General features: G+C 44.4%; 2 protein-coding genes and 1 pseudogene across 3 annotated transcripts; 2 read left to right on the top strand and 1 right to left on the bottom strand.

The window, feature by feature from the left end:
- Positions 1-42,911: 42,911 nt before the first annotated feature.
- LOC308511648 (protein FAM47E-like) lies at positions 42,912-44,561 on the top strand (the record flags this gene model as incomplete). Its single annotated transcript, XM_081081626.1, has 2 exons — positions 42,912-43,697; positions 43,794-44,561. 2 exons carry the CDS (start codon positions 42,912-42,914, stop codon positions 44,559-44,561), a joined length of 1,554 nt encoding a protein of 517 aa, XP_080937752.1.
- Positions 44,562-46,702: 2,141 nt separating this feature from the next.
- On the bottom strand, positions 46,703-48,837 carry LOC308511647 (tryptophan--tRNA ligase, cytoplasmic-like; annotated as a pseudogene). The gene is made up of 2 exons: positions 48,802-48,837; positions 46,703-47,943 (listed from the first exon to the last, which is right to left on the bottom strand). The product of its transcript is annotated as a tryptophan--tRNA ligase, cytoplasmic-like (transcript).
- A 5,759-nt stretch (positions 48,838-54,596) lies between these two features.
- On the top strand, positions 54,597-55,076 carry LOC308511646 (ferritin heavy chain-like; the record flags this gene model as incomplete). The annotated part of the gene is made up of 1 exon (XM_081081625.1): positions 54,597-55,076. One exon carries the CDS (start codon positions 54,597-54,599, stop codon positions 55,074-55,076), a length of 480 nt encoding a protein of 159 aa, XP_080937751.1.
- Positions 55,077-72,089: the final 17,013 nt, after the last annotated feature.

The following is a 72,089-nucleotide window of genomic DNA, read 5'->3' as shown; positions in this document are numbered from 1 at the left end:
GTGGCTGAATGAATAAGAAAATATGACCCATTTATATGCTGTGTACAAATGACTCACCTCAGAACAAAGGACTCACACATATTGAAAGTAAAGGGATGGAAAGTATTTTTACAGGCAAATGGACATGAAAAAAAGAAAAGCTGGGGTAGCAATACTTATCTCTGACAAAGTAGACCTCAAAATGAAGGCCATAAAAAGAGCTAATGAAGGACACTTCAAAATACTAAAGGGATTGATACAACAAGTGGATATAACTCTGGTAAGCATATATGCAACCAATACAGGAACACCCAAAAACATAAATACTTCTGGAAGATATCAAGGGTGATATTTATAGCAACACAATCATAGTAGGAGGCTATAATACCCCACTGACATCACTGAATAAATCTTCTAGACAAAAAATTAACAAAGAAATAGCAATCCTAAAAGACTCAGTAGATCATATGGAACTAATTGACATCTTCAGAACATTTCACCCCACAACAATGAAATATACATTTTTCTCAAGTGCACATGGGACATGTTCAAATACAGACCACATATTAGGACAGAAGTTAAGTCTCTTCAAATTTAATAAGAGTAAAACTCATCAAGCTTTATCTCAGATCACAATGGTATCAAGTTAGAAATCAACTACAATAAAAACAATAAAAAATCAAAAAGTTGGAGGCTAAATAGCATGCTATTAAATAATGATTTGGTTGCCAAATAGATCAAAGAAGAAATAATAAACATCCTGGAAACAAATGACAATGAAAACACAACAATCCAAACTCTGTGGGACACAGTGAAAGTAGTCATAAGAGGGAAATTCATAGCAATGCAGCCCTACCTCAAACAAACAAACAAAAAACAAACAAAAACAAAACCTGGTAATAAATTATCTAACCCAACAACTTAAAGAATTAGAAAGAGAGAAACAAGAAAAGGCCATAGTGAGCAGAAGGAAGTAAGTAATAAAGACCAGAGGCACAATAAATGACATAAAGACAAAAAAACAAACAACAACAAAACAACAACAACAACAACAACAAAAAAAAACACCCACAATACAAAAGATCAAGAGAACCAAGAGCTAGTTCTTTGAAAGGATAAAGATTGATGACCCTCTAGCTAGGCTTATCAAGAAGCAAAGAGAGAAGACCCAAATAAACAAAATCCAACTTGAAAGAAGTGAAGTAACCACCTACCTCACAGAAATACAAAGGATTGTAAAATAAAATAAAAATTGCAAACAACTCTATTCCAACAAACTGGACAACCTAGATGAAATGGACATATAACTAGAAAAATATAATCTTCCAAAACTCAATCAGGAAGAATCAGAAAATCTGAATAAGCCAATAACTAGGGAGGAAATTGAAGCAGTAATCAATAAACTTCCAGAAAACAAAAGCCCTTTGCTGGATGGCTTCACAGGGGAGTTTTACCAAATATTTAAAGAAAAATTAAAACCTATCCTCTGCAGACAGCTCTGAAAATTCAAGAGGAAGGAACACTTCCAAGCTCTTTCTATGAAACCAGCATTACCCTAATCCCAAAACCAGATAAAGACACTATACAGAAAGGGAATTACAGGCCAATATTCCTGATAAACATAGATGCTAAAATACTCAACAAAATTGTAGCAAATCGGATCCAACAATAAATTTAAAATATCATGCACCATGACCAATTGGGATTTATTCCAGCAATGCAAGGCTAGTGAAATATCTGCAAGTCAATAAACGTGATACATCACATAAACAAATTGAAAGACAAAAATCATATCATTTCAATTGATGCAGGAAAAGCATTTGACAAAATCCAACACCCTTTCTTGATAAAAACTCTCAGCAAAGTGGGAATAGAGTGATCATACTTCAACATAATAAAAGCCTCATATGACAATCCTACTGCCAACATCATACTCAATGGGAAAATTCTAAAACCATTTCCTCTAAAAACAGGAACAAGACAGGGATGCCCACTCACCGCTCCCGTCCACATAGTATTGGAAGTGCTAACCATAGTGATCAAACAAGGAAAAGAAATAAAAGGCATCCAAACTGGAAAATAAGTAGTAAATCTGTCATTACTCACTGATGACATGATAATGTACATAGAGAACCCTAAAGAATCCATAAAAAATCCTACTAGATTTAATAACTGAATTCGGTAAGGCAGAAGGATACAAAATTAACACTCAGTTATTGGTGGCATTTTTATGCACCAATAATGAACTCACAGAAAGGGAAACTAAAAACAAAACAAAAACAAAAACACTCCCATTTACCATTGCAACAAAAAAATAAGATACTTGGGAATAAACTTAACTAAGGAGGTAAAAGACCTGTACTCGGAAAACTACAGGACATTGAAAAAAGAGATAGAGGAAGACATAAACAAATGGAAGAATATACCGTGTTCATGGATTGGTAGAATCAACATCATTAAAATGTCTATACTATCCAAAGCAAGCTATAGATTCCATGCAAGCTCCATTAAAGTACCAATGATATAGTTCACAGACTTAGAACAAACTCCCCAAGAATGTGTATGGAATTAAAAAAAAAAAGACTCCAAATAGCCACAGCAATCTTGAGAAAGAAGACAAAATCTGGAGGGATCACAATAAAAGATATCAAGCTATATTACAAAGACACTGTTCTCAAAACTGCCTTGTACTGACATCAGAACAGACATATAGACCAATGGATGGAACAGAACTGAGAACCCAGAAATAGACCCAAGCCATTATGCTCAATTAATATTTGACAATGGAGGCAAGAGCTTACAATGGAGTCAAGACAATCACTTCAATATATGGTGTTGGGAAAATTGAACAGATACATGCAAAAAAAATGAAAGGAGTCCACCAACTTATACCATACCCCAAAACAAACTCAAAATGGACAAAAGACTTAAACATAAAATGGGAAACCATAAAAATCTTAGAAGAATCCATAGGTAGTGAAATATCAGGTATATCTCATAACAATATATTTACAGAAACATCTCCTAGGACAATGTAAACTAAGAAAAATAAACAAATAGGACTACTTCAAAATTAAAAGCTTCTGCACAGTACAAGAAACCATCAACCAAGTAACAAGACAGCCCGCTGAATGGGAGAACATACTTGCCAATGTTACATCTGATAAGGCTTTAATCTCCAAAATTTATAGGGAACTCATACAATTTAACAAAAAGAAGAGAAACAATCCAATCAAAAATGGACAAAGGACATTTCTCAAAAGTGGACATAGAGTAGGTCAAGAGGCATATGAAAAAAATGCTCAAAGTCACTAATTATCTGATAGATGCAAATCAAAACAACAATGAGGCATCATCTCACACCAGTCAGAGTGGCTGTCATCAACAAATGAACTGACAAGTGCTGGCAAGGATGTGGAGAAAAAGGAACAATCATACACTGCTGGTGGGAATGCAGACTGGTACAGGCACTGTGGAAAACAGTATGGAGTTTTCTCAAAAAACTAAAAATGGAATTCCCATTTGACCCAGTGATCCCACTTCTAGGAATATATCCCAAGAAACTGGAAACACCAATAAGGGAGAATATATGTATCCCTACATTCATAGCAGAGCAATTTACAATAGCTAAGATTTGGAAACAGCCTAAGTGCCCATCAGCAGACGAGTGGATTAGAAAACTGTGGTACATCTACACAATGGAATACTATGCTGCTGTAAAAAAGAAAGAACTCTTACCATTTGCAACAGTATAGATAAAATTGGAGAGCATTATGCTAAGCAAAATAAGCCAGTCAGAGTAAGATACGTATCACATGATCTCATTCATTTGTGGAATATAATGAACAACATAAGCTGTTGAAAAAAAAAAAGATCCAGAGACATAGAATTATTGAACAGACAAACCTCAGAGTGAAGGCAAGGGAGAGTGGTCAGGGGGTTGGAGGGTAATAGATCAACCAAAGAACTTGTATGCATATAAGCATACCCAATGGACACAGACAATTGAGGGGGGGAAGTTAGGCTGGGACTGGGGAGTGGGTGCAGGAAGGGAGACGGCAAGGGGGGTAGAAGGGGACATATGTAATACTTTCAACAATAAAGAATTTAAACATAAACAAATAAATAAAAACAACTTTCTGTAAGTTGCAAAATCAAGCAGCAATATCTGTGAGACAGAGAATTTCTAGGATTTTTTAGCATTTTCATAGTTGTGGTTTAGAGCTCCAATTGTATTGTATTGTATATTGTGTTTCACAAGATGGCTAGGTCTATAGGCTATTACTTGTCCATGGGGAAAGAAATTTTAAAGTTTACAAATTTGTATCTAATGCAGAAGAACAATCCAATAACATATTATTTTTGTACTAGAAGCTGAGTGCATGAAATTCATGCATGGAGAGGGGTCCCTCAGCCTGGCCTGCACCCTTTCCATTCCAGGACCCCTCAGGGGATGTCTGATGGCTGGACATCCCTCTCACAATCCAAGACCACTGGCTCCTAACCGCTTACCTGACAGACTGCCTGATCGCCCCTAACCACTCTGCCTGCCTGGTCACGCCTAACTGCCCTTCCCTGCTGGCTTGGTTGCCCCTAACTGCCTCTGCCTCAGCCCCCATCACCGTGGCTTTGTCCAGACAGACATCCCATCCGATGTCCTGTATAATTAGCATATTACTCTTTATTAGTATAGATATTACTAATTAAAATTCTTATCATTTGCTTAGATCGTTCTTCTATCCACCATAGTTTCAAACTTGTATGTAGAGATACTGCTCTGCCTGACATTTCTTCCCTGAAATCTTCAACTGGCTTCCCTTCATTCTTCAAAAGCATTTGATCTTCAAAATTTGTTTTTTTCCCCACTGGAATAGTAAATTCCATGTATCACATGCTCCCATAGTACCATGTGTTGTTTACTCATAGCATGTTTCAGAATAGTAATAAATTGTTCTTTTTCTATAAGGAAGGAACTGTTTCTCTATGTAAGTTGTAAGCTCAAGGAGAGAAAGAAATGCATATATTTTTCTCTGGTGTATTAAATCACCTTCCATACCACTGAGAACAGAGTGGTGTTCTACAAGTCTGTTCTATGAGTTACTAAAACTATGCACAAATGAAAGAATGAAATTACTGATAATCAATAGGAAAGTCATCATAGAAACCAACCATATTGTTCACATACTTAACTAATGCTAATTTTCTCATTTAATTTACTTAACACATGAACATTCAGGCCCTTCTTTAAAACAATCCATACAGCCCTAACTGGTTTGGCTCAGTGTATAGAGTGTCTGCCTGCAGACCGAAGGGTCCCAGGTTCGATTCCGGTCAAGGGCATATACCTTGGTTGCGGGCACATCCCCAGTAGGGAGTGTGCAGGAGGCAGCTGAATTGATGTTTCTCTCTCCTCTGTGTTTCTAACTCTCTATCCCTCTCCCTGTCTCTCTGTAAAAAATCAATAAAATATATTAAAAAATAAAACAATCCATACAATAATCCACAACATCTTGAATGAGTTTAAAATTAAAATAAAATATATAATTTCATTTGAATATATCTCTTTAATGGGCTAATGTTGCCAGGTTAAAATGACATTTTGTAAATTACAGTAGATATTCCAGTTGGATTAAATTTGTGTCTGTAGCCGAAACCGGTTTGGCTCAGTGGATAGAGAGTCTGCCTGCGGACTGAAAGGTCCCAGGTTCGATTCCGGTCAAGGGCATGTACCTGGGTTGCGGGCACATCCCCAGTGGGAGATGTGCAGGAGGCAGCTGATCGATGTTTCTCTCTCATCAATGTTTCTAACTTTCTATCTCTCTCCCTTCCTCTCTGTGAACAATCAATAAAATATATTTTAAAAAAAATAATAAATTTGTGTCTGTTGGTACATTTATTAAAACATTCATTTAACTTTACAGATTTAATTATATTTGGCATGTGTCTTTGTATGAAGTGTGCTATTTCTTTGCTAACACAATCACAAATACACATTCATACATGCAAAGATTCACAGTACCAACTCTAAATCCCATCAATGCTTATTGACGATAAGACTAAATATCTTTATTTTTAGCACATAATTTAATTTATACTGAGAAACATACTAATTTTATATTATATACATAGTGGGCACTTAATGAACTTTTAGTTAAATTTAATTTTAGACTATCAGGGAAAAGCTTTGCCTGAACTTTTCTCCTCACTTTCAAATGCATTAGGAGAGATTTAGACAGCTTTGTATGTTGTCTAAAGTAATAAAAAACATATCAGTTTGATTAAATAGCTTTGGGTAACTTGCTTTCAGAAAAATATGGAACTTTTGATACAGTGTTCAGTGATTGTGTGAATAATAACAACATTAAACAAAAGGGAAACAAAACAGAAAAAACTCTATTAACTGTATATATTCCAAAGTCATGAAATTAACATATATGAGCAGGGAAAAAAATCTTGGCAGTAGATATCTTTATTAGAAATCAATGAGAGAAGGCATTTAAATGAAACTTGATAGGGTAAGAAAGGTGAAGGGGTTCAGAAGTACAGATTGGTAGTTACAGAATAGTCATGGGGTATAAATTGCAGCATGGAGAATATAGTCAATAGTGTTGTTATGTATGCTGCCAGGTGGGTGCTGGATTTACTGGGAGAATCACTTAATAGGTTATGTGATGTCTATTCATAGGGTTGTACACCTGAAAGTAATATAATATTTTATGTCTACTGTAATGGGAAAATAAAAATGTAAATTAATGTAATGACAAAAAATCACTATTATGCTCAGGCCCAATTATGGGCATTTTTCATTTTTAATTAATCATTTACTTTTACATTTCAAATCTTATAAGCATAGATGAACACAGCTTATTGATAGGTTAATTATTTTTTGCATTGATTCAAACATTTTTTTAGGTTATTGTAATTTTGTTGAATAGAACTGCACATATAAACATAATTACTTTTCCACTAAAGGAACGAAATATTCATTAGAGCTTGTTTTTATTATACATTTGGCAAATGTTTAAAAAATGCTTACTCTTTTTTTCTCAGTCTTCTAGGACCTATGTGCTAGGCAGGAACAAGATTATCATGAAGATATTTTAAAAGGTCTGAATCCCCTGGAGTTACCCCCTCCCTTCAGTATTTAATAAGGAAAATCACCTTCTGTGAATTCAATAAAAGTTGAGGCCTCACAAAGATTTATACCATATTAAACACTGAAATCCAATGTACAATGGTCCCCATGTGTACTCAGTTATCAGAATAATATACTTTGTCCGATCAGCTTACATTTTATGCCAACAACAGAAAATTTAATATTACATGGTGCTGAGACAAGAAAAATATTTATTTATGTATCTACTTGCACAATGCCTTACATAGGCTAAGTAGACAAATAATTTTGGATGTTTATATTTATTTCTAGTACACAATGCAAGATTTTAAACCAATAAGAAGACTTTATCATCTGCCCAATTTTAAAGTAGATTTTCAAGTGAAACAGCCTCTGTTTTGTGACAAACACATCTTTGAGCCAAATAATTGTTAGCTATGACTGTCAACTTATTTTAATATAAACAGCCTTCATTAATACATAGATTTCTATTATTTATAAAAATAAACCTCTAAAAAATTGGAGTCACTGCTCTCATAGACACACTCTTATTCTTAAACACTCTCTTTACTTAAATTAGGAAAACACCTAAAATGTGAAGAAATTGAATTTGCTTTGAAGGAAAAATATACCATTTAATTGCATGACTAAATAAGGCTTACATGTAAACACAAAGTGCTTGATCTGAGATACTAAAATGTCTGACATCTGTGGAATTTTGCTTGCACAACACATATTTGTGGTTTATTAGCCAACCTGCTCTTTGTTTACAGTAGCTGCATTTGTTGCATAAGCAGCTTTAAATTATGATATTGAACAACTGTGCTCTAGTGGACTCCAGAGATTATTCTCTGACAGTCCTTGCACACACATACATACACAGGCGTGTACTTGCAGGAACAAAAAATTCTGGTGAGTTAAATGTTTCTGTAATACAAAAATGTCTTTCTGCAATAACATATTAGGTATGACAAAGAAAAATAAATTAAACCATATTAATATTAGTGTTAGTGTAGTAAGCAGAAGTTTCAGGAATGTCATACACATTTGCTATCACAAAATGACTTTTTCTTCTTTAATGCTATGTTACTGGTTCAATTAATATGTTTATTTAATAAAATATAATAAGTTTTCATGTTAATAACATCAATTGATTTAAGAAACCCACATAATCAGCCAATACATTAGAAATAAATTCAATTAAAGTTTTTATATATATATATATGCAATAAGAGCGAATTCAAGATCATTTTTCCAGAGCAGTATTCTCCCAATCAACTAAAAATGAAATGAGAGATTTTATATACTCAACCTGAGCCCCTTTGGGTTTTAATTACTATTGGATATTTGAAAACTTTCCAATAAACTCGTGACCATTTTCATCCATTAAACCATCAAGCAACCAGCAGAATTAAAATAATTTTACAGGAGAATCATATTTTAAGTCATCATTATAACATCTTGTTTTTTGTTTTTTGTGTTTTTTTTAAAATATATTTTATTGATTCTTCACAGAGAGAAAGGGAGAGGGATAGAGAGCTAGAAACATCAATGAGAGAGAAACATCGATCAGCTGCCTCCTGCACACCCCCCACTGGGGATGTGCCCGCAACCAAGGCACATGCCCCTGACCGGAATCGAACCCGGGACCCTTCAATCCGCAGGCCGATGCTCTATCCACTGAGCCAAACCGGTTAGGGAAACATCTTGTTTTTTATAATGATGTTGTAGCATGTGTGGATTTGGTGATCTATTAAATCACAAGTCCTATATAACAGATGTTGTATAAAAAAGCAATAGATTTCTGGGTGTTAATTTTATATCCTGCTACATTGCCGAATTCATTTATTAAGTATAGTAGTTTTTGTTTTGTTTTGTTTTATGTTTTTCTGGAGCTGTGCGCACAAAGCTCTCCTTATTCCTTAATGGTTGCACATGAGGTTTCAGCTGATTAAAACAAACAGAGAAGAAAAACCAAAAGCCAATATTTTTCTTTCCTTCAGCTACCAATGTAGTATAAAACAGTCCCCTTTGTTAAGAGTTGGGAGGATATTTTTGCAGACTCTATCCTCTGTATTCATATGCATGCATATGTACTTCTTGTTTTAATTCTTTATTGCTTAAAGTATTACATGAGTCTCCTTTTTTCCCCATTGACCTCTCCCCTGCCACTCTCTCCCCCAAGCACAAGACCTCACCCCCCTACTGTTTGTGCCCATTGGTTTTGTTCATATGCACGCACACAAGTCCTTTGGTTAATCTCTTACCCCCTCACCCCTCACCTACCCTCATAAGCTGAACAGTCTGTTTAATGCTTCTATGTCTCTTGTTCTATTTTTATTCATCTATAATAATGAAAGTGTAATATGCAAATTGACAGAACTGTTGAACAGTGGAACAACCATCCGGATGACCTTCTGGATGAAGCCAGAGCTGTGAGGTCCGAGGCAGCCAGGGCTGCAAAGGTCTACTCTTGCATGAATTTTATGCATTGGGCCTCTAGTCAGTTTGTGTTGTTCATTATATTCCACAAATGAGTGAGATCATGTGATATTTATCTTTCTCTGACTGGCTTCTTTTTTTTTGCTTAGCATAATGCTCTCTAGTTTTACCATGCTGTTGCAAATGATAAGAATTCCTTCTTTTTTACAGCAGCATAGAATTCCATTGTGTAGATGTACCACAGTTTTCCAATCCACTTGTCTGCTGATGGGCACTTACCAGGTGTACTGGCTAATTCAGATTTTGTAATAAAACAAAACACAATAATTTCAAGAGAAACATCAAAAGTGCTTTATTCAAAATAATGTCCATCGGGGGAACCAAGATGGCGGCATAAGGTATAAACCTGTGCTTGCTGCCTCCCACAACAACACTGAAATTACAACTATAAGACAAAACAGCTATCATCCAGAACCACAGGAAAGCTGGCCGAGTGGAAGTTCTACAACTAGAAAGAAAGAAAGAAGTGCATTGAGACTGAGTGCATTGGTGCAGAGGCACCAAGAACAGAGGTACGAAGGCCCGTGAGAGGCGGGCTGCAACTGGATGCGTGTTTTTTTTCAATCGGAAGGGGATACAAGCTCTCGAATGCACTGATTTCATTTAAGATGAGATTCTGAGGTTCCAGACTCCTACAGGGAGAAACTGGACTGTCTTGCAGCGGGTCAGAAAGCAAGGGTGGCCTTCTCGCAGAGCTGCTTGCAGGGATCATTGTTGCCTTGGGTTTACGGGACTCGGAGATGCAGAGACGCGGAGTAGGAGTAGCGGAGATGTGAGGAGTTGCAGAGACGCTGACGACAACCATTGCTGTTTGCTCCGCCCTGGTGATTCTCTGAGACACCACCCCACTCAATTTATATCCCCACCCAAGCTGTGCCAGTGGCAGAAAGAATCACCTGCATTTTTGCAGCCTATCCCAACAAATTGCAGCTGGGTCAGAGAGTTCCAAAACTTCCAAATTCCAAACAAAGAGGAGAAATCTGTTGATATCGCTGTAGCCCCTGCTGGGTGGACCCACACAGTGGTTGACTTGGAGATCCAGGAGCCAGGTTACCCCTGGTCAGATACCAGATTTCAACTCCTCATATCCATAAGGGACACATTCAAGAAACAGACTAAGTGAGCACCAAAGCCCCACTGAAACAAGTCCTGCTCCATAAGGGTGTCTCCAGCACAGCAGTTCTTCCACTATAGGCACAACGGATCCTTGCAGTCAGCCAAAAATGTGGAGACAAAGAAACATGTCACAAATGAAAGAAATGGAGGAAAACAAATTAATGGAGGACATAGAGTTCAAAACCACAGTTATAAGGTTACTCAAGAATCTTCTACAAACCTCCGAGGAACTTAGTGAGACCTCCGAGGAGCTTAGTGAGACCTTCAAGGATCTTAATGAGAATGCCAAAAAAAAAAAATGGAAAAGGACCAGTCAGAAATTAAACATACACTGACTGGAATTAAAAATAAAATACAGAGATCCAACAGCAGACTAGAGGATCCCAAGAATCAAGTCAAATGTTTGAAATATGAAGAAGCGAAAAACACCCATCCAGAAAAGCAAAACTAAAAAAGAATCCAAAAATATGAAGATAGTGTAAGGAGCCTCTGGAACAACTTCAAACATACCAACATCCAAATTATTGGGGTGACAGAAGAAGAGAGATACCAAGATATTGAAAGCATATTAGAAGAAATCATGACAGAAAACTTCCCCTACCTGATGAAAGAAATAGACTTACAAGTCCAGGAAATGAAGAGAAATCCAAAGAAGAGGAATCCAAAGAGGACCACACCAAGACACATCATAATTAAAATTCCAAGTGCTAAAGACAAAGAGAGAATCTTAAAAGCAGCAAGAGAAAAACAGTTAGTTACCTACAAGGAGTACCCATACGACTGTCAGCTGATTTCTCAACAGAAACCACGCAGGCCAGAAGGGAGTGGCAAGAAATATTCAAAGTGATGAATACCAAGAACCTACAACCAAGATTACTTTACCCAGCAAAGCTATCATTCAGAATTGATGGTAAGATAAAGAGCTTCACAGACAAGAAAAAGCTTAAGGAGTTCATCACCACCAAACCAGGAATATATGAAATGCTAAAGCATATTCTTTAAGAAGGGGAAAAGAAGAAAAAGGTAAAGATACAAATAATGAACAACAAAGTGACAGCAAATAAATACCTATCAACAAATGAACCTAAAAATTAAGTCAGAATAAACTGGTGAATATAATAGAAGCAGGGGCATAGAAAGGGAGTGGACTGACAATTCTTGGGGGGAAGGGGGTGTGGGGGGGGGCGGGAAGAGATTGGACAAAAATCTTACACCTATGGATGAAGACAATGGCAGGGGGTAAGGGCATGGGGTGGGATGGGAACAAGGTGGAGGGGGGATATGGGGGAAAAAAGAGGAACATCTGTAATAATCTGAACAATAAAGATTTATTAATTAAAAAAACAAACAAACAAAAAAAGTAATGTCCATCGCTAGCTACACATTTCCCCCATCTCTGGGTAATTTATCGATACTCTCCTAATAAAAATTTTCTTGTTTTGAGGCAAACCATTCAGAGACCAAATTTGCGGCTTCTTTGTACATTTTGAAGTGCTGCTCAGAAAGTGTTTGTGCCATCGAGCGGAACATGTGGTAATCTGAAGGAGCAAGGACTGGTGAATATGGCGGGTGGGTTAATACTTCCCAGGCAAGATCTTTTAACGTGTCTTTAACTGGTTTTGAAATATGTGATGATATGTTATCATGAAGCAAAATTACTTTGATGTGTCTTCTGGGACATTATGGTCATTTTATGATCAAAATGTGGTTTAAATTGATTATTTGTTGTCGGTAACGATCAGTATTAATGGTTTCACCAGGTTTTAGAAGCTCATAATACACCACACCTTTCTGATCCCACCAAATGAAGAGCATTTTCTTCTTTCTGAAGCGATTTGGCCTTGCAGCAGATGTTGATGGTTGACCTAGATCAGTGATGGTGAACCTTTTGAGCTTGGCATGCCAGCATTTTGAAAAACCCTAACTTAACTCTGGTGCTGTGTCACATATAGAAATTTTTGATATTTGCAACCATAGTAAAACAAAGACTTATATTTTTTATATTTATTTCATATATTTAAATGCCATTTAACAAAGAAAAATCAACCAAAAAAATGAGTTTACATGTCATCTCTGACACACGTGTCATAGGTTTGCTATCACTGACCTAGATCAACCCATGATTTTGTGCATTTGGGATTCTCAAAATAAATCCACTTTTCATAGCCAGTCACAATTCGATGCAAAAAAGACTTTCTTTCATGCTGTTGAAGGAACATTTTACTGATGACTTTTCATTTTTTCCATTTGTCTTTCGTTCATTTGATGTGGCACCCATTTTCCTTCCTATAAAGTCTTTCCCATTGCCCATAAACGATTGGAAATTGTTTGCTGAGCAACGTTTAATCTTTTTGCAAGTTGTTTTAGACTCGACATGCATCTTCATCCAATAATGCTTCACCTTTTTCATTTCTGATTTTGTTTGTTTGGGTTTTCTCTCTTTGCTTCTTGGTGATCCTGGCTAGAGTTCATCAATTTTTTATCTTTTCAAAGAACCAACTCTTGGTTACATTGATCTTTTGTATTTGGTCTCTATATCATTTATTTCTGCTCTCATATTTATTATCCCCTTCCATTTGCTCACTCTGGCCTTTTCTTGTTATTCTCTTTCTAATTCTTGAAGTTGTAGGGCTAGATAATTTATTACCATTTTTTGTTTTTTGGTTTTTTGAATTAGGTCTGCAGTGCTATGAACCTCCCTCTCAGGACTGCTTTCATTGTGTCCCATAGATTTTGGATTGTTGTGTTATCATGGTCACTGATTTCCAGGATATTTTTAACTTCTTCTTTGATCTTCTTGGTAACTCAATCATTGTTTAATAGCATGCTGTTCAACCTCCAAGTGTTTGGATTTTTTTGATTATTTTTATTGTAGTTGATTTCTAATGTTATGCCATTGTAGTCTAAGAAGATGCTTGATACAATTTTGATCTTCTTGAATTTGGAGAAACTTTGTCTGTGACCCAATATGTGGTCTATTTTTGAAAATGTTCCATGGGCCCTTGAGAAGAATGTATATTCTGTAGTTTTGGGGTGAAATGTTCTGAAGCTGTCAATTAAATCCATCTGATCTATTGACTCATTTAGGATTGCTGTTTCTTTGATGATATTTTGGAAGGCAGCTATGCTCACCACTATACCACCAACGAAACTTTGATGATATTTTGTCTAGAAGATTTATTCAGTGATGCCAATGGGGTATCAAAGTCCTCTACTATGACTGTGTTGCCATTGAGCTCTCTCTTGAAACCTTCAGAAGTTTGTTTTGTTTGTTTGTTTTTATGTATTTGGGTGCTCCTTCATTGGGTGGATATATGTTTACCAGAGTTTTATCCTCTTGTTGTATTGATTACTTTAGTATTATGAAGTGGACTTCCTTATCTCTTCTTATGGCTTTCTCTCTGAGGTCTATTTTGTCATATATAAGTATTGCTACTCCAGGTTTTGTTTTCATTTCCATTTTTCTAAAAGATATTTTCCATCACTTCACTTTCAGTCTGTGAGAGTCTCTTGCTCTAAGGTGGGTCTCTTGTAGGCAGCATATATATGGGTCATGTTTTCTCAACCATTCAGCCACTCAATATCTTTTGACTGGAGCATTTAATCCAGTTACATTTAAAGTTATTTATTGGTTCTTGGTTGTAGTCATTTTTTTAATTTTTTTGTGTCTGTATTCCTTCCTTTTTTTCTTCTTTTTACAACAGTCTATTTAGCATTTCTTGCATTTCTGTCTTAGTAGTGATAAAGTCCGTTAGGCTTTTTTTTTGGTCTATGAAGCTCCTGATTTCCCCTTCAATTTTGAATGATAGCATTGCTTGATAGAGTATTCTTGGATTCAGTTCCTTGCTTTGCATCACTTTGTATACTTTCTTCCATTCCTTTCTGGCCTAATGTGTTTCTGTTGAGAAATCATTTGATAATCTAACGGGAGATCCCTTCTGGTAACTTTCTGTCTCTTTCTTGCAGCCTCTAAAGTTCTCTCTTTGTCATTAACTTTTGCCATTGTAATTACTAGGTGTCTTGTTTTTTTCATCTGTTTCAAACTCTCTTTGCTTATGTGACTTGTTTTCTTCCCCAAATCATGGAAGTTTTCTGACTTTATTTCTTCAAATAGGTTTTCTAACACTTGCTCCTCTTCTTTTTGTTCTAGCAGCCCTATTATATGTATGTTGCTTCATTTCATGTTCCCAAAGCTCCCTTAGGCTTCTCTTCTGTCTTGATTTTTTTCTCCAATTGCAGTTCAGATTGGGTGTGTTCTGCTTCCCTGTCTTATAATTCGCTAATTCGGCCCTCCACTTCTCCTAGTCTACTGTTGAAACCTTGCATTGTGTTTTTATTGTAGCTATATCAGTGTTTAATTCCTCAATTTTTATTTATTTTTTTATTGCTTAAAGTATTACAAAGGGTATTACATATGTGTCCATTTTATCCCCCCGCCCTAAACAGTCCCCCAGCCTCCCCTATCCCCCAGTGTCTTATGTCCATTGCTTATGCTTATATGCATGCATACAAGTCCTTTAGTTGATCTCTTACCCCCCTACCTCCTGCCCCCCAACACACCCCGGCCTTCCCGCTGCAGTTTGACAATCTGTTTGAGGCAGCTCTGCCTCTGTATCTATTATTGTCCAAAAGTTTATAATGGTCTCTATTATCCATGAATGAGTGAGATCATGTGGTATTTTTCCTTCATTGACTGGCTTATTTCAATTAGCATAATGCTCTCCAGTTCCATCCATGATGTTGCAAATGGTAAGAGTTCCTTCCTTTTTAGAGCAGCATAGTATTCCATCGTGTAGATGTACCACCGTTTTCTAATCCATTCATCTACTGATGGGCACTTAGGCTGTTTCCAGATCTTAGCTATGGTGAATTGTGCTGCTATGAACATAGGGGTTCATATATCCTTTCTGATTGGTGTTTCTGGTTTCTTGGGATATATTCCTAGAAGTGGGATCACAGCGTCAAATGGGAGTTCCATTTTCAGTTTTTTAAGGAAACGCCATACTGTCTTCCATAGTGGCTGCACCAGTCTGCATTCCCACCAGCAGTGCACAAGTGTTCCTTTTTCTCCACATCCTCTCCAGCACTTGTCATTTGTTGATTTGTTGATGATAGCCAGTCTGACAGGTGTGAGATGGTACCTCATTGTTGTTTTGATTTGCATCTCTCGGATGATTAGTGACTTTGAGCATGTTTTCATATGTCTCTTGGCTTTCTGAATGTCCTCTTTTGAAAGGTGTATATTTAGGTCCTTTGCCCATTTTTTGATTGGATTGTTTATCTTCCTTTTGTTAAGTTGTATGAGTTCCCTATAAATTTTGGAGATTAGGCCCTTATCAGATATGACATTGGCAAATATGTTTTCCCACACAGTGGGTTTTCTCATTGTTTTGTTGATGGTTTCTTTTGCTGTGCAGAAGCTTTTTATTATGATGTAGTCCCATTTGTTCATTTTCTCTTTAGTTTCAAGTGCCCTAGGAGTTGTATCAGTGAAGAAATTGCTTCGGCATATGTCTGAGATTTTGTTGCCTTTGGATTCTTCTAGAATTTTTATGGTTTCCTGTCGTACATTTAAGTCCTTTATCCATTTTGAGTTTATTTTTGTGTATGGTGTAAGTTGGTGGTCTAGTTTCATTTTCTTGCATATATCTGTCCAATTTTCCCAACACCATTTATTGAAGAGACTATCTTGGCTCCATTGTATGTTCTTGCCTCCTTTGTCAAATATTAATTGAGCATATTGGTTCGGGGCGATTTCTGGGCTCTCTATTCTATTCCATTGATCTATATGTCTGTTCTTGTGCCAGTACCAGGCAGTTTTGAGAACAGTGGCTTTGTAATACAACTTGATATCTGGTATTGAGATCCCACCTACTTTGTTCTTTTTCAGGATTGCTGCAGCTATTCGGGGTCTTTTTTTATTCCAGATGAATTTTTGGAGAGTTCGTTCTAGATCTCTGAAGTATGGCGCTGGTATTTTAATGGGAAGTGCGTTGAATTTATAGATTCCTTTGGGTAGTATGGACATTTTAATGATGTTGATTCTACCAATCCATGAACACGGTATGTTCTTCCATCTGTTTATGTCTTCCTCTGTATCTTTTTTCAACGTCCTGTAGTTTTCTGAGTAGAGTTCTTTTACCTCTTTAGTTAAGTTTATTCCTAGGTAGCTTAATTTTTTTGGTGCGATGGTAAACGGTATTGTTTTTATAATCTCTCTTTCTGAAAGTTCACTATTGGTGTATAGAAATGCCTCAGATTTCTTGGGGTTAATTTTGTATCCTGCTACATTGCCAAATTCATGTATTAAGTCTAGTAGCTTTTTGATGGAGTCTCTAGGGTTTTGTATGTATAATATCATGTCGTCTGCAAATAAGGACAGTTTTACTTCCTCTTTTCCAATTTGGATGCCTTTTATTTCTTCTTCTTGCCGAATTGCAATGGCTAACACTTCCAGTACTATGTTGAACAGGAGTGGTGAGAGGGGGCATCCCTGTCTTGTTCCTGTTCTTAGGGGAAATGGTGTTAGTTTTTGTCCATTGAGTATGATGTTGGCTGTGGGCCTGTCATATATGGCTTTTATTATGTTGAGGTATGATCCTTCTACTCCCACCTTGCTGAGAGCTTTTATCAAAAATGGGTGTTGAATTTTGTCAAATGCTTTTTCTGCATCAATTGATATGACTATGTGCTTTTTTTCTTTCAATTTGTTTATGTGATGTATCACGTTTATTGATTTGCAGATATTGTACCATCCTTGCATCCCTGGGATAAATCCTACTTGGTCATGGTGTATGATCTTTTTGATGTACTGCTGGATCCGATTTGCTAGGATTTTGTTGAGGATTTTGGCATCTATGTTCATGAGGAATATTGGCCTGTAATTCTCTTTCATTGTGTTGTCTTTACCTGGTTTTGGTATTAGGGTGATGCTGGCCTCATAGAATGAGTTTGGAAGTGTTCCTTCCTCTTGGATTTTTTGTAGTAGTCTGAGGAGGATAGGTTTTAGTTCTTCCTTGAATGTTTGGTAAAACTCCCCTGTGAAGCCGTCTGGTCCTGGGCTTTTGTTTGCTGGAAGCTTTTTGATGACTGCTTCAATTTCTTCCATAGTTATTGGCCTGTTGAGATTTTTTGATTCTTCCTGATTGAGTTTTGGAATGTTGTATTTTTCTAGGAATATGTCCATTTCCTCCAGGTTGTCTAGTTTGTTGGTGTAGAGCTGTCCATAGTATTTTTTAACAATCATTTGTATTTCTGTGGGGTCTGTTGTTATTTCGCCTCTATCGTTTCTGATTTTGTTTATTTGGGTCCTCTCTCTTTGCTTCTTGGTGAGTCTGGCTAGAGGTTTGTCCATCTTGTTTATCCTTTCAAAGAACCAGCTCTTGGTTTCATTGATTTTCTGTATTGTTTTTTTGGTCTCTATGTCATTTATTTCTGCTCTAATCTTTATTATCTCCTTCCTTCTGCTCACTCTGGGGTTTTCTTGTTGCTCTCTTTCTAATTCTTTGAGTTGTAGAGTTAGCTGATTTACTAACATTTTTTCTTGTTTTTTGAGATAGGCCTGTAGAGCTATAAACTTCCCTCTCAGGATTGCTTTCATTGTGTCCCATAGGTTTTGGATTGTTGTGTTTTCATTGTCATTAGTTTCCAGGATGTTTTGAATTTCTTCTTTGATTTCATTCTAACCCAATCAATATTTAATAGCATGCTATTCAGCGTCCAGGTGTTTGAGTATTTTGGGTTGTTTTTTTGTAGTTTATTTCTAATATTATGCCATCGTGGTCTGCGAAGACGCTTTTTATGATTTCAATCTTCTTGAATTTGGGGATACTTTGCTTGTGACCCAATATATGGTCTATTTTTGAATATGTGTCATGAGCACTTGAGTAGAATGTGTATTCCGTGGCACTGGGGTGAAGTGTTCTGAAGATGTCTATTAAGTCCATCTGATCTAGTGAGTCATTTAGGATTGCTGTATCTTTGCTGATTGTTTTTCTAGAGGACTTATCCAGTGCTGTCAGTGGTGTATTAAAGTCCTCTACTATGATTGTATTGTTGTTGATCTCTCCTTTGATATCTTCCAGGAGTTTTTTTTTTTTTTTTTTTTTTTAATTTGGGTGCTCCTGCATTGGGTGCATATATGTTTACCAGGGTTATATCTTCTTGTTGAATTGATCCCTTTAGTATTATGAAGTGGCCTTCCTTATCTCTTGTTATGGCCTTCACTTTGAGGTCTATTTTGTCTGATATAAGTATTGCTACCCCAGCTTTCTTTTCCTTTCCATTTGCCTGAAAGATATTTTTCCATCCTTTCACTTTCAGTCTGTGTGAGTCCCTTCTAATGAGGTGGGTTTCTTGTAGACAGCAGATGTATGGGTCATGTTTTTTTTATCCATTCAGCCACTTGATGCCTTTTGTTTGGAGCATTTAGTCCGTTTACGTTTAAAGTTATTATTGAAAGGTACTTGTTTGTAGCCATTTCTGTTTTTGTGTGGCTGTTTTCTTTCTGAGCTTTTTATTATTTTTATACCAGTCCCTTTAGCATTCCTTGCATTGTTGGCTTGGTGGTGATAAACTCCCTTAGCCTTTTTTTGTCTGTGAAGCTTCTTATTTCCCCTTCAAGTTTGAATGATAGCCTTGCTGGATAGAGTATTCTTGGATTCAGTCCTTTGCTTTGCATCACTTGGAAAATTTCTGTCCATTCTTTTCTGGCCTGATGTGTTTCTGTTGAGAAATCATTTGACAATCTAATGGGATATCCCTTGTATGTAACGTTCCATCTCTCTCTTGCAGCCTGTAACATTCTCTCTTTGTCCTGAACATTTGCCATGGTAATTATGATGTGTCTTGGTGTGGGTCTTTTTGGGTTCACCTTGTTTGGGACTCTCTGGGCTTGTGTGACTTTTTTCTTCCCCACCTCAGGGAAGTTTTCTGATATTATTTCTTCTAATAGGTTTTCTAATCCTTGTTCATCCTTCTGTTGTTCTGGTACCCCTATTATTCGTATGTTGTTTCGTTTCATGTTGTCCCAAAGCTCCCTTAGGCTCTCCTCCTGTCTTTTAATTTTTCTCTCCAATTGCAGTACATTTTGGGTGTGTTTTGCTTCCTTGTCTTCTAATTCACTAATTCAGTCCTCCGCTTCTCCTAGTCTACTGTTGATACTTTCAATAGAGTTTTTCATTGCAGCTATATCACTCTTCATTTCTTCTTGGGTCTTACTTAAGTTGTTGATTTTTTCATCTGTTTCTTCTAGCTTCTTCCATATGTTATCGATTTTTTCATCTGTTTCTTCTTGCTTCTTGCAGAGGTTGTCGATTTTTTCTTCCATCCGGTTTATGCACTCTAGGACCCTTATTCTGAATTCTTTTTCTGTCATGTTGCATGCCGCTGTATTACTTAGCTGCTTTTCTGGAGAGTCCTCCTTCTCTCTCCTTTGGGGGTTTCTTTGTCTACCCATGTTTGTTCTCACTGACATATCTAGATGTTGAGTTTTTCAGTGGTTGCTCCCTTGGTGGCAGTGACTCCTTGGTCTGTGGTTGCTCTTCGGGCTGTTGTGGTAGCAGCTGCTCTTCAGTTGGCAGCAGCTCCTCTGGTGGGTGCTGTTCCCAGCTGAGGTGGCTCTTCTGGCTGGTGGGGCGAGGTTTCACGTACAGCTGCTGTTCCTCAGCAGAGGGTGTGGTGCTCTGGAGGTTTCTGTAGCTTCGATCTGCTGCGTTGATTTAAAGGCACAAAATACAACACAACAAGGCACCATGTACCAGGCAGTATACACTAATATATTCACGATATTAATAACCCCAAATAAAGGTGACCAGTGTTTATTTCCTCTTGATTCTTGTATAGGTTGTTGATTTTCTCATACATCTTGTTTATGAACTGTATGACTTATTCTGAATTCTTTGGCATATTGCATACCTCTGTTTCATTTAGTGTCTATTCTTGTTAGTCCACCTTTTCTTTCCTTTGGGGGTTGTTCTTCTGTCTCCCCAGTTTCGCTCTCACCAGAAAATCTTGGTGTCAAGTTGTGCAGGGCCTGCGGCTACAATTGTGGGCCTGGTGGTGGGTCACACGGTCATGATGGTGGCTGTTCCTTGGGCAGTCTCTGACCACTGCTGCTCCTCAGGTGTTCACTGGCCTAGGTAGCTGCTCCTCAGGCAGATGCGGTGGCTGCTGCTTGCAGTTTATTGCATGGTTGACAGCTGCAGCTGCCCCTCACGTGGTCACAGCTGCCGCTGCTGCTTGCATGGCTTTTAGCATGGTCCCTGGCCGCGGCAGCTCTTTAGGCAGCTGTTGGTTGCAGCTGCTCCTTGGGCATTTGCAGCCGTTGCTACTCGCATGGCTTTTCCTGTGCTCATGGGCAGTGGCTGCTCCTCAGGTGGTCACAGCTGCTGCTGCTGCTTGTGTGGCTTTTAGCTCAGTCCCTGGCCTTGGCTGCTACTCAGGCGGTCGTTGGTGGCGGCTGCTCCTTGGGTGGTCATGGGCCCTGGGTTTGCCTCGGCGGCCTTGGCTGCTGCTCCTCACATGGCTTTTTGAGTGGTTGCTGGACACAGCTACTCCTTGGGCATTCATGGACAGTGGCTGCTGCTCATGCAGCTTTTCCCATTGTTGCAGCCTGCAGCTGCTCTTTGGGCGGTAGCAGGCAGTGGCTGCTCCCCGGTGGTCATTGGCTGTGATTGCTCCTTAGGCAGTCACTGGCTGTGGCTGCTCCTTGGGCAGTAGCAGTGGCAGCTGCTGATGTGGTTGCGGTGCCTAAGGCTAAAGTTTTTGGCCAGTGGAAAGGAGTGTGTTGTGGAACTCACAGGAGACCCTGGCTGGGGAGGCTTGAGTCCCAGGGTCCAAGGGTCCACAGCCAAGGCAGCAGGTCCCTGGCAAGAGTGGCTGTGTGGTTCTGAGTAGTGTCTGAGAGCATCCTGGGTGAAGGTGAGGCTGGGTTCCCAGTCACAGCAGATGTTAGGTTGTTTACTTGGGATAGCTCTTGTTTCTTGAAATAGGCCTGTGATGATATAAACTCCCCTCTTACTACTGATTTCACTGAATCCCAGATGTTTTGATATGATGTATTATCAGTCTCACTTGTCTCTATACATCTTTTAACCTCATCTTTTATTTCTTCTTTGACTAAGTCATTTTTAGTAGTATATTTTTTAATCTCCATGTATTTGAACATTACTTCCTTTTTATAGTTGATTTCTAATTTCAAGGCATCATGTTGAAGAATAAGCTTGATATAATTTCAATCTCCTTGAATTTGTTGATGCTAGTTTTGTGACCCAACATATGATCTATCCTTAAGAATCTTCCATGTAAAATGGGGAACAATGTATAATCTGATGTTCTGTGATGACAGATTCTGTACATTTCAATTATGTCTATTTGGTATAGTGTTAATTTTAAGACCTGTATTTCTTTATTGATTTTATGTTTGGTTGATCTGTCTAGTGCTATCAAATTAGTATAACGTTCCCCAACTATAATTATGGTTTGATCTGTTTCTCTCTTTAATTCTCTGAGCAGTTGTTCTATATATTTCGGTGCTCTTGGTTGGGTGCATATATATTAAGAAGTGTTATGTTTGCTTTGATGTAGTGTCCCCTCTATCATTATAAAGTGTCCATCTTTGTCTCTTGTTATATTTCTTATCTTGAAATCCATTTTTTCAGATATAAGTATGGATATACCTGCTATTATGTGGATGTTATTTTCTTGAAGTATCATTTTCCACCCTTTTACTTTGAATCTACCTTTGTCTTTGCAGCTTAGATGTTTCTCTTATAGGCACACTTTTGGATTTGGTTGGATTTTGTTTTTTGATTCACTCTGATACTCTGCCTCTTTATTGATGAATTCAGACCATTTACATTAAGATAATTATTGATGTGTGAGGATTTTATATAGCCTTTGCATCTTTATTTTCTGTTAGCTCTTTGCTTCCATTGGTTCTTTTTCTTTGTGCATTTGTATGTTTTTTTTCTTGTTGTTTGTTTGTTTGGTGGTATACCATACTTCTTTCCTCTGTTTCCTCTTTTTGTAAGTTATGCGTTATGCATACTGGTTTGGGGATTTTGTGTGTGGTTAAAATATATATATAATGTAGTTTTGCATATATACTGTAGTTTTTTTTTCTTTTGAGTGCATATGATCTTCATCCCCCTTTGCCAGTTCAGACCTTTAGCTCTTCCCTTTTATGTTTTGTTGTCACAAATTATCCCTGTTTATTCTGTAAGTTTTTTTGGTTGTAGTGTTATGACCTTATGTTCGTTGTTTCAAGTAGAATAACTCCCTTAAGTATTTCTTGCAATAGAGGTTTTCTGGTGATAAAATACCTAAGCTCCTTTATGCCTGGGAATATCTTTATTTCTACTTTATATTTAAAGGATAATTTTGGTGGATATATTTTCTGTGGGTGGTAATTTCTCTCTTTCAGATGTTTGATTATTTGATTTTACTCTCTTCTGGCTTGTAAAGTTCCTGCTGATACTTCAGATAAAATTAGGATGGGTTTTCCTTTGTGGGTCACTTAATTCTTTTCCTGGCTGCTTTGAGAATTTTCTTTTATTATTAATTTTTGAGTTTTAATACCAAGTGTATTGGAGATGGCTTCTTTGGATTGAGGTAACTAGACGTCCTATTTGCTTCTTGGATTTGAGGATCTAGTTCTTTCCATAGGTTTGGGAAGTTCTCATCCATTATTTGTTTGAATAGATTCTCTGTTCCCTGTTCTTTCTCTTCCTCCTCCAGAATGCCTATAATCCTAATATTGCTTTTTTTATGGTGTCAGATTGTTCCCATAGAGCTCTTTTATTTCTATTTATGCTCAGTCCTCTCTTCTTCCATCTACATCATTTCTAGAATCCTATCATTGATATCACTGATTCTTTCCTCCCTCTGGTTGGCTCTGTTTTCTATGCTCAGTAATTCACTCTTAATATCTTTAATTTCATGCTTCATTACCAGGGTTTATTATGAGTTCTTTTTTAAGTCTCAATGTGTTTGGTAAAGCACTCGTTTTGTACATTGATGAGTTTTCTGTGTGTACTGAATTGTCTGTATTTTTTTTTTTTTTTGCATCTCATTGAGTATTTTCAGAACTGCAATCTTGAAATTTCTGTCATTTATATCACATATTTTCATATGTTACAGCTTACTTTCTGGGGATTTTTCATTTTCTTTCTGTTCATCCTTGGTACTCATGGTATTTGATCATCTCTTTTGCCTAGGCCAGCGGTTGGCAAACCACCGCTTGCGAGCCACATGTGGGTCTTTGGCCCCTTGAGTGTGGCTCTTCCACAAAATACCACATTCAGGCACACACATACAGTGTGATTGAAACTTCGTGGCCCATGAGCAGAAGCCGTTTTTCGGCCTGGGTGAGTCTATTTTGAAGAAGTGGCATTAGAAGAAGTGGGGGGTGTCTGTCGGTTGGGCGACAGGAGACGTGGCACTGGCAGGCTGCAGGATACACAGCACAGAGGAGGCATGCATGATTCATGCACAAGTTGAGTGAGCCAATCAGTCAGCAGTCTCATTGTGCAGTGGTTAGTGCTAGTCGCATCCGCAAATTGCGTGCGGGTAACAAAAGTACCTACTCGCAGCATAAAGTTACCTGTATTTTTCCAACTAGCTGAAAATCCTACAGGTATTTTTGTCATCAATTTAAGAATTGTAATTATTTTGTGTTGGTGGCTTTATTATTATACAATGAAACACTTTTTTGGTGCCATGTTTGACATGACTACAAAGAAGAAACAGAGAAAAACGGAAGACAAAAACCGTGAATTTAAAGTTGAATGGGAGCCAGCTGGCGTGGAGGTCAAATCCCCCTAGTATTAACTACAACAATCAAGGCTTAACTACAGGAGGACTGCACACAAAGACCACTAGGGGGTGCACCAAGAAAGCATAAAAAAATGCGGAGACAAAGAAACAGGACAAAACTGTCAATGGAAGATATTCAGTTCAGAACCACACTTTTAAGGTCTCTCAAGAACTGTCTAGAAGCCGCTGATAAACTTAATGAGATCCTCAACAAATCTAATGAGACCCTCAATGTTATGATAAAGAACCAACTAGAAATTAAACATACACGGTCTGAAATAACGAATATTATACAGACTCCCAACAGCAGACCAGAGGACCGCAAGAATCAAGGCAAAGATTTGAAATGCGAAGAAGCTAAAAACACCCAACCGGAAAAGCAAAATGAAAAAAGAATCCAAAAATACAAAGATAGTGTAAGGAGCCTCTGGGACAGCTTCAAGCGTACCAACATCAGAATTATAGGGGTGCCAGAAGATGAAAGAGAGTAAGATATTGAAAACCTATTTGAAGAAATAATGACAGAAAACTTCCCCTACCTGGTGAAAGAAATAGACTTACAAGTCCAGGAAGCACGGAGAACCCCAAACAAAAGGAATCCAAAGAGGGCCACACCAAGACACATCATAATTAAAATGCCAAGAGCAAAAGATAAAGAGAGACTCTTAAGAGCAGCAAGAGAAAGAAACTCAGTTACCTACAAGGGAGTACCCATACGACTGTCAGCTGATTTCTCAACAGAAACTTTGCAGGCCAGAAGGGAGTGGCAAGAAATATTCAAAGTGATGAATACCAAGAACCTACAACCAAGATTACTTTATCCAGCAAAGCTATCATTCAGAACTGAAGGTCAGATAAAGAGCTTCACAGATAAGGAAAAGCTAAAGGAGTTCATCACCACCAAACCAGTATTATATGAAATGCTGAAAGGTATCCTTTAAGAACAGGAAGAAGAAGAAAAAGGTAAAGATACAAATTATGAACAACAAATATGCATCTATCAACAAGTGAATCTAAGAATCAAGTGAATAAATAATCTGGCGATCATAAAAGAATCAGGGACATAGAAAGGGAATGGACTGACTATTCTTGGGGGGGAAAGGGGTGTGGGAGATGTGGGAAGAGACTGGACAAAAATCGTGCACCTATGGATGAGGACAGTGGGTGGGGAGTGAGGGCGGAGGGTGGGGTGGGAACTGGGAGGAGGGGAGTTATGGGGGGAAAAAAGAGGAACAAATGTAATAATGTGAACAATAAAGATTTAATTAAGAAAAAAAAGAAAAAAAGAGGTTCATTGATTGGCTGCTTCCTGCAGGCCCTACTGGGGATCGAGCCTGCAACCCAGGCACATGCTCTTGGCCAGAATCGAACCTGGGGCCCTTCAGTCCACAGGCTGACGCTCTATCCACTGAGCCAAACTGGCTAGGGCAGGAAAGAGATCTTTTTAAAGAACAGGTGTAAACAGTAATCCACACGGGCTAACAACAATAACAACAAATCAGCAGCAAATGTAGAAAAAAAAAATAAAGTTGAATGGACCAAGACTTTCGCATTTATTCAAAACTTAAATGGCTTTCCAACCTGTCTTATTTGTCAGGACAAATTGGGGGCATATCAAGAAATCAAATTTGGAGAGACACTTTTCAACTAAACACGTGTCATTTAGTACTAAATATCCTGTCGGTGATGCAAGAAAGAAAACAGTTGAGGAACTTCAGAAGAGTCAAGAAAAATCAAGTTCTGTATTTAATTACTGGATGCAATCTTCCAACAATGTTAATATTGCAAGTTTTGTGGTTAGTCAAGAGATTGCTAAGAGAAGAAAACCATATACAGACGGCGAATACATAAAAAGTTGTTTTATAAATGCATCCGAAGAGCTATTTCGGGATTTTAAGAACAAAGCAGATATTCTAAAAAAAGTTAAAGAGTTACCATTGTCTGCTAAAACAGTGAAAGATAGAACAGTCAAAATGTCTTCGAATATAACCAACCAGCAAGTCGAAGATCTTAAATTGGTTTCAGCTTTATCAATAGCAGTTGACAAGTCTTGTGACATAAATGATACAGTGCAAGTTTCACTTTTTGTATGATTTATTTCATCTACAGGTCCTAAAGAAGAACTTTTAGGATTATTGTCACTCAAAGGTCAAACACGTGGAGAGGATATAGCAAATGCTGTAATTGAGTGCATTGAAAAACATCACATTCCACTCAATAAAATTGTCTCAATTTCAACAGATGGGTCGAAAAGTATGACCGGCATAAGAAATGGGTTTGTTGCTATTTTGAAAGAAAAAATTAATCACAAGATACTTACTTACCATTGCATCATTCATCAAGAAGTGCTTTGTGTGCAGACATTTCCAGAAGAAATTTGCAAAGTTATGGAATTGGTGATTAAGATTATCAACTCCATTATAGCTAAAGCTCTTAATCATCACCAATTTAAAGAATTTTTAGTTGAATTGGAGAGTGAGTGAGCAGATCTTCTGCATAACAAGATACATTAGTTATCAAGAGGAAACGTTTTGAAATGTTTCACTTCCTGATTAACAGAAATTAAAGCATTTCTCCTTGAGAAGTGTGTTCACTATCCAGAACTAAGGAACGATCAGTGGATCCAAAAATTTTATTTCATGGTAGACATTACTTCTCATCTAAATCAGCTTAATCATAAACTCCAGGGGAAAGAAAACACAGTTTTTTCGATGTTAGAAGTTATTTCATTTGAAAACAAATTATCTCTTTTTGCTCAAGATTTTGAAAGAGAAACTTTGATTCACTTTCTAAGCCTGTTGAAACATCACCAAGAAATAATTCTGATATTGACATTTGCTATTTCAAAACAACACTTTTAAATATGAAGGAAGCTTTTCTCAACAGGTTTTAGGAGTTCGGAAACAGCAAAGTGACATTAGCCTTCGTTAAAAAAAAAACAAAAAAAAAAAAACCTCTCAATGCTACTGTAATAGAATTAAATTTTTCTCCCTTTAATATTTACATTGGCAACTTTGAAATGCAATTGCTGGATTTAAAAAACAAAGAACTGTGGAGCTCGAAATTTGAATGTCTTTGTGCTGATATAGAAATATTGGAGAAAAACAAATGTGAACTTAATTCACAGCACAAGTGGTCTGCTTTGAAAGACCTGGAGAAGGAAGCTATGTTGATTTTTAACACCCGGAATAGTATTCCTGACTCATATAATCAACTGAAAAAACTAGCGTTTGCTGTTCTTTCCTTATTCGGGTCTACATATTTATGCGAACAATCATTTTCAAGCATAAACCTTATCAAGAGTAAATTGAGAAGTCATCTTATTATGAGAACCTGGAATTGTGCCTAAAATTAAAAACAGCAACATACAAACCTGACTTACCCAAACTTTCCAAGGAGGTACAAGGCCATTGTTCACATTAGTGTTTGTCAGTCATTGTCATGATTTAATTTTATGGATATTGTAAGATAAATTGTAAGGAATTTAATTTTATCAATAAATAATATCGTTATTAAGTATGATATCAAGTTTTATTCAATGTACCTATAGTTTAACTAAGACTTAAAACTTTTTAAAATATATTTTATTGATTTTTACAGAGCGGAAGGGAGGATAGAGAGGTAGAAACATCTATGAGAGAGAAACATCAATCAGCTGCCTCCTGCACACCTCCTTGACACCTCATGTCAAACAGGGCACCTTGACCGGAATTGAACCTAGGACCCCTCAGTCCACAGGCCAATGCTCTATCCACTGAGCCAAACCAGTCAGGGCAAGACTTAAAACTTTAAGTAAAGTTCATTAAGTTAATTTTAGGGAACTTTGTGGAGTGAAAGAAGATGTAGTGTTGAGGATTGAGAAAGGTATGTTGAGATAGTTTGGACATATAGAGAGGGTGAATGAAAGGAAATAGACGAAACAAGTATACAAGACGAGAGTGGATGGGAGAGTTGGAAGGGGTAGACCTCTTCGAACGTACCTCAATCAGATTGAGGACATTTTTAGCAAAGGCCAGCTTAGGAGTACCCTAATTAAGTTGACAATGTACCTAGCTATATAGTTTAAGTTTAAATATTTGGCTCTTAAAAGAAATTTCAATCATTGTACTGTTGATATTTGAAATTGAAAATGTCAATATCAGAATTATATAGTTTAAGTTTAAAAAATTTGGCTCTCAAAAGAAATTTCAATTGTTGTGCTGTTGATATTTGGCTCTGTTGACTAATGAGTTTGCCGACCACTGGTCTAGGCGATATCTGACCTTTCTGTCCACAGATTGCCTCACCAGCTGTCTTAATTCACCAATTCCGGGTGGGTGTTGTTCAATTCAGCTGTTCCTTCTATCTTCTCTGTGAGAATGCACAGGGCCCGTCTGTGTATTCAGTGCTGCTTTGTCTCCCACTGGACAGACATTTTAGGCACTTGCAGTCAAGGAGGCTGGAGTCCTGGTGTTCATGGGTTCACAGCTGAGGCATCTGGTCTCTTGGGATGTTCAGTCTCTTCAGTGGAGCCAGTGCTCTGGGAGAGATTTCAGCAGCAGTAAAGGCTGGCCGGCCAGTAGAATATAACTGATCCTCACTCACAAATACAGACACTCCCTACATGTCCACACACTCTCCTTTTGTTCGCTCACTCACACACTATCTTTCAGCCTGCTATCCCGTCAGCAGCCATCTTGGATCACCTACTGGATTTTTTTTTTGGATGACTGCTTCAGTATCCTCCTTTGTTATTGGCATGTTGAGATTTTTTATTCTTCCTGATTGAGTTTTGTAAGGTTGTATTTTTCTAGTAATATGTCTATTTCCTCCATGTTGTCTAGTTCTAGATGATATCTGACCTTTCCATATACAGATTGCCTCACCAGGTGTCTTTAATTCACCAATTCTGGGTGGGTGTTGTTCAATTCACCTGTTTCTTCCATCTGCTCTGGGAGAATGCACTGGGCCGGTTTACGTATTCAGTGCCGCTTTGTCTCCAGCTGGACAGAATTTTTAGGCACCTGAAGTCAGGGAGGCTCGAGTCCTGGCATTCATGGGTTCACAGCTGAGGCATCTGGTCCCTTAGCGATGTGGTTGTAGGGTCTCAGGAGGTAGCTGAGGTCTCCCTGGTTGAAGGTAAGGCTGAGCTTCTGATCACAGCCAGTCTCCCCTTCAAGATGGTGCAGTCTCTTCAGTGGAGCCAGTGCTCCAAGAGAGATTTCAGCAGCAGTAGAGGCTGGCATGCCAGTGGAGTATAACTGATCCTCACTCACAAATACAGACACTCCTTCTGATCCTCTCACAAATACAGACACTCCCTACACATCCACATACTCTCCTTTTGTTCTTTCACTCACACACTATCTCACAGCCTGCTGTCCCATCGGCAGCCATCTTGGATCCCCTGCTGGATTTTTTTTTTTTGATGACTGCTTTAGTTTCCTCCTTTGTTATTGGTGTGTTGAGATTTTTTATTCTTCCTGATTGAGTTTTGGAAGGTTGTATTTTTCTAGGAATATGTCCATTTCTCCCACATTGTCTGGTTTGTTGGAATAGAGTTGAACATAGTATTTTTTAACAAACCTTTGTGTTTCTGTGGGGTCTGTTGTTATTTCGCCTCTTTCATTTCAGATTTTGTTTATTTGGGGTCCTCTCTCTCTCTGATTCTTGGTGAGCCTCACTAGAGGTTCAACAATCTTGTTTATCCATTCAAAGAACCAGCTCTTGGTTTAATTGATCTTTTGTATTATTTTTTTGTCTCTATGTCATTTATTTCTGATCTGATCTTTATTATCTCCTTACTTCTTCTCACTCTGAGCTTTTCTTATTGCTCTATTTCTAATTTAAGTTCTGGAGTTAGATCATTTAATACCATTTTTTTCTTGTCTTTTGAGGTACACCTGTAGAGCTAATAAATTCCCTCTCAGGACTGCTTTCACTATGTCCCATAGGTTTTGGATTGTTGTGCTTTCATTGTCATTCATTTCCAGGATGTTTTTAATTTATTCTTTGAACTCTTTGGTAACCTAGTCATTGTTTAATAGCATGCTAGTGAGCCTCCAAGTGTTTGAATTTTTTAATTATTTTTAGTAGAAGCGCAGTGCACTAATTTCTGCACCTTGAAAAGAAATGTCCGCTGTGAGGCTGCAGTGGCAATGGAGTCTTGGCCCATCCTCCATGCCCCCGCCTGGCTCCTTTTGCCATGGGTGTAAGCTGAGCCGGCAACGTCTGTGGGTGCATGCAGAAGCTGCTACCCCAATCACCCCTCAGGAGCAGGGGGAGTTGGAGAAGCCCTCAGGGGTGATCAGGGCTGGAAGCTTCCAATCTCACACACTGACAGTGACAATTGATCTGGACCAGCACTGGGCACCAACAGTGGGTGCAAGCAGTGGGTCTGGTGCAAGCTGTGTGTGCAAGCGGAGCCATTGCTAATAGTGGATTTGAGAGTGGCTGCTGGCCACAATTGCTCCTCAGGATCAGGGGGAGAAGCCCTGAGGGGCAATTGAGGCTTGCAGCCATTACTGGCACCTGATAAAGGCACGGAGCAATCGGGACCAGTGCCAGGCACCAGCAGTGGTTGAGAGCTGTGGTTCCAGCAGCAGCTGTGGGTGTGAGCGGGGCTGTCGCCATCAGCAGGTCTGAGAGGCAGCTACTGGCCCAGATCACTCCTGAGGAGCAGGGGGAAGTGGAGAAGCCCTAAGGGTCAATTGGAGACAGCAGCTACCATTTGCACCTGTGGACAGTGCTAAGCAATCGGGACCAGTGCTGGGCGCAGACAGTGGGTTAGAGCAGCAGGTTGGGTGTCAGTTGCGAGTGCAAGCACGGTTGGTGCTGGCAGTGGGTGCGAGAGATGGCTCTGGTGCCAGAAGTGGGTGTGTGGGGGGTGCCCTTCAGGATTGCATGGTTTCCGTGCCAACGTCATTGCAGGAGAGTGCTTGTAGCGGTAGAGTGGGTGCCCAATCTACCAGAGCCTGGAGAGCCCTTTCTGCCAGGCCAAGAAAGTCTTGCAGGATTTAACTGTCACACACACACACACACACACACACACACACACACACACACAAACCATGTTCACACACTTCCCTTACTCTCCCTCACCTCACTCTCTGCTGGCTGCCATCTTCCTTCCTCCTTCATTTACCCTTGATTCTATTTTTCATTGGTGGTGAAATTCTCATTGAGATTCTTATAATTCTCATTGAGTTGTGTGTATTTGTCATTCATACATTTGAACATCCTTATAACCATTATTCTAATTCTTTCTCTGACAAATTATTTGCCTCCATTTCATTTAATTCCTTTTCTAGTGATTGCTCTTTTTCTTTCCTTTGGGGATTGTGTCTTTGTCTCCCCATTTTTTCTGTCCCATTGAAAATGTTTCTATATCTTGGGGGGGGGGGGGAACCAAGATGGCGGCATAGGTTAATGCCGGAGTTTGCTGCCTTGAACAACTACTTCAAAAGTGAAACTAAAAAACGGAACGGACATCACCCAGAACCACAGGAACGCTGGCTGAGTGGAAGTCCTACAACTAGGAGGAAAGAGAAACGCATACGGACACTCAGAGGAGGCGCAGTGCTGAAGTCAAATTCTGAGGTGCGGAGTGCGCGGAGCAGGCTGGCGGCGGAGGGCGCGGTTGGCATTTTCAATCGGGAGGGAGTCACAGACTCTGAGCTCCAGATACGGGCGAGTCTTTAAGGACCCAGACTCAAATGGGAGAAGCGGGACTTTCTGGCTTCAGTCAGAGCGAGTGCAGCTTTCTCTCCGAGGTGTGCAGTGGGTGCTGGGACTCAGAGAGGCAGAGCCCCTGGGGACAGGACTGAGAGCTGCCATAACTGCTCTCTCCGGCCCACCCTGTTGATCCTGTGTGACCCGCCCCGCCCAAGCCCTGCACGGAGGCATTTGCCGGATAGCCTCAGGCAAACACCAGATTAGCACCTCCCTAGAGGACAGAAGTTCTCTCACTACAGACACAGCTGATTCTCATAGCCACTTGGCCTGGAGGTCAAACCCTCCCTGGTATTAGCTACAACAGTCAAGGTTTAACTATAAGACTGCACACAAAGACCACTAGGGGGTGCACCAAGGAAGCATAACAAAATGCGGAGACAAAGAAACAGGACAAAATTGTCAATGGAAGATATAGAGTTCAGAACTACACTTTTAAGGTCTCTCAAGAACTGTTTAGAAGCCGCCGATAAACTTAATGAGATCTACAAGAAAACTAATGAGACCCTCAATGTTATATTGGGGAACCAACTAGAAATTAAGCATACACAGACTGAAATAACGAATATTATACAGACTCCCAACAGCAGACCAGAGGAGCGCAAGAATCAAGTCAATGATTTGAAATGCGAGGAAGCAAAAAACACCCAACCGGAAAAGCAAAATGAAAAAAGAATCCAAAAATGCGAGGATAGTGTAAGGAGCCTCTGGGACAGCTTCAAGCATACCAACATCAGAATTATAGGGGTGCCAGAAGATGAAAGAGAGCAAGATATTGAAAACCTATTTGAAGAAATAATGACAGAAAACTTCCCCCACCTGGTGAAAGAAATGGACTTACAGGTCCAAGAAGCGCGGAGAACCCCAAACAAAAGGAATCCAAAGAGGACCACACCAAGACACATCATAATTAAAATGCCAAGAGCAAAAGATAAAGAGAGAATCTTAAAAACAGCAAGAGAAAGAAACTCAGTTACCTATAAGGGAATACCATACGACTGTCAGCTGATTTCTCAACAGAAACTTTGCAGGCCAGAAGGGAGTGGCAAGAAATATTCAAAGTGATGAATACCAAGAACCTACAACCAAGATTACTTTATCCAGCAAAGCTATCATTCAGAATTGAAGGTCAGATAAAGAGCTTCACAGATAAGGAAAAGCTAAAGGAGTTCATCACCACCAAACCAGTATTATATGAAATGCTGAAAGGTATCCTTTAAGAACAGGAAGAAGAAGAAAAAGGTAAAGATACAAATTATGAACAACAAATATGCATCTATCAACAAGTGAATCTAAGAATCAAGTGAATAAATAATCTGATGAACAGAATGAACTGGTGATTATAATAGAATCAGGGACATAGAAAGGGAATGGACTGACTATTCTTGGGGGGGAAAGGGGTGTGGGAGATGCGGGAAGAGACTGGACAAAAATTGTGCACCTATGGATGAGGACAGTGGGTGGGGAGTGAGGGCGGAGGGTGGGGCGGGAACTGGGAGGAGGGGAGTTATGGGGGGGGCGAAAAAGAGGAACAAATGTAATAATCTGAACAATAAAGATTTAAATTAAAAAAAAGAAAATGTTTCTATATCTTAGATCAATGATGGCAAAACTTTTGAGCTCAGCATGTCAGCATTTTGAAAAACCCTAACTTAATTCTGGTGCTATGTCATATATAGAAATTTTTTGATATTTGCAACCAATGTAAAACAAAGACTTATATTTTTGATATTTGTTTTATGTATTTAAATGCCATTTAACAAAGAAAAATCAACACAAAAAATTGAATTCGTGGGTCACCTTTGACATGCATTTCATAGGTACGCCATCACTGTCTTAGATCCAACTGCTATGCTACCCAGGTTCTTTTGGCTGTCATCCTCCTGTGTAGTTGGTGATTTGTGGAACCCAGTGGTGCAATCTCTCAGATCTCCTGAGCTCAGTGTTCTACTAGAGCCACCTACATGAGTTATTTGGGTTTTTTGATGTAGTTGGGTCTTCAATGTTAGCTTCTCATTTATGGATGAAGTCTCATCACAGGTTATCTAACCATGTGACTCACCCCGGCCTCATCGTGCAAACTGTTGTGGATGTGCTCATGGTTCTGCCTCTTGTGACAAGGGTTGCCTGAGTTCTCACTGGCATGCAGCTCACTGTGAGATTATGGAGTCCACAGCCTGGGTGGAGGAGGCGCTGGTGCCTGAGACTGATGTAGAGTGACTCTTGGTGGAGTGGTGTGAGTCTTGCCAGGCAGCATCACTCTACAACTTAATGTGAGGGTCCCAGAGCCTGTGTTGGGGGCTGGTGTCCCAGAGTGTGTGGGTGAGTCAGTGGCACCCACTCCACTGGCCCAGGATTCAGCGGCCAAGGAAGTGTTAGTCTCAGGTTTTACAGCTGAAGTTGTGCTATATTGGCCAGAGAGGTGTACACTCAGAAATTCTCTGAGGCCGGTAAGGGCGAAGCCGTGGGTTCTGCTGCTGGAGCCATAAGACCTTGGTTGGATGGGTACTTAGCAACTCACCAAGGTGACCAGGAGGCAGCAGCTTGGGAGGTGGGTGTTGCAGGGTGTGTTGCTGTGGTAGCCTGACCAAGGTGTCCAGAGCTGGCAGCAGGGAGGGGGCGTTATGGGTTCTGCTGCTGAAGCCACAAGACAGAGATGTCAAGAAGCCAGAAGTTGGAGAGGTGGGAGTCCTTAGGTAGAGGGTCCCAGGAACCAGTAGCCAGGGAAGTAGAGGTCCTGGGATCTGTGAGTGAGGCAGCATGAATTTGGCTGGAGTGGCTATAGGATACTGTGGAGTGTCCAAGGCCAGTCTGAGTGGTGCTGAGGCTGGGCTCTCAGTGTAGGCTGCTCTCCCCTTCAAGGTGGCATGGGCTGGCAGGGGCTCCCCTTATAGGAGGGCTTGGTCTGCCAGCACCCAAAACTCCTGTGAGATCTGACTGCTTCTCACTCAAACATGCATACACCACACATGACCACACAAGCCCCATTCCCTTCCTCACTCACACCCTCTCCTTCACTGATCTCTTGCCAGCCACCAACTTCAATCAAGTATTGACTTTTTTATTTGCTTGTTTCAAAACCTTGGACAAGTCAGGTTACCTATGCTTCATCCTTGGTTTCCACTTCTGTATAATGGGCATAAAGAAGTTTACCTTGCAGGGGACTAAGTGCGATACAATAGGCAAAGCCCCTGGCACTTGGCAGAGACTTCAGTAGAGGATGAATGGTCAGTGCTGGTGGGAATGGGCCACAGGCTGGGTAGGCGACAGTGGCGAAGGTGGCAAGGGATGTGGTGGCAGCGAGCTGCACTCTGAGGATACTCTGGACCCTGGTGTGCAGAAGGCTCCCAGAGGGCAGGTAATTAGGCACGTCCCAGGCCTACCTCACTTACAGGCATTAAAATTTTGAATTGAATGCCTTTATATGGTTCCTGAACTTGCTACTTTATCACGATTCTCAACATTGCTTAGTAAGCCCACGATCCATTTTACACAGTTAAATGACCACCCTGACGCACAAGGGTATTTCAGTTTGTAACTTTTGAACAAGAAGCAGAATGTTCCCTGATGTCACTAGAGTCTACAAATTATGGAAACTCTTAGGTTAGGTGGCTCAGGAGGCGGCATAAAAAATAAAGAGTCGAGTGAATCAGAAAAGAAAAGAAGGAAAAGAAAAGGAAAGAAAAGAAAAGAAAAGAAAAGAAAAGAAAAGAAAAGAAAAGAAAAGAAAAGAAAAGAAAAGAACAGGTTTATTGCCTCCCAGGGAGACCCACAGACCCCAAAGACAGGGCATGTGGATTCACGCCAACAGGGAGGGGGGCGCTTTTTTTTTGTTTGTTTTGTTTTTTGCTTAAAGTATTACAAAGGGTATTACATATGTGTCTTTCCCCGCCCCCCCCCCCGCCCTTGACAATCCCCTGGCCTCCCCTACCCCCCAGTGTCTTATGTCCATTGGTTATGCTTATATGCATGCATACAAGTACTGTGGTTCGGTGAGGGGCGGGGACATGAGCTGAGGTATTCAGCTGAGGAAGTTCTCACTGCAGGGGGTCAGCAAGGTATTCAGGAAGGAGTCAGTATCTGCGTGAGGGTCCTCTTGACCCAGGGAGAAGCCAGTATCTTTGTCTGGCATGCTGATCTGTTAGAAATGCCGAAGGAGTCCATTATCTCATCACAGGTCTGCATGTATCCGATCCTGGGCTCTCTCCGACCTAACAGAAACATTCTAATAACAATCATTAGTTCTTGTAAATTGAGGTGATGATCATTATAGTGTTTGTAAGGCACCAGAAATACCTCTTTTTTTGACAGTGTAGCTAGCATTAATGTTAGGATTAAGTTAGGTAATAAAAAATAAGAGAATTCTATAGCTCTACTAATATTAAAATTATAAGGAATTAAATATGGCCATTATTTTGTTAATCAATACTTGAAATCTCTAGCCGAGTTAATTTTAGTCTCATTTAATAATATAATTGTGAAGACTTATATTAGGATTGCATCAAGGCCCAAAACCTGACTGGAACATATTTATCAGCATTATAGGATAATCTTTAGGTGTGCTGTTGTATCATAACTCCCTATTAAATATATTAAAATGTCTCATTATAGACATGAAAGTGCACTTTGAAAGTGTATTTCCATACCATTCAACACAGTGGCAGACTTGAGGGAGTTTCAAGTGCTGAAAATCTCCTGTGCAAAATTGATGTGTGAGTAAACTACCCAGCAACACCAAATATCCTCACATATCTATTCAAGTGCAAGTAATCTTTGCATGTCATCAATATCAACTTAAAGCTTACTCATAAATGTAACATGAGAAATCAAGCAACTTCTTTATATTTTAAAAGTAACAGCTAAATCTGTCCGTGATGGGACAATTTATAGCTAGAAAGATTTGTAGTGCAGATCTAGAGTGCACTTCTGCTTGCCTTCATAAAGAAAGTCACATGTAAATGAAACTATATGTATATAGTATTTCATCTTGTTAGGACGGGACAGATATATGCTTATTTGCAATTTTCCTATTTTAAATGAAGTTTCTTTGAGAGTATTGTTGCCTGAAAAACGAGGTCTTTTCTATGTATTTTTGTAAGCCAAGGCCAAGAATTTCTATCTAACCTAGACTTTCTCATCATAATTAAGTCTATGGAACCATTGTATCTTATTTCTGCATTGGTCCAAAACTAGCCTCTCTTCTCCTAAAGTATATTTTTCAGAAATGCAAATCCGGTCAAAATCACAAGCTTGCTAATTCTCCAGGCTAATCAATAACATACCTGTTTACGTAGGCACACCTCCCACACACGTACTGCCATACAAACATGCTCCTACATTACAGACGCCAGTCCACATGTGCTTTCACACCTCTATGTCATTGTGTACACTCTTCCCTATTGTTAGGTCTTCACTCAAGCCACTGTAATCCGGTTTCAATACTCTCTTCTCCAGCACCAATTTTATGATTGGTTTTACCAAGACTTTGTTTTTAGACAGCTGCCTTTTACTAAAGAACTCACTTTAATATCCTAGAGAAGTGAGTCACTAATGGCTTCAAAATCTGGGAAATACCCAGATTTATTTATTCAGATATTAAAGAGGCCAATATTATATTCTCTGGCTCAGGATTATGTAGTGTCTGTGGGTCTCCATTCAAGCCTGGGGATACATGCAGCAGCATTCATCCTTACACATTCATTGTTCAGGTCCATAAAATTTGCTTTTCCACATTTTAGTTTTGTGACCTTGCATTTCCCAGAACATGTCTCCTCATCTATGAAATGGAAACCATATCATTCAACTCAAATTTTTGTGATAATGAAAGCGTTACTTTACACAAGTGCCTATTACCAAAAGCTTCACACAATGATGCACAGCATATATTTGTAGAAGAGGAGGAGGAGGAGAAGAAAGGAGAGTGCTACAAAGTCACCAAGAAGCCAAGGCAAAAAAAGTTGTAATGGTGCTTATCCTGTGTGATAGCTTTCAATTACAGTTGACTCAATCTTACCTGTTGACTAAGATGAACAGTGTATTTTCAAAATAAGTCATCAGTAAAGCTTCCTAATGGCTTTGGTGATGGCTACGTCCAGCAAAATAAACTTTCATGGAGAAATTATGTGGGGTTCTCTGCTGCTGTAATTATATGCATTGGTTTTAGTTGTCATACAGAAACAAACAGAAACAGTGCTTGATCCACTTGAATTTTTTAACGCCAGAGAAAGTAGGAAACATTCCTGACGTCAAATCTGTATTCTTTAGGAGAGGAAAGTCAGAAGAGTCTAATATATATTTATGTTATCATAGCTCCATGAAGTTTTCAAAGCCTGTTCACAGTCTTTAATTTTTGTTTTTGTTTTTGAGTTTCACAACATAAAGAAACCCACACATATATTATAACTATCTCTCTCTATATATATATATGAAAGGCTAAGTGACCGTCCAACCAACTGACAGTCAGACTGGTAGCTATGACTTGAAATGACCACTAGGGGTCAGATGCACCATCTGGTAGCTATGATGCTTACTGACCACCAAGTGGCAGATGCTCAATGCAGAAGCTGCAGAGCTGTGGTGAACCGCCCTCTGGCAATCAAGGACCCCTGGGGGATGTTAGAGAGCCAGTTTTGGCCCAAAACCCTCAGGCCAGACCCAGGCACCCCACCTGCTGGGGGGACCCTGCTCACTCCGCAGATGCCCTTCAAGGCAGGGCACTGCCATGTGGGCCAGGCTGGGAAGGGACCCCAGGAGGTTGGCTCCAGGGTATGTCTTGCCCAGTCCCACCCTGCAGGCCACTTTCTAATTAATTTCCTTTCAATGGGCATGGATCTGTGCACCAGGACTGCAGTTGTATTATATTATCACACAAGGAATAACAGAACCTTTTAAGAATTTGGCTCTAAGAACATGTACTTTAATAAAGACAAAGGACATTTTCATTTCTGACAGTCTAAAGAGTGTTAAGAGCACTGGGTTAACATGGCTCAGTAGGGAAGCATCAACCCATGAAACAGAAGGTCATGGTTCAATTCCCTGTCTGGGAATATGCCTGGATTGTGCCCTGATCCTTATGGGGGGCATGCAGGAGGCAGGGAGCCAATCAATTATTCTCTCTCATCATTGATGTTCCTATTTCCCTCTAGCTCGCTTATCCTCTTTCTGAAATCAATAAAAATTATATTTGAAAACAGTATTAAAAGTAAAAACTTTGGAGGTAGGCAGAAATAAGTTCATATTCCAGCACAGCCATGTTCTTATCCTGTGAGATTACAGGCAAGATGCTTCACATAATATGTTGGTGAGGTTGTGGAGAAATAGGATGCTTAGTACACTTCTGGTGGTAATGCAGACTGATGCTGCCATTATGGAGTTTTCTCAATAAATTAAATATGGAGCTGTGATTTGACCCAAGTGCCCATCAGCAGATGAGTGGATAAAAAAGCTGTGTTACATTTTCACAGTAGAATACTATGCACCTGAAAAAAAAAAAAAAGAAACTCTTACCATTTGCAACAGCTTGGATGGACCTGGAGAGTATTATGCTAAGTGAAATAAGCCAGTCAGAGAAAGATAAGTTCACATGATCTCACTCATATGTGGAATGTAATGAACTAAATAAACCAATGAACAAAATAGATCCAGAAACAATGTCATTTTGATTTTTAAAAAAAAAAAAACTAAAAGGGGAAGTTAGTGGAATAATCTGATGTTGAAAAATTTTGCTATATTACAAGGTATCAGTATGTTTTCATTGTGCTTATTATAAGTGATCAAATTATGGTAGCTACTACTTTGAACACACAACCTTCACATGCTCTGTATTACTTTAAGAAGCAAAAAATGGGACAACTGGGAAAGATAAGTACTCTACATCAATAATCACTATTCAGAAATATTTGCTTTGGGAGATGGCAAACAACTGCAGCAGGCTCTTTTTCAATAGCCATATTTCCTAATGTTAACTGCCATAGCCAGAGTAGGATAAATACTTGGAAGAGGCTGATGTTCATACAGTAATGTAACCTCTTGTATTTAAGAGTGAAGCGAGCTCTAGAAACATTATTTGGAACTCCTGATGCTCATTCATTATATTTCACTTGATAATTTTAAAAATATATATATTTATTCATTTCATAGAGGTAGGGAGAGGGAGAGATAGAAACATCAGTGATGAGAGAGAATCATTGATCAGCTGGCTCCTGAACTCCCCTACTTGGGATTGAGCCCTGCCCGCCCCCCCCAAAAAAAACCTGGGCATGTGACCTTGAACAAAATGTTACCTGGGACACTTCAGTCCCCAGGATGACACTCTATTCACTGAGCCAAACCAGCTAGGACTCACTTGATAATTGTAATAATGGGTACAAGTAATTTCTGTTGTACATCTATTTTTTCTCTTTGGAAAAAGTATATGTCATATGACAAAAGGGGACAACAGTGAATTTCTAAAGGGGTTTGAATATACTGGACATCACCTTTAGGCTAATTGTCATTTTACTATGACAATGTCACTTCGTTCTTAAACTTAAATGGAGATATTCTCCCCATGCTTCATATTGCAGGAAACAATAATATTAATGTTAATAATGATGTTAATAATAATACTAATTTCAAGCAATGATTTCTAGAATAGATTGAGTTCCCATTGAATCATGGTCACTGATTTTCTATTTCTTAGCTTCATATTTTAACTTCTACCAACCATCTTAAGGGATCTTAGCTGTATTAATATATTTGATTATATTTAATTGATTGGCAATCTCAACATGCCTCACTTAACACTTACTCAGAAAGAATGTCCTTCAACAGTGATGTCTGAAGAAAATCTTTAAAATTATCAGATGGCGAAGATTCATTGCAATGGCTTGAGTATCACACATTACCTCATACAAAAGGAGAACTGAACCAATGTGTGTTGAATAGCGGAATGGATGAAATAAATGTATTTTAGGACAAGATTCAAGTTGCTGCCATGGTTGGAGAATTACATCTAATCTGTAATTTGTGTATTAGTGTATTATTGGCTATGACCAAGAAAAATCCATGCTGCATTGAAATTGTAAAACATCTAATGCTACATGCTAAGGAGATTACTATTTATTTTTTTGGAATTTGAAGTAGATGATTATCCTGAGTATTAGGGAAAAAATATTGGTATGGATTTTAAAAGAGGCATTTGTTTCAGTAATGTGGGTGTGATCTGTAATCTCTAATCAAGGAGAACAGAAAGAATTTTAAGGAATTTGATGGCTTAGAAGTCACCGGTGACCTTTGAAAAGGCAGACTCACAAATTGATGGAGACTAAACAAAGGAAGTAAATTATATTTTCTGTTCTGGCGAAAATAGAGTAACAGGGATCAGATTTATGCCCTGGAACACCTGGAAAAATAATGAAAGAAAATAAGATAAAATTATGAAAGACACTGGACATCAGGAAGCAGGGACAGATGCCTCACAGATAGGAAATAAATGAGGTGACTCCTATGATGGCTCCACATTCCTTCTGTTTCTAGGCCACAGCTCAGAGAGGTCACGCTATGTAAAGGAGATGGAGCTAAGACACCACAGAGAACAAGGTGGGTAGAGATCTCAAGGCAGACAACCAGAGAGCAAAATGAGAGAAAGAGACGGAACTCTAGAATCTTGCACCCCACAAGAATGATTCAGGGGATTACTGATCAGCTCGTGTGTGAATACATTATTAGAAGCCAGGAAAGAAACCACTGGAAAGGATTCTTGATAACTGATACTCACACAGGGCCTGCAATAGTGACCTTTACTGTCAGCCAGACTAGAAGATCTCTAGATGCACAGGCATTGAATAATTTACATGGAAGGGTCTTGCTTCAGTAGTGAGGAACAGTTAATTAACCATACCACATGGTCTAACAGTATTTAGCCATGTACTATCACAGGGAACTGCTCTGGTTATTTAAATCAAATCTTAAAAAGGATCCCAAAGAATCAAGCTGTTTCCAAGAAACACAACAGTATCTAAAAAGGGCAAATATTATTTGTAAAAAGAAAATGGATGGTGAACAACACATGGGTTTTAAATAAAGACAGGATCCGTAGTAGGGCACTGACCTATCCTTTGTCCTCAGGCTTTACTATGGCACTGTTTTTCTGATTATGTTGAAATGTTACCTTAAAAGATAATTGATCTTGATTTCTGAGGGGGATTTGGGGTGCCATCTTAAGTTGTATACCCAATGCCTCACTCACTTCACCCATATTTGGGCAGATATCAAAACCTGACGGCTGTGAGTACATAGAAAAAACATGGTTCTCAGAAGCTCCCGCCTTTCAATTGTTACCTATAATTTATCCAGGAGAAATGAAAGTACTTGTATGAAGATGTGAACACGTGAAATATTCGTGACCCCTTGATTTCCAAACAGCTTCAAACTGGAATCAGTCCAAAAGTCCATCAAAAGATGAATGGGGAGCTGACCTGTGGAGGAGTGCCCATACACGGGAACAGTTCTGTACCACAAGCAAGAATGCAACCTTGCCGGCCATCCCTGGACAATGCAGGCTGTGCAGGGGCACGTGCTGACCCACCTCGGGAAAGAATAAGAATGAGTCAGCACCAGGCAATGGTCTCCTAGCAACGGGGCCGCTGGGACAACAAACCCCTGAAGCCACTGGGCGCCCTGGGCCAAGGGCGCCATGGCGTGCCAGAAGTGGCCCTTACCTGAGCCCCACAAGGGGTGGCTGTTAAAGTCGGACCTGAGGAAGAAGGCGCTCATAGAGTCAGGGCTGATCAAGCCGTGGCAGTCAGGGCCGAAGCTGGACAAGAAGCCGGAGCCCAGCAAGAAGTGGCTGCTAGGGCCAGGACCGCTGGAGCCCGTGCCCCTGGGCATGAAATGTAAGCCCTGGTTCAAGGACAGGGACAGGTTGCCTTCCCGCTATCTCTCCAGGCAGAACAACAAGCTTGGGAAGTGCCCCACCTCCATGGACAGCCGGCGGTGGGTATTTGTGAAGGAGGGACTGGACGACTTCAGAACGGGCTGTCCATCTGCTGAAGATGTGATCACTCGTGGCCCTCGGGAAGGCTTTCTCCCCATGATTGCTCATAGAATTCCCCGCCCTCCGCCCAAAAAGATTCACAGGCAGCCGCCCACGGGAGCGGACCTGTGTTCCAAGCTCTCGCCAGCCCAGCGAGCACGGAAGGCCTTTGTAGAGAACATTGAAGCCAGCCTGACCCAGCATTCCTTGGTTAACTGCCAGAATCTGGAGGAAGCTCTCCCTCCAGACCTCCTGCTCAAGGTCCTGAAAGTGCTAGATCCTGACAGGGAGCTGGAGGACACGTGGGCGTATTGTGAGGGCACCAAGGAAAGAAAGAAGACCCCCACACACCTGTGTGAAGAACATCCTGAGGAGGTCAACCTGGAGCCTCCCCAGGCAGTGAACTTAGAACCTCCCGAGGCAGTGAACCTGGAGCCTCCTCAGGCAGTGAACTTAGATCCTCCCGAGGCAGTGAACCTGGAGCCTCCCCAGGCAGTGAACCTGGAGCCTCCCCAGGCAGTCCACCCCAAATCTGCCTGGAAGCTCAACCTGGAACCTCCCGAGGAGGACAACCTGGAACCTGAAGACCAAGCCTACGTGGAAACGGCCAAGGAGAGTCTCCAGTCATATTTATTCAGTTTGTTTCCTGAGGAAGAGACAAATGCAGCATGCACAACGGATATCCCCAAAGATCCTGGGCTCCAAAAATCAAGAAGAAGAATTCGTGAATTCTGCAGATGGATCGATGATAATTTTGGAGACATAGGCATTGATGAAGAGGACCTCATGAAACAGTTTCAAGTTGAGTTAGAGGTCCCACTCACCCATAATACAGTCAAAATAAAGAAAATAAGCCAGCTTCCTTTGAATATAAGGCCCTGCAAACAGCTAGATGACATACAGCAGAGAAAATTCTCCATGCAGGAAGGTAACTGGGAAAGGAAACTCCGCAAACAACAAGACCCTTATAAACCCAAACGGGAGAAGATAAGGTATGGAGCATGGTACCTGGACCCCAAATCCTGGAAAAAGCTGGTCAATGACCAGCCCTTTCCCGACCCTAAAGTCGTCCCTGACAAGGAACATTTGACCGATGGAAGGCATCTTGAACCAGACATTATTGATGAACTTTATGGACCAATTGCCTTCAAAGATTTCATTGTAAGCAAGGGCTACAGGATGCCAGGTGTGATTGAGAAGATGTTTATGAGGAAGGGATGGAACTATGAGTCTGTGAAGACTCCTATACACCGAGTAATGAAACTCCTCTCCAAACCCAAAGAGGAGGATTCAGGGGACGAAGAGGATTAGAAATTTTTCTATTTACTGCTCACTTGGCTAGTGTGTCTCTCTCATTTTAACATAAGTCAGAATTCACCATGAGTGCCTCACTGTGTATGGACAATTTGATTCCACAATATCTGTAAATTTTTAACACCTATTTCTAATAAAACTTTCTGAATTAGCTTCTGCTTCAATGTGTTATGTATTTTACCAACTATGAAGTAAATATTTATATATACTCCTCTTGGTTTTGATTGTGTTAGGAGTATTATATTTTCATTTCAATTATTCATTAAAAATGACCATAAATAAATGAATTACTTAAAAAGGATCTTGTTGCCCAGCCTATGTGGCTCAGTGGTTGAGTGTAGACCTATGTATCAGGAGGTCATAGTTTGATTCCTGCTCAGGGCACATGCCCGTGTTGCTGGCTCGATCCCCAGTGTGTGTGTTGGGGCGGGGGGTACATGCTGGAAGCAGCCGATTAATGTTTCTGTGTCATCATTGATGTTTCTCTCTCTTCCTCTCCCTCTCTGAAAATCAGTAAAAGTATATTAAAAATTATGCCAGCTACAACTTGGGATGAATTCCAAGATAATCGTGCATAATGAAAGAACTATCGCTCCGATAATACTCAATTTATAATGCATTACGACAATTATTTTGTTAAGCACAACTTGTAACCCGTAGCCGAAGTAATTTTATGCATTTTTTTTTAATTGTCCATGGCTACCTTTGCACTACGACATGAGAATTTAGGAATTATCACAGAGATCATATGGCCTGCAAGCCTAAAATATTTGCTATCTGATTTTTTACAGTAAAATTTACTGTCCCCCTGATCTAGAAGGAAAATATATTCATACATATATTAAATCAATTATTCCACTCTTTAGCTGAACAGAAGATAATACATGCTCATCTATGGAATAGAATAAAGTAAAATATTTTTATAAAATTAACTATTTAGTTAGACCTTTCTGAACACTTTTCAAATCTGCCTATGACTTTTAATATTCTTAGGGTCAAAAATCCCTGAGGCATATCATCATATTTATGATAGTCCCTGTTTCTTGTAATATCTCTCCATGTGATCACTTGTCATACAGAGATTTCCCATGACTCCAAAAATGTGGGTGTTAAATGTGAGGTAAAGCAGCCTGAACATGATAAAGACAGACTAACTTTCTTTCCACTGAAATGGCTAATTAATTCAATGGGATGTCCACAAAGGCAGGTTGGCCAGGAAACATGGATTGTATGTCACATATATATTCTATCCCTACACCCACCACCCATGGGACCAAAATTAATTTATTTAGGGTATTGTGCTAAGGAGTCGACCCTTCACCTCCATGAAGGGATTTCCTGGGATATTCTTCTGCTTTCCCAGACTACACAGGGCACAAGACTGAATGTTTTCTTTGGTGCCTAGGGCTGCTGTTTGTTCTCTACAGCCCAGGACACCAGCAAGGCACTGCTCTTTGCAGTCCTCCGAGCCAATCAAGTGTCAGGACAAAGGTTTCCACAAAGAACACACATTCCCCTCAGCTGCCACAGGGTGGGGGCACAGTGTCTGCTTAGGGCCAGTCCCTGGAAGCAGCGTGGGGAGGCTCAGGGAAGGGCAGAGGTTCCAGGAGAACACATGAGGTATGGATTTCAGGAAGTGAGCTGGAAAGTTTCTCCCACAGGCTCAACTTAATAAAAGGGGCCACCTGGGGCTAATACTCAGTGTGAAAAGCAGCTTTCAAGCTGGGAGATCTCTCAGTCAAAAGCACAGCTAGCATTTCTGTTTGATTTTGGGGGGATGGGCTGAAATAGGCCTGTGCCCATTAAACTTCCTGAAATGAACACCTAGACCAAAAGGTTGTATAACCATCAGGCTTCAAGGGTCTATGTAGAGTGGGATGTTGTCCAATGGAAGTCCTCCTAGGGGCAGAGCAGGCAGCTCACAGGGTGTCTTTGGAAAGGATGACATGGGGAGAAACAGTACTGACAGACACACAGAGTTACAGACACCAGGAACCGGAAGCCACGTGGCAGAGCCTCTGGATAAATTATGGTTCCTTCTGTGCAGATATAAAATGGGCATTATTGAAAGTCATAGGACAGCTCTGGGCAGGGGTGGGGGTGTGTGTCAAGAATTCTTTGAATATCTCTTCCATAGCCTACTTGCACCTGGACTGGTGCTCTGCCAGGAGGGGCTGCAGGACCTGCATGAGCTCCTTCTTGAGCTCCCAGGTGAGCATGGCTCCACTGCTGTAATCCTTCCTGATTTGCTCCAGCTTGTCCTCATCCTGGAGGAAGAAGGTCATGTACATGAAGGACACGTCCAGGTGGCCATTTCCCCCAAACTGCCTGTGCTCCTCCATGATGTGTCTCCCTCCATAAAACACATACTTGTTGACCTTGGTCTTGATCTGCTTGGCTGTGTCTGTGAGGAAGTGGGCCAGTTGGGGTCACTGGCACTCCTTTGGGTCAGAGTCCCCTGCAGGGAGGGGAAGAAGGTCAAGTGCAGCAGGGTGGTTTAGGATAGAAGATCCTGGGTGTGACATCTCTTGTCATCCTGAAGTAAGGATCCTGGTTGATGGCACGGGGGCTGAGGCCCTGGACGTCCATCTCTCTCCCGAAGTTCTGTGGGAATGAGTTACTGAAGGAGGGAGCAGCCTGGATGGCAGGAAAGCTGATCTTCGCCTTGCAATCACTGTCTGCAAAGCCAAAAATGCCTTTCACTTGGATGAAGGTCACGTGCTTCTGATCTTCACCATATTCTTGTAGAAGTCTGTGCTCACCCCCATGTAGTTGAGGTCAGAGAAGATGGGCTTGTTGATGTCAAAGCCACAGGTGATGATGTCCTTGGCATTTTCCATGGAGTAGCCATAGGCCTGGTCCAGGGTCAGGACTTCCACAGGTACTTCTACTCATCTGCCATCTGGATGAGCAAGAGCACATTCAACATGTCCTGCAGCCACTTTGTGAAAATGAACGGGATGTGGTGGCCTACATGCATGGCTTCGGAAGAGGGGCCCCTGCCCATTTACCAGCGAAACAGCTTCTTGTTTTCATAGGCATCGAGGACTTGGTTCATGTCTCTGTTTGAGAAGAAGGTGCATCTGTGCAGGAAACGGTGCAGTCTCTGGCCCGTGACTCTCTCTATTCTGTTTATCAGCTCTTGGTCAATGTTACTGCTTCCAAACAGACAATGAGCTTGTCATAGTCACTGCCTTTTGCACTGTTCTTCTGTTCATTTCAGGGGTCCACAAAATCCATTTCAGCTTCCATGGCACCCGGACCACTAACCCAGGTGCAAGGTTCTCTGGAAGGCAGTGGCCTTGTAGCTCTCCCCCGTGGCCACGTTGTAGCTCATTTTTAGCAATAACAGCCTCTTCCCTGCAGAATCAATTTCATCCTGGGCTGCGGGGGACACTGAAGAGGTGGCCTGTGGAGTAGCTGAGATCTCTGTGCAGCTGGGCTCTTCTTTTATAGTCTTCCCCCTCTTACTGTTTCCTTTTTTAAGCCCCTTTCTTCTCTTTTCTTCTTGTTCACCCCACCCTGCAGCTATTTGCAGTAAGAATTTCTTAGAAATCAACCAGTTTCTCACAAACACTTGAGCCTCTTGACCAATTCCTCATGAGAAAGTCCAATCAGGTTTTGGTTGTGAGTGTGTGTATTTGGGGGAGGGTAGGTGTAGAGACCAATGAAACCCACTCTAAATTCAAACTATTAGCCGGTCATTGCATCATTAGCTGGTCATTAGCCACCCCACACTGCAAGCTGGCCTCCGTTTAACCTCCACACTCACTCCCCATCTCACATCCTTAGTCTCAGTATGAGAACTGAGTTTTCATTTGTCCTCATGGGAAGAAAGGCAGACTCCAAGTGCCCTGTGGGTATTGTGCACTAAGGCAATGTTGTGAAAGATCAGTTCTGGGGTCACAGGGACCTGAATTTCCAAAGACAGCTTTGACTTTTTTTAAAAAAAATATTTTTATTCATTTCAGAGAGGAAAGGAGATGGAGTGAGATGAAAACTTCAATGATGAGAATTATTGATCATGTGCCTCCTGCACACCCCCTACTAGGGATTGAGCCCATAACCTGGGCATGTGCCCTTGACCAGAATCAAACATGGGACCCTTCAATCTACAGGCCAATGCTCAGTCCACTGAGCCAAACCGGTTAGAGCTGGCATTTTACTTTTCTTTTTATTGCTGAAAGTATTATACATGTCCCTTTTTTTACCCTAGTGACCTCTCCCAGCACCTTACCCCCAAATCCTTCACCATCCCATTGTCTGTGTCCATGGGTTATGCATATACACACATGAGTTCAGTGGTTGAATTCTTCCTCCCTCCACCCTCTCCTTCTTTCCCTATGAGGGTTGCCAGTGTGCTCCATGTCTCTTTGACTCTAGGTCTATTTTTTCATCACTTTATGTTCTTAGTTATTTTTCACATATGACTGAGATCATATGATATTGATCTTTCTCCCACTGGCTTATGCAAATTAACCGCCATCTTTGTTGGGTTAATTTGCATACTCATCCTGATTGGCTGGTGGGCATAGCAGAGTGATGCCAATTTCCATGTTTCTCTTTTATTAGTGTAGACTAGAGGCTTGGTGCACAAAAATTGGTGCACTGGCGGGGGGGCGTGTCCCTCAGCTCCACTTGTGCCCTCTCACAGTCTGGGACCCCTTCGGAGATAATGACCTGCTGGCTTAGGCCCGCTCCCGGTTGGCAGAGGGCAGGCCCAATCCCTAGGTGCAGCCCCTGGTCGGGCTCAGAGTAGGGCTGATTGGGGAGTTGGGGCGCCACCCTCAGTCACGATCAGGGTAGGGCCGATTGGGTGGTGGAGGTGCCACACCCTGTCACAATCAAGGCAGGGTCAATGGGGAGGTTGCGGATTCACCCCCTCTCATGCACAGAGCAGGGCCGATAAGGGGGTTGGGGCGCTGCCCCCTCTCACGCACAGAACAGGGCCAATAGGGGAGTTGGGGCACCACCCCCTGTCACACACAGAACAGAGCAGATCAGGGGGTTGGGGAGCTTCCCGCTATCAGGCACAGAGCAGGGCCGATCAGGGGGTTAGGGCGCCATCCCCTGTCATGAACAGAGCAGAGAGGATAGGGAGTTGTGGCCCCACCCCCTGTCACACACAGAGCCGCAGGGCGATCTGGGGGTTTGGGCGTTGCCCCCTCTCACACTGCTTCAGGGGCCAGGAGGCCTCGTGGCTCCACTGATCAAAGTCCTGGGAGGCCTTGCGGCTCTGCTTGTCACCAGGGCAGTGAGGTCTCGCTGCTCAGCTGATCCAGGTGCTAGGAGGCCTCACAGCTCCGCTGATCCCAGGTTCGGGAGGCCTCACGGCTCAGCTGTTCTCGAGTTCGGGAGGCTTTATGGCTCTGCTGATCCCGGGTTTGGAAGGCCTCTCGGCTCCACTAATCCCGTTGCTGGGAGGCATATTACCCTTTCACTATATACTATAGAGGCCTGGTGCATGGGTGGGAGCCATTTCTTTTGCCCTGAAGGGTGTCCCGGATCAGGGTGGGGGGTCCTGCTTGGGTGCCTGGCCAGCCTGGATGAGGGGATGGTGGCTATTTTCAGTTAGTCACACCACCTACAGGGTGGGTGTCCCCCCTGGGGTGCCTGGCCAGTCTGGGTGAGTGGCTGAGGGCCGTTTTCAGGCTGTCTGGTGACTAAAGCTCCCAACCTCTCCTTTTTTTCTTTTTCTTTTTCTTTTTTTTTTATTCTGGGATTTATTTACCTTCTATGGCTGTCACTGCAGCTGAGAGCCAGCTTTAGCTCTGAGGCTCAGCCCCAGCTCTGAGACCTCGACTGCTGAACTCAGGTATCTGGTTTGTTTGGCTTCTATAATTGGAACACTGTTGCAAATCCAGCTTGGCCGGCTGGTTGAAAGCATGGTGTTTATTTAGCTTCTATAATTGCAGCATTGCTTCTTAGAGTGCAGCTCAGAGGCCAGCAGTGGCAGGCCGGGAACCTTGGCTTCCTCCATCACTGAAGCAAGCAAGCCTCCTGTTCGCTTCAGCTGCCTGGCTCCCGGCCGCCATCTTGGTTGGCAGTTAATTTGCATATCACCCTGATTAGCCAATGGGAAGTGTGTTGGAGGTACGGTTAATTACCATGTTTGTCTATTATTAGGTAGGATAAAAAAACCAAGTGACCAACATGACCAGTCACTATGACATGCACTGTGGCTGGCCAATCGGCCTGATCAGGGGTGGTGCTGACCAATCAACCTCTCACGTTCCCTCCCCTGGGCTGGCCCAGCCCCAATTAGCCTGATTGGGGGAGGATTCTGGACCCCACCCATGCATGAATTCATGCACTGGGACTCTAGTCCTATCTAATAAAAGAGAAACATGGTAATTAGCGTACATCCGCTACCCTTCCCATTGGCTAAACAGGGTGATATGCAAATTAACTGCCCACAAAGATGGCGGTTAACTTGCATACAGAGGCGCAATGATGGGAGGCCATAGGGAAAGGACGGTGATTGGAAATACAGGCAGCAGGCAAGAGCCAGGGGGCATGGCCCCTGGCCCTGAATGGGAGAACCGGCCATCTTTGCCCGCCCCCCTGCCGGTGATCAGAGAAGCCAGAGCAGGGCACCGAAGAGGCCGGTGCCTGCCTCTTCCCTGGCCGCCCCTGCCAGGGATGAGGAACCAGAGATCCCATAGCAGGAAAGGGGGGCCTGCAGCTAGTCCCCCTGTGCGCCTGCCCCTGGGTCACTGCAGTGATCAGGGAGCAGGGAAGAGTGGTCACTAGCCAGCCCCCATGTGCGCCTGCCCCTGGGTCGCCATGGCGATCACAGAGCAGGAAAGAGCGGCCTCTAGCCAGCCCCCCTGTGCACCTGCCCCTGAGTCACTGCAGGGATCATGGAGCAGGAAAGGGCTGTCTCTAGACAGCCCCCCTGTGCGCCTGCCTGTGGGATCGCCGCAGCGATCATGGAGCAGGAAAGGGGGGCCTCTAGCCAGCCCCCCCTGTGCGCCTGCCCATGGGATTGCCCCAGAGATCATGGAGCAGGAAAGGGTGTGAAGTATGGTACCTATTTGCTTTGTTTAACAATGGACAGGTTACTTTGATTTTCTAAATTGTATAAGTCATCCCATTCGATTGAATGCCTTATCGATTGAATGACTATTCCATTGATTGTTATCATACTGGTCTTAGAGAGCACATTCTTCTGTACCTGGGAAACAGGACAGCACAATTACCCTAAATTGTTTTAGTGGCCACAGGTGGTGCGTTCCAGCTGACTCAGTGGTCCAGAGACCAGGACAGCACAATTACTCTAAACTGTCCTGACAACTTAGTGGTCAGGAGACCCAAGGGCTCTAGATAATGTATACCTGTCAATTCAGTGACCCCGAGACCCGACACTGTAATTAACATGCTTAATTCTGCTTCTGTAATCTGCTTTTTTGGGAGCCAGGTGCCACATTCCAAACCCTGGGATGTAATCAATACCTTTGTGATTTTGCCTATATAAGTCTGGTTTTGCCACCATCTTAGGGCTATGAGATTTGGGAATGGCCCCTCATAGTCCCGGATTGCAATAAATGTGACTCTTTAATTCGACTTCTTGAGGCGTCCTTCTGTGATTCGCGGGGTACGTTACAACAGGTGGCCTGCAGCCAGCCATGTGTGCGCCAGCACCTGGGTCACCACTGCGATTCCTGAGCAGGAAAGAGCGGCCTCTAGCCAGCCCCCCTGTGCGCCTGCCCGTGGGATTGCAGCGGCGATCAAGGAGCAGGAAAGGGGGGCCTGCAGCCAGCCTCCCTGTGCGCCTGCACTTGGGATCACTGTGGTGATCCCAGAGCAGGAAAGGGCGGCCTGCAGCCATGCCCTGTGTGCACCTGTCCCTAGGTTGCTCTGGCAATCCCACAGCAGGAAAGGGCGCCTCACCCTGGCCACAGCTCAAGGGAGAGTACAACATGCAGTGGAGGCCAGGAGCCTGAGAGATCAACAGAGAGGGGCACCTCCCAGGTGTGGCTGGGGGCAGGCCCCCAGCAGACAGACAGACAGACACACACACACACACACACACACACACACACACACACACACACAAAGAGGACGCCTGCACCGAGCCTCTGCTGCCAGACTGTGGCCATCAGTAGGACATCTACTGAGGGCTCCTGGACTGAGGGGCAGGCTTGGCTGAGGGAACCCCATCCCCCAGTGCACGAATTTTGTGCACCGGGCCTCTAGTATATATATAATTAAGAACAATGTCAAAAAGTTTACTGACTATCTTTCTTCTAGGAGTTTTCTCGTTTTGCATCTTATAGTTAACTCTTTAATCAGTTTTGAGTTTATTCTGATATATAGTGTAAGAAAATGGACTAGTTTCATTTTTGCATGTATTTGTCCAGTTTTCCCAGGACCATTTATTGACTAGAGTGATGGTGAACCTATGACACGTGAACTCATTTTTTAGTTGATTTTTCTTTGTTAAATGGCATTTAAATATATAAAATAAATATCAAAAATATAAATCTTTGTTTTACCATAGTTGCAAATATCAAAAAATTTCTATGTGTGACAGGGCACCAGAGTTAAGTTAGGGTTTTTCAAAATGCTGACATGCCGAGCTCAAAAGGTTCGCCACCACTGGACTAGACTGTGCTTATCCCATTGAATGTTCTTCCCCCCTTTGCCATAGATTAATGGCCCGTATAGGTGTGAGTTTGTTTCTGGGTTATTCCGTTTCATTGAGCTATACATCTTTTGCCATTACCATTTTGTTTTGATTACTAGGGGCTTGTAGAATAGTTCTATCAATGGTAGCATGATACCTCCAACTTTGTTCTTCTTTCTCAAGATTGCTGTGGCTATTTGGGGTCAAAATTTTTGGATTATTTGTTCCAGTTCGATGGTAAATGGCACTGGTATGTTGATATTGATTGTGTTGAATCTATATAATCCTTTTGGTACTATGGACATTTTTTACATTAATTGTTCCTATCCATGAGAAACAGTATATGCTTTTATTTATTTGCTTCCTCTTCAATTGCGTTCTTCAGTGTCTTATTATTTTTAGAGTTCAGACGTTTTTACCTCTTTGGTTAAATTTACTGGTAGGTATTTTTGATGCAATTGTAAATGGGATGTTTTCTTAATTTCTTTTCTGATGTTTCATTATTGGTACATAAACATGCTATGGATTTCTGAACACTAATTTTTTATCCTGTAACTTGACTAAATTCATTTACCAGTTCTAATAGCATTTTGATGGAATCTTTAGGATGTCTGCGTTGAGACCATGGGAACTGTCCCCCTTGGGGGCAGACAGGGCGGGCGGAATGTGTTTCAGGGCTGTGCTGAGAGATGGAGAGGAGACAGAGTAAAGGGCGGGAAGGCAAGTTCACAGGAGGGAAGATGGGAGGCGGAGAGTCAGTGAGGCTGTGGAGGCCGGGCTCTGCTGGCAGAGAGGGGGGCCTTGATGGTGAACAGGAGGAAGTGCAGGTCGCTTGTGTCACAAGGCCGAGGACCGGGGACAGGCTGTGGGTACTGTGGGTGCAGACGCTGACATCATTCTGATGAAGCTTTGGGATTCATGCTGAGGAAATAAGGATTCCCCCAAAGGGCTGGGCGGCGGTTAAGGAAACAACCACATCGGGACCACATTCACCCAAGCTGCTCCGAGAAACCAAGTGCAGTTGACGTCCTGACAGCGGTCGCACTTGTCCTCACGGGTCACACTTTAAAATGCCATGAAGGCCAGGGGCCCAGCATGAGATGGGCATGGATTCCGGAGAAGGTCGGCCCTGCCCGCCTCCTCGGGGCCCCCTCAGGCCCCCCGGTGAGGGGCCCCCCGCCCCTCCCCAGACCCCTGAGTAACGGTCACTGCTTCGGGTCCCCTCAGAGCCAACCGCCACCACCAGCGGCCCGCAGCCTTCCACGTGTCTTGTCGCTGCAGACGCCTGACTCTGGTGCCCTGCCCTCACCCAGGACCTATGGAGACCCCAGCCGCCTACACCTGTGACCCGCCGGCCTCCTCCACTCAGCCTCAGCCTCCGACCCGCTCCTGTGCCTGCAGACATGGCCACTCCTCCGCCCTCCTCTGAGCGCCAGCGCTACCATCCAGACTGCGAGGCCGCCATCAACCACCAGATCAGCCTGGAGCTCTACGCGGCCTCCGTGTACACCTCCATCCCCAGCTACTTCCAGAGGCACAACTGGGCCTGGCAGCAGGGCTCCCAGTACTTCCGGAAGTGGGCCCTCAAGACAAGGGAGCAGGCAGAGCGGTGGCTGTGGCTGCAGAGCCAGCACGGGGGCCGAGTCCTGCTGGAGGACGTGCCCTGGCCGCAGCAGCACGAGTGGGACAGCAGCCTGATGGCCCTGGGGCTGGCCCTGCTCCTGGCGAAGAGAGTGGACCAGGGCCTGCGGCACCTGCACCGCCTGGCCACCCACCGGGAGGACGCCCACCTGTGCGAGTTCCTGGAGAGCCACTGCCTGCACCCACAGGCGGCCTTACTCCAGGAGCTGGGCGGCCACATCAGCCAGCTGCGCCAGATGTAGGCCCCCGAGTCCTGCCTGGAGGAGGACCTGCTCCAAAAGCTCATCCTGAGCGACGGAGAGTAGCACTGACCAGGACTGCCTTCCAGAGAGCCGTGGGGGCCTCCCTGCCCCGTGCCCGGATGCCATTGGCCATATAGTCCATGAAAAACGGGCACTTCAGTTCTGGGTTCAAGGTTCACTGTCTCTTCAAATAAAGTCATTGGTTCTTAAATAAATAAAGGTCTTTCTCTGATTCCAGTGATGAAATCCCTCACATTTCAGTTTTAAAACAAGTATCCAGGAGTCCCCACCAAGGACTCAATTAGGTGCAGCTCGGGACCCTGGATGGAGGAGGGAGGAGTGATTCCATAGGACCCTTATGGAGGGAGGAGGGATTCCATAGGACCCTGATGGAGGGAGGAGGGGTTCCATAGGACCCTGATGGAGGAGGAAAGAGGGATTCCATAGGACCCTGATGGAGGGAGAAGGGATTCCATCGGGCCCAGATGGATGGCGGAGGGATTCCACAGGACCCTGATGGATGAAGGAGGGATTCCATAGGATCCGGATGGAGGAAGAAAGAGGGGATTCCATAGGACCCTGAATGGAGGGAGGAGGTATTCCAGAGGACCCTGATGGAGGGAGGAGGGATTCCATCAGGCCCTGATAGAGGGAGGAGGGATTCCATCGGACCCAGATGGAGGTGGGAGAAGGGATTCCATAGGACCATGATGGAGGAGGGAGGAGGAATTCCATAGAACCCTGATGGATGAATGAGGGATTTCATCGGACCATAGATGGAGGCAAGAGGGGTTCCACAGGACCCTGATGGAGGGAGGAGGGATTCCATAGGACCCTGATGGAGGAGAGAGGAGGGATTCCATAGGACCCTATTGGAGGAAGGAGGGATTCCATAGGACCCTAATGGAGGAAGGAGGGATTCCATAGGACCCTGACGGAGGGGGGAGGGATTCCATAAGTCCCTGATGGAGGGAGGAGGGATTCGATAGGACCTTGGATGGAGAGAGGAGAAATTCCTTAGGATCCTGCTGGAGGAGGAAGGAGAATTTCCATAGGACCGTGATGGAGGGGGAGGAATTCCAGAGAACCCTGGATGGAGGAGGGAGGTGGAATTTTATAGTAAGCCTGGATGGAGTTGGGAGGAGGGATTCCATACGACCCTGATGGAGGGAGGAGGGATTCCATAGGACCTTGGATGGAGGAAGGAGAGGGAGTCCATAGGACCCAGATGGAGCAAGGGAGAAAGTATTCCGTATGATCCAGTTGGAAGGAGGGAGGAGGGATTCGATAAGATCCTGGATGGAGGGAGGAAGGATTCCATAGGACCCTGGATAGAGGAGGAGAGATTCCATAGTATCCTGATGGAGGAAGGAGGAGGGATTCCATAGGACTCTTAGGGAGGGAGGAGGGATTCCATACAACCCTGGATAGAGGGAGGAGGGATTCCATAGGACCCTGATGACAAGAGGGAGGTGGGATTCCATAGGACCCTAATCGAGGGAGGAGGAATTCCATAGTACCCTGATGGAGGAGGGAGGAGGATTTCCATAGGACCCTGATGGAGGGGGAGGAATTCCAGAGAACCCTGGAAGGAGGAGGGAGGAGGAATTTCATAGGAAGCCTGGATGGAGTTGGGCGGAGGGATTCCATACGACGCTGATAGAGGGAGGAGGGATTTCATAGGACCATAGATGGAGGAAGGAGGGGTTCCACAGGACCCTGATGGAGGGAGGAGGGATTCCAAAGGACCCTGATGGAGGACAGAGGAGGGATTCCATAGGACCCTATTGGAGGACGGAGGGATTCCATAGAACCCTGATGGAGGGGGTAGGGGGTATTCCATAGGACCCTGATGGAGGAGAGACGAGGGATTCCATAGGATCCTATTGGATGAAGGAGGGATTCCATAGGACCCTGATGGAGGGGGGAGGGGGATTCCATAGGACCCTGATGGAGGTGGGAGAAGGGATACCATAGGACCGTGATGAAGGAGGAAGGAGGAATTCCATAGAACCCTCATGGATGGAGGAGGGATTCCACAGGAACTTGATGGAGGGAGGAGGGATTCCATCGGGCCCTGAGAGAGGGAGGAGGGATTCCATCGGACTCAGATGGAGGTGGGAGAAGGGATTCCAGAGGACCATGATGGAGGAGGGAGGAGGAATTCCATAGAACCCTGATGGATGAAGGAGGGATTCCAGAGGACCATAGATGGAGGCAGGAGGGGGTCCACAGGACCCTGATGGAGCGAGGAAGGATTCCATAGGACCCTGATGGAGGAGAGAGGAGGGATTGCATAGGACCCTAGAAGAGGACGGAGGGATTCCATAGGACCCTGATGGAGGGGGTAGGGGGGATTCCATAGGACCCTGATGGAGGGAGGAGTAATTCCATAGGACCCTATTGAATGAAGGAGGGATTCCATAGCACCCTGATGGAGGAGAGACGAGGGATTCCATAGGACCCTATTGAATGAAGGAGGGATTCCATAGGGCCCTGATGGAGGGGGGAGGGGGATTCCATAAGACCCTGATGGAGGTGGGAGAAGGGATTCCTTAGGACCGTGGATGGAGGAGGTAGGATGGAGTCCAAAGGACCCAGATGGAGAGACAGAAAAAGGATTCCATAGGATACAGTGGAGGGAGGGAGGAGGGATTTGTTAGGATCCTGGACGGAGTGAGGAAGGATTCCATATGACTCTTGATAGATGAGGAAGGAGCGATTCCACGGGACCATGGATGGAGGAAGGAGGAATATCATGGGACCCTGATGGAGGGAGGAGGGATACCACAGGACCCTGGATGGAAGAAGGAGGAATTCCATAGGACCCTGGAGTGAAGGAGGAGGGGTTCTATAGGACCCAATGTATGGAGTGAGGAGGGATTCCATAAGATCCTTTTGGAGGAGAGATGAGGGATTCCATAGGTCCCTGATGGAGGGAGGAGTGATTCCATAGGACCTTGGATGGAGAGAGGAGGAATTCCTTAGGATCCTGCTGGAGGAGGAAGGAGGAATTCCATAGGACCCTGGTGGAGGGGGAGGAATTCCAGAGAACCCTGGATGGAGGAGGGAGGAGGAATTTCATAGGAAGCCTGGATGGAGATGGGAGGAGGGATTCCATACGACCCTGAGGGAGGGAGGAGGGAATCCATAGGGCAACGATGACGGGAGGGATATATTCCATAGGAGGTAGGGAGGTGGGATCTCATAGGAAGCTGGATGTACGGAGGAGGGATTCCATGGGACCGTCATCGAGGAGAGAGGAGGGATTCCAAACGATCCTGATGGAGGAAGGAGGAGGGATTCCATAGGGCCCTGATGGATGGAAGAGGGATTCCATAGGATCCTGATGGAGGAGGGAGGAGGGATTCCATAGGACCCTGATGCAGGGAGGAGGGATTCCATAGGACCCTGGATGGAGGAGGTAGGATGGAGTCCAAATGACCCAGATGGAGAGACAGAAAAAGGATTCCATAGGATACAGTGGAGGGAGGGAGGAGGGATTTGTTAGGATCCTGGACGGAGTGAGGAAGGATTCCATATGACTCTTGATATATGAGGAAGGAGCGATTCCATGGGACCATGGATGGAGGAAGGAGGAATATCATGGGACCCTGATGGAGGGAGGAGGGATACCACAGGACCCTGGATGGAAGAAGGAGGAATTCCATAGGACCCTGGAGTGAAGGAGGAGGGGTTCTATAGGACCCAAAGGATGGAGTGAGGAGGGATTCCATAAGATCCTTTTGGAGGAGAGATGAGGGATTCCATAGGTCCCTGATGGAGGGAGGAGTGATTCCATAGGACCTTGGATGGAGAGAGGAGGAATTCCTTAGGATCCTGCTGGAGGAGGAAGGAGGAATTCCATAGGACCCTGGTGGAGGGGGAGGAATTCCAGAGAACCCTGGATGGAGGAGGGAGGAGGAATTTCATAGGAAGCCTGGATGGAGATGGGAGGAGGGATTCCATACGACCCTGAGGGAGGGAGGAGGGAATCCATAGGGCAACGATGACGGGAGGGATATATTCCATAGGAGGTAGGGAGGTGGGATCTCATAGGAAGCTGGATGTACGGAGGACGGATTCCATGGGACCGTCATCGAGGAGAGAGGAGGGATTCCAAACGATCCTGATGGAGGAAGGAGGAGGGATTCCATAGGGCCCTGATGGATGGAAGAGGGATTCCATAGGATCCTGATGGAGGAGGGAGGAGGGATTCCATAGGACCCTGATGCAGGGAGGAGGGATTCCATAGGACCCTGGATGGAGGAGGTAGGATGGAGTCCAAATGACCCAGATGGAGAGACAGAAAAAGGATTCCATAGGATACAGTGGAGGGAGGGAGGAGGGATTTGTTAGGATCCTGGACGGAGTGAGGAAGGATTCCATATGACTCTTGATATATGAGGAAGGAGCGATTCCATGGGACCATGGATGGAGGAAGGAGGAATATCATGGGACCCTGATGGAGGGAGGAGGGATACCACAGGACCCTGGATGGAAGAAGGAGGAATTCCATAGGACCCTGGAGTGAAGGAGGAGGGGTTCTATAGGACCCAAAGGATGGAGTGAGGAGGGATTCCATAAGATCCTTTTGGAGGAGAGATGAGGGATTCCATAGGTCCCTGATGGAGGGAGGAGTGATTCCATAGGACCTTGAATGGAGAGAGGAGGAATTCCTTAGGATCCTGCTGGAGGAGGAAGGAGGAATTCCATAGGACCCTGGTGGAGGGGGAGGAATTCCAGAGAACCCTGGATGGAGGAGGGAGGAGGAATTTCATAGGAAGCCTGAATGGAGTTGGGAGGAGGGATTCCATACAACCCTGATGTAGGGAGGAGGAAAACCTTAGGGCACCGATGACGGGAGGGAGATATTCCATAGGAGGTAGGGAGGTGGGATCTCATAGGAACCTGGATGTACGGAGGAGGGATTCCATGGGACCGTCATCGAGCAGGGAGGAGGGATTCCAAAGGATCCTGATGGAGGTAGGAGGAGGGATTCCATAGGGCCCTGATGCAAGGAGGAGGAATTCCATAGGATCCTGATGGAGGGAGGAGGAGGGATTCCATAGGATCCTGATGGAAGGAGGTAGGAGGGATTCCATAGGGCCCTGATGGAGGAGGGACGTGTTATTCCATAGGGCCCTGATGTAGGAGGGAAGAGGGATTGCATAAGACACTTATGGGGGGAGAAGGGAATCCATACGACCCTGATGGAGAGAGGAGGGATTCCATGGAACCAAATTGGAGGAAGGAGGGATTCCATAGGACCCTGATGGAGGGGGGAGGGGGGATTCCATAAGACCCTGATGGATGAAGGAGGAGGGATTCCATTGGACCCTGATGGAGGGGAGAGGAGGGATTCCATAGGACCCTATTGAACGAAGGAGGGATTCCATAGGACCCTGATGGAGTGGGGAGGGGAGATTCCATAGGACCCTGGCTGGAGAGAGGAGGGACTCCATAGGACCCTGAAGGAGGGAAGGAGGAGGGATTACACAGGACCCTGATGGATGGATGAGGGATTCCATAGGATCCTGATGGAGGAGGGAGGAGTGATTCCATAGGACCCTGATAGAGGGATGAAGGATTCCATAGGACCCTGATGCAGGGAGAAGGGATTCCATAGGACCATGATGGAGGTGGTAGAAGGGATTCCATAGGACCGTGATGAAGGAGGAAGGAGGAATTCCATAGAACCCTGATGGATGGAGGAGGGATTCCACAGGACCCTGATGGATGAAGGAGTGATTCCATAGGACCCTGATGGAGGAGGGAAGATGGATTCCATGGGACCCTGATGGAGGGAGAAGTGATTCCCCAGGACCCTGATGGAGGGAGAAGGGATTCCATCGGGCCCTGATAGAGGGAGGAGGGATTCCATCAGACCCAGATGGAGGTGGGAGAAGGGATTCCATAGGACCACGGTGGAGGAGGAAGGAGGAATTCCATAGAACCCTGATGGATGAAGGAGGGATTCCATAGGACCATAGATGGAGGCAGGAGGGGTTCTACAGGACCCTGGATGGAAGGAGGAGGAATTCCATAGGACCCAAGATGGAGAGAGGAGGAATTACAAAGGGCCCTGGAGTGAAGGAGGAGTGGTTCTATAGGACCCAATGGATGGAGTGAGGAGGGATTCCATAAGATCCTGTTGGAGGAGAGATGAGGGATTCCATAGGTCCCTGATGGAGGGAGGAGGGATTCCATAGGACCCTGATGGTGTGAGCATGGATTCCATAGGACCCTGATGGAGGGAGGAGGGATTCCATTGGACCCTGATGGATGGAGGAGGGATTCCACAGGACCCTGATGGATGAAGGAGCGGTTCCATAGGACCCTGATGGAGGAGGAAAGAGGGGTTCCACAGGACCCTGAATGGAGGGAGGAGGGATTCCATAGGACCCTGATGGAGGGAGGGGGGATTCCATCGGGCCCTGATAGAGGGAGGAGGGATTCCATCGGAGCCAGATGGAGGTGGGAGAAGGGATTCCATAGGACCATGATGGAGGAGGGAGGAGGAATTCCATAGAACCCTGATGGATGAAGGAGGGATTCCGTAGGACAATAGATGGAGGCAGGAGGGGTACCACAGGACCCTGATGGAGGGAGGAGGGATTCAAAAGGACCCTGATGGAGGAGAGAGGAGGGATTCCATAGGACCCTATTGGAGGACGGAGGGATTCCATAGGACCCTATTGGCGGAAGGAGGGATTCCATAGGACCCTGACGGAGGCAGGAGGGATTCCATAGGTCCCTGATGGAGGGAGGAGGGATTCCATAGGACCTTGGATGGAGAGAGGAGAAATTCCTTAGGATCCTGCTAGAGGAGGAAGGAGCATTTCCATAGGACCCTGATGGAGGGGGAGGAATTACAGAGAACCCTGGATGGAGGAGGGAGGAGGAATTTCATAGGAAACCTGGATGGAGTTGGGAGGAAGGATTCCATACGACCCTGATGGAGGGAGGAGGGATTCCATAGGGCACCAATGACGGGAGGGAGATATTCCATAGGAGTTAGGGAGGTGGGATCCCATAGGACGCTCGATGTAAGGAGGAGAGATTCCATGGGACCATCATGGAGGAGGGATGAGGGATTCCAAAGGATCATGATGGAGGAAGGAGGAGGGATTCCATAGGGCCCTGATGGAAGGAGGAGGAATTCCATAGGATCCTGATAGAGGGAGGAGGAGGGATTCCATAGGATCCTGATGGAAGGAGGTAGGAGGGATTCCATAGGGCACTGATGGAGGAGGGACGGGGGATTCCATAGGGCCCTGATGTAGGAGGGAAGAGAGATTGCATAAGACACTTATGGGGGGGGAGGGAATCCATACGACCCTGATGGAGGGAGGAGGGATTCCATAGGATCCTGGCCAGAGAGAATAGGAATTCCTTAGGATCCTGATGAATGAGGGAGGAGGGATTCCATAGGACCTTGGATGGAGGAGGTAGAGGGATTCCATAGGACCCAGATGGAGCAAGGGAGAAAGTATTCCGTATGATCCAGTTGGAAGGAGGGAGGAGGGATTCGATAAGATCCTGGATGGAGGGAAGAAGGATTCCATAGGACCCTGGATAGAGGGAGGAGGGATTCCATACTATCCTGATGGAGGAGGGAGGAGGGATTCCATAGGACTCTGATGGAAGGAGGATGGATTCCATAGGACTGTGATGGAGGGAGGAGGGATTGCACACAACCCTGGATGGAGGGAGGTGGGATTCCATAGGACCCTAATCAAGGGAGGAGGAATTCCATAGTACCCTGATGGAGGAGGGAGGAGGAATTCCATAGTAGCCTGATGGAGGAGGGAGGAGGAATTCCGTAGTAGCCGGATGGAAGGAGGGAGGATTCTATTGGAACCAGATGGAGGTGGGAGAAGGGATTTCATAGGACCGTGATTGAGGAAGGAAGAGGAATTCCATTGGACGCTGGATGGAGGAAGGAGGGATTCCATAGGACACTGATGGAAGTAGGAGGAAGTCCTTAGGATCTTGATGGAGGAGGGAGGAGGGATTCAATAGGATCCTGATGGAGGGAGGAAGGAATCCATAGGATCCTTATGGAAGGAGGGTGTAGAGATTCCATAGGATCTTGATGGAGTAGGAAGATTGGTTTCCATACCGCCCTGTTGGAGGAGGGAGGAGGGATTCCATAGAACCTTGATGTAGGGAAGGAGGAGGGATTCCATAGGACCATGGATCGACGGAGGAGGAATACCATGGGACCCTGATGGAGGGAGGAGGGATTCCATAGGACCCAGATGGATGGAGTGAGGAGGGATTCCATAATATCCTTATGGAGGAGAGAGGAATGATTCCACAGGTCCCTGATGGAGGGAGGAAAGATTCCATAGGACCCTGGATGGAGAGAGGAGGAATTCCTTAGGATCCTGCTGGAGGAGTAAGGAGGGATTCCATAGGACCCTGATGGAGGGTCGAGGGATTCCAGAGGACCCTCGATGGAGGAGTTAGGAGGGATTTCCAAGCACTCAGATGGAGGGAGGGCGAAAGGATCCCTAGGATCCTTTTGGAGGGAGAGAGGAGCGATTCCATAGGATCCTGGATAGAGGGAGGAGGGATTCCATAGGACCCTGATGCAGGGAGGAGGGATTCCATAGGACCCTGGATGGAGGAGGTGGGATGGAGTCCAAAGGACCCAGATGGAGAGACAGAAAAAGGATTCCATAGGATACAGTGGAGGGAGTGAGGAGGGATTTGTTAGGATCCTGGACGGAGTGAGGAAGGATTCCATAGGACTCTTGATAGATGAGGAAGGAGCGATTCCATGGGACCATGGATGGAGGAAGGAGGAATATCAAGGGACCCTGATGGAGGGAGGAGGGATACCACAGGACCCTGGATGGAAGGAGGAGGAATTCCATTGGACCCTAGATGGAGAGAGGAGGAATTCCATAGGACCCTGGAGTGAAGGAGGAGTGGTTCTGTAGGACCCAATGGATGGAGTGAGGAGATATTCCATAAGATCCTGTTGGAGGAGAGATGAGTGATTCCATAGGTCCCTGATGGAGGGAGGAGGGATTCCATTGGACCCTGATGGATGGAGGAGGGATTCCACAGGACCCTGATGGAGGAAGGTGGGATTCCACCGGGCCCTGATAGAGGGAGGAGGGATTCCATCGGACTCAGATGGAGGTGGGAGAAGGGATTCCATAGGACCATGATTGAGGAGGGAGGAGGAATTCCATAGAACCTTGATGGATGAAGGAGGGATTCCATAGGACCATAGATGGAGGAGAGAGGAGGGATTCCATAGGGCCATATTGGAGGACGGACGGATTCCATAGGTCCCTGATGGAGGGGGTAGGGGGGATTCCATACGACCCTGATGGAGGGAGGAGTAATTCCATAGGACCCTATTGAATGAAGGAGGGATTCCATAGGACCCTGATGGAGGTGGGAGAAGGGATTCCATAGGACCGTGATGAAGGAGGAAGGAGGAATTCCATAGAACCCTGATGGATGGAGGAGGGAATCCACAGGACCCTGATGGATTAAGGAGGGATTCCATAGAACCCTGATGGAGGAGGGAAGAGGGATTCCTTTGGACCCTGATGGAGGGAGAAGGGATTCCATCAGGCCCTGATAGAGGGAGGAGGGATTCCATCGGACCCAGATGGAGATGGGAGAAGGGATTAAATAGAACCATGATGGAGGAGGGAGGAGGAATTCCATAGAACCATGATGAATGAAGGAGGGATTCCATAGGACCATAGATGGAGGCAGGAGTGGTTCCACAGGACCCTGATGGAGCAAGGAGGGATTTCATAGGATCCTGGTGGAGGAGGGAGGAGTGATTCCATAGGACCCTGATGGAGGAAGGAGGGATTCCATAGGACCCTGATGCAGGAAGGAGGGATTCCATAGGACCCTGGACAGAGGGGGTAGGATGGAGTCCAAAGGACCCAGATGGAGAGACAGAAAAAGGATTCCATAGGATACAGTGAAGAGAGGGAGGAGGGATTTGTTAGGATCCTAGACGGAGTGAGGATGGATTCCATAGGACTCTTGATAGATGAGGAAAGAGCGATTCCATGGGACCATGGATGGAGGAAGGAGGAATATCAAGGGACCCTGATGGAGGGAGGAGGGATACCACAGGACCCTGGATGGAAGGAGGAGGAATTCCATAGGACCCTAGATGGAGAGAGGAGGAATTACAAAGGACCCTGGAGTGAAGGAGGAGTGGTTCTATAGGACCCAATGGATGGAGTGAGGAGGGATTCCATAAGATCCTGTTGGAGGAGAGATGAGGGATTCCATAGGTCCCTGATGGAGGGAGGAGGGATCCCATAGGACCCTGATGGAGTGAGCATGGATTCCATCAGACCCTGATGGAGGGAGGAGGGATTCCATTGGACCCTGATGGATGGAGGAGTGATTCCACAGGACCCTGATGGATGAAGGAGCGGTTCCATAGGACCGTGATGGAGGAGGAAAGAGGCGTTCCACAGGACCCTGAATGGAGGGAGGAGGGATTCCATAGGACACTGATGGAGGGAGGGGGGATTCCATCGGGCCCTGATAGAGGGAGAAGGGATTCCATCGGACCCAGATGGAGGTGGGAGAAGGGATTCCATAGGACCATGATGGAGGAGGGAGGAGGAATTCCATAGAACCCTGATGGATGAAGGAGGGATTCCGTAGGACCATAGATGGAGGCAGGAGGGGTACCACAAGACCCTGATGGAGGGAGGAGGGATTCAAAAGGACCCTGATGGAGGAGAGAGGAGGGATTCCATAGTACCCTATTGGAGGACGGAGGGATTCCATAGGACCCTATTGGCGGAAGGAGGGATTCCATAGGACCCTGACGGAGGCAGGAGGGATTCCATAGGTCCCTGATGGAGGGAGGAGGGATTGCATAGGACCATGGATGGAGAGAGGAGAAATTCCTTTGGATCCTGCTGGAGGAGGAAGGAGGATTTCCATAGGACCCTGATGGAGTGGGAGGAATTCTAGAGAATCCTGGATGGAGGAGGGAGGAGGAATTTCATAGGAAGCCTGGATGGAGTTGGGAGGAGGGATTCCATACGACACCTGATGGAGGGAGGAGGGATTCCATAGGGCACCAATGACGGGAGCGAGATATTCCTAGGAGTTAGGGAGGTGGCATCCCATAGGACGCTCCATGTAAGGAGGAGGGATTCCATGGGACAATCATGGAGGAGGGATGAGGGATTCCAAAGGATCCTGATGGAGGAAGGAGGAGGGATTCCATAGGGCCCTGATGGAAGGAGGAGGAATTCCATAGGATCCTGATGGAGGGAGGAGGAGGGATTCCATAGGATCCTGATGGAGGAGGGACGGGGGATTCCATAGGGCCCTGATGTAGGAGGGAAGAGGGATTGCATAAGACACTTATGGGGGGAGGAGGGAATCCATACGACCCTGATGGAGGGAGGAGGGATTCCATAGGATCCTGGCCAGAGAGAATAGGAATTCCTTAGGATCCTGATGAATGAGGGAGGAGGGATTCCATAGGACCTTGGATGGAGGAGGGAGAGGGAGTCCATAGGACCCAGATGGAGCAAGGGAGAAAGTATTCCGTATGATCCAGTTGGAAGGAGGGAGGAGGGATTCGATAAGATCCTGGATGGAGGGAGGAAGGATTCCATAGGACCCTGGATAGAGGGAGGAGGGATTCCATAGTATCCTGATGGAGGAGGGAGGAGGGATTCCATAGGACTCTGATGGAAGGAGGATGGATTCCATAGGACTGTGATGGAGGGAGGAGGGATTGCATACAACCCTGGATGGAGGGAGGAGGGATTACATAGGACCCTGTTGGAGGGAGGAGGGATTCCATCGGGCCCAGGTGGATGGCGAAGGGATTCCACAGGACCCTGATGGTTGAAGGAGGGATTCCATAGGATCCTGATGGAGGAGGAAAGAGGGGATTCCATAGGACCCTGAATGGAGGGAGGAGGTATTCCACAGGACCCTGATGGAGGGAGGAGGGATTCCATCGGGCCCTGATAGAGGGAGGAGGGATTCCATCGGACTCAGATGGAGGTGGGAGAAGGGATTCCATAGGACCATGATGGAGGAGGGAGGAGGAATTCCATAGAACCCTGATGCATCAAGGAGGGATTTCATAGGACAATAGATGGAGGCAGGAGGGGTTCCAAAGGAACCTGATGGAGGGAGGAGGGATTCCATAGGACCCTGAGGGAGGAGAGAGGAGGGATTCCATAGGAACCTATTAGTGGAAGGAGGGATTCCATAGGACCCTATTGGAGGAAGGAGGGATTCCATAGGTCCCTGATGGAGGGAGAAGGGATTCCGTAGGACCTTGGATGGACAGAGGAGAAATTTCTTAGGATCCTGCTGGAGGAGGAAGGAGGATTTCCATTTGGACCCTGATGGAGGGGGAGGAATTCCAGAGAACCCTGGATGGAGGAGGGAGGAGGAATTTCATAGGAAGCCTGGATGGAGTTGGGCGGAGGGATTCCATACGACCCTGATGGAGGGAGGAGGGATTCCATAGGGCACCGATGATGGGAGGGAGATATTCCATAGGAGGTAGGGAGGTGGGATCCCATAGGACGCTCGATGTAAGGAGGAGGGATTCCATGGGACCATCATGGAGGAGGGAGGAGGGATTCCAAAGGATCCTGATGGAGGAAGGAGGAGGGATTCCATAGGGCCCTGATGGAAGGAGGAGGAATTCCATAGGATCCTGATGGAGGGAGGAGGAGGGATTCCATAGGATCCTGATGGAGGAGGGACGGGGGATTCCATAGGGCCCTGATGTAGGAGGGAAGAGGGATTGCATAAGACACTTATGGGGGGGAGGAGGGAATCCATACGACCCTGATGGAGGGAGGAGGGATTCCATAGGATCCTGGCCAGAGAGCATAGGAATTCCTTAGGATCCTGATGAATGAGGGAGGAGTGATTCCATAGGACCTTGGATGGAGGAGGGAGAGGGAGTCCATAGGACCCAGATGGAGCAAGGGAGAAAGTATTCTGTATGATCCAGTTGGAAGGAGGGAGGAGGGATTCAATAAGATCCTGGATAGAGGGAGGAAGGATTCCATAGGACCCTGGATAGAGGGAGGAGGGATTCCATAGTATCCTGATGGAGGAGGGAGGAGGGATTCCATAGGACTCTGATGGAAGGAGGATGGATTCCATAGGACTGTGATGGAGGGAGGAGCGATTGCATACAACCCTGGATGGAGGGAGGAGGGATTACATAGGACCCTGTTGGAGGGAGGTGGGATTCCATCGGGCCCAGGTGGATGGTGAAGGGATTCCACAGGACCCTGATGGATGAAGGAGGGATTCCATAGGATCCTGATGGAGGAGGAAAGAGGGGATTCCATAGGACCCTGAATGGAGGGAGGAGGTATTCCACAGGACCCTGATGGAGGAAGGAGGGATTCCATCGGGCCCTGATAGAGGGAGGAGGGATTCCAAGGGACTCAGATGGAGGTGGGAGAAGGGATTCCATAGGACCATGATGGAGGAGGGAGGAGGAATTCCATAGAACACTGATGCATCAAGGAGGGATTTCATAGGACCATAGATGGAGGCAGGAGGGGTTCCACAGGAACCTGATGGAGGGAGGAGGGATTCCATAGGATCCTGAGGGAGGAGAGAGGAGGGATTCCATAGGACCCTATTGGAGGAAGGAGGGATTCCATAGGACCCTATTGGAGGAAGGAGGGATTCCATAGGTCCCTGATGGAGGGAGAAGGGATTCCATAGGACCTTGGATGGAGAGAGGAGAAATTTCTTAGGATCCTGCTGGAGGAGGAAGGAGGATTTCCATAGGACCCTGATGGAGGGGGAGGAATTCTAGAGAACCCTGGATGGAAGAGGGAGGAGGAATTTCATAGGAAGCCTGGATGGAGTTGGGCAGAGGGATTCCATACGACGCTGATGGAGGGAGGAGGGATTTCATAGGACCATAGATGGAGGCAGGAGGGGTTCCACAGGACCCTGATGGAGGAAGGAGGGATTCCAAAGGACCCTATTTGAGGACGGAGGGATTCCATAGGACCCTGATGGAGGGGGTAGGGGGGATTCCATAGGACCCTGATGGAGGAGAGACGAGGGATTCCATAGGATCCTATTGGATGAAGGAGGGATTCCACAGGACCCTGATGGAGGGGGTAGGGGGATTCCATAGGACCCTGATGGAGGTGGGAGAAGGGATTCCTTAGGACCGTGATGAAGGAGGAAGGAGGAATTCCATAGAACCCTGATGGATGGAGGAGGGATTCCATAGGACCCTAGATGGAGAGAGGAGGAATTACAAAGGGCCCTGGAGTGAAGGAGGAGTGGTTCTATAGGACCCAATGGATGGAGTGAGGAGGGATTCCATAAGATCCTGTTGGACGAGAGATGAGGGATTCCATAGGTCCCTGATGGAGGGAGGAGGGATCCCATAGGACCCTGATGGAGTGAGCATGGATTCCATAGGACCCTGATGGAGGGAGGAGGGATTCCATTGGACCCTGATGGATGGAGGAGGGATTCCACAGGACCCTGAAGGATGAAGGAGGGGTTCCATAGGACCCTGATGGAGGAGGAAAGAGGGGTTCCACAGGACCCTGAATGGAGGTAGGAGGGATTCCATAGGACACTGATGGAGGGAGGGGGGATTCCATCGGGCCCTGATAGAGGGAGGAGGGATTCCATCGGACCCAGTTGGAGGTGGTAGAAGGGATTCCATAGGACCATGATGGAGGAGCGAGGAGGAATTCCATATAACCCTGATGGATGAAGGAGGGATTCCGTAGGACCATAGATGGAGGCAGGAGGGGTACCACAGGACCCTGATGGAGGGAGGAGGGATTCAAAAGGACCCTGATGGAGGAGAGAGGAGGGATTCCACAGGACCCTATTGGAGGACGGAGGGATTCCATAGGACCCTATTGGCGGAAGGAGGGATTCCATAGGACCCTGACGGAGGCAGGAGGGATTCCATAGGTCCCTGATGGAGGGAGGAGGGATTCCATAGGACCTTGGATGGAGAGAGGAGAAATTCCTTAGGATCCTGCTGGAGGAGGAAGAAGGATTTCCATAACACCCTGATGAAGGGGGAGGAATTCCAGAGAACCCTGGATGGAGGAGGGAGGAGGAATTTCATAGGAAGCCTGGATGGAGTTGGGAGTAGGGATTCCATACGACCCTGATGGAGGGAGGAGGGATTCCATAGGGCACCAATGACGGGAGGGAGATATTCCATAGGAGTTAGGGAGGTGGGATCCCATAGGACGCTCGATGTAAGGAGGAGGGATTCCATGGGACCATCATGGAGGAGGGATGAGGGATTCCAAAGGATCCTGATGGAGGAAGGAGGAGGGATTCCATAGGGCCCTGATGGAAGGAGGAGGAATTCCATAGGATCCTGATGGAGGGAGGAGGAGGGATTCCATAGGATCCTGATGGAAGGAGGTAGGAGGGATTCCATAGGGCCCTGATGGAGGAGGGACGGGGGATTCCATAGGGCCCTGATGTAGGAGGGAAGAGGGATTGCATAAGACACTTATGGGGGGGGGAGGGAATCCATACGACCCTGATGGAGGGAGGAGGGATTCCATAGGATCCTGGCCAGAGAGAATAGGAATTCCTTAGGATCCTGATGAATGAGGGAGGAGGGATTCCATAGGACCTTGGATGGAGGAGGGAGAGGGAGTCCATAGAACCCAGATGGAGCAAGGGAGAAAGTATTCCGTATGATCCAGTTGGAAGGAGGGAGGAGGGATTCGATAAGATCCTGGATGGAGGGAGGAAGGATTCCATAGGACCCTGGATAGAGGGAGGAGGGATTCCATAGGACCGTGATGGAGGAGGGAAGAGGGATTCCATAGGACCCTGATGGAGGGAGAAGGGATTCCACAGGACCCTGATGGAGGAAGGTGGGATTCCACCGGGCCCTGATAGAGGGAGGAGGGATTCCATCGGACTCAGATGGAGGTGGGAGAAGGGATTCCATAGGACCATAATTGAGGAGGGAGGAGGAATTCCATAGAACCTTGATGGATGAAGTAGGGATTCCATAGGACCATAGATGGAGGCAGGAGGGGTTCCACAGGACCCTGATGGAGGGAGGAGGGATTGCAAAGGACAATGATGGAGGAGAGAGGAGGGATTCCATAGGACCATATTGGAGGACGGACGGATTCCATAGGTCCCTGATGGAGGGGGTAGGGGGGATTCCATACGACCCTGATGGAGGGAGGAGTAATTCCATTGGACCCTATTGAATGAAGGATGGATTCCACAGGACCCTGATGGAGGTGGGAGAAGGGATTCCATAGGACCGTGATGAAGGAGGAAGGAGGAATTCCGTAGAACCCTGATGGATGGAGGAGGGAATCCACAGGACCCTGATGGATTAAGGAGGGATTCTATAGAACCCAGAAGGAGGAGGGAAGAGGGATTCCTTAGGACCCTGATGGAGGGAGAAGGGATTCCATCGCGCCCTGATAGAGGGAGGAAGGATTCCATCGGACCCAGATGGAGGTGGGAGAAGGGATTCCATAGGACCATGATGGAGGAGGGAGGAGGAATTCCATAGAACCATGATGGATGAAGGAGGGATTCCATAGGACCATAGATGGAGGCATGAGTGGTTCCACAGGACCCTGATGGAGCAAGGAGGGATTTCATAGGATCCTGGACGGAGGGGGTAGGATGGAGTCCAAAGGACCCAGCTGGAGAGACAGAAAAAGGATTCCATAGGATACAGTGGAGAGAGGGAGGAGGGATTTGTTAGGATCCTAGACGGAGTGAGGATGGATTCCATAGGACCCTTCATAGATGAGGATAGAGCGATTCCCTGGGACCATGGATGGAGGAAGGAGGAATATCAAGGGACCCTGATGGAGGGAGGAGGGATACCACAGGACCCTGGATGGAAGGAGGAGGAATTCCATAGGACCCTAGATGGAGAGAGGAGGAATTACAAAGGACCCTGGAGTGAAGGAGGAGTGGTTCTATAGGACCCAATGGATGGAGTGAGGAGGGATTCCA

Source organism: Myotis nattereri, assembly GCF_964212035.1.
Source record: "Myotis nattereri genome assembly, chromosome: X".
Taxonomy (NCBI): Eukaryota; Metazoa; Chordata; class Mammalia; order Chiroptera; family Vespertilionidae; genus Myotis; species Myotis nattereri.
Note: the sequence above shows the minus strand (reverse complement) of the source record. Positions and strands in the feature narration are given on the sequence as shown.